Source organism: Phaseolus vulgaris, chromosome 8 (genome assembly GCF_000499845.2).
Source record: "Phaseolus vulgaris cultivar G19833 chromosome 8, P. vulgaris v2.0, whole genome shotgun sequence".
NCBI classification, from domain to species: domain Eukaryota; kingdom Viridiplantae; phylum Streptophyta; class Magnoliopsida; order Fabales; family Fabaceae; genus Phaseolus; species Phaseolus vulgaris.
Window position 1 is genome coordinate 18,649,319 of NC_023752.2, and position 69,135 is coordinate 18,718,453.

The 69,135-nt window shown below is 34.1% G+C and overlaps 2 protein-coding genes and 1 long non-coding RNA gene across 3 annotated transcripts; all 3 read left to right on the forward strand.

The window, feature by feature from the left end:
• Positions 1-13,672: 13,672 nt before the first annotated feature.
• On the forward strand, positions 13,673-17,185 carry LOC137825550 (G-type lectin S-receptor-like serine/threonine-protein kinase At1g11300). Its single transcript, XM_068631243.1, is given in 9 exon segments — positions 13,673-14,526; positions 14,529-14,930; positions 14,932-15,016; positions 15,128-15,235; positions 15,468-15,634; positions 15,709-15,919; positions 16,057-16,294; positions 16,367-16,517; positions 16,607-17,185. Coding segments are annotated over 9 exon segments (2,469 nt in total). The 5' UTR covers positions 13,673-13,728; the 3' UTR covers positions 16,916-17,185.
• Positions 17,186-17,326: 141 nt separating this feature from the next.
• LOC137825549 (G-type lectin S-receptor-like serine/threonine-protein kinase At1g11300) lies at positions 17,327-21,410 on the forward strand. The gene is made up of 7 exons (XM_068631242.1): positions 17,327-19,401; positions 19,499-19,612; positions 19,711-19,940; positions 20,011-20,221; positions 20,411-20,648; positions 20,720-20,870; positions 20,951-21,410. The coding sequence occupies exons 1-7, from the start codon at positions 18,120-18,122 to the stop codon at positions 21,254-21,256; spliced, it is 2,532 nt and encodes an 843-aa protein (XP_068487343.1). The 5' UTR covers positions 17,327-18,119; the 3' UTR covers positions 21,257-21,410.
• Positions 21,411-48,759: 27,349 nt separating this feature from the next.
• On the forward strand, positions 48,760-50,183 carry LOC137825551 (uncharacterized). The gene is made up of 2 exons (XR_011083312.1): positions 48,760-48,928; positions 49,846-50,183. It is a non-coding gene; the product is annotated as an uncharacterized lncRNA (long non-coding RNA).
• Positions 50,184-69,135: the final 18,952 nt, after the last annotated feature.

Here is a 69,135-nt window from a genome sequence, read left to right on the forward strand (position 1 = left end):
AAGAAAGGGTACACAAAAGGAATACAAGAGTTAAGACAAACACAAAGAATATTGAATAAAAGACAAGCAAGAAAATAAGGTACTCAATGAAAAGGATGGCACACAAAAGAAACCTAGAAAAAAGCACTAGAATAGATGAAGAAAACAAAAACAGAACTACTGGAAAAAATATTTTTGTGCAAACTGTGCGTGACTTCACAGATTTATCTGGAATTGTATAAAGCGAACTGGATTATGAAATTGGAACCACAGAAAGTTCAATATCTGATCTCAACAATGGCACTGGAATTACACAAAAACAGTAAGCCAATTAATTGCGATAAATGTTGCAAAATCACTGTCAGATTACCGTATTTTTTTCGGCAGAATTACACACTGAACGTATTTCATTTATCATTTTTTTTTGTACTTGGAATTTTGATGTACTTATTTTTTCTACTTTTTAATAACACTTTGAAAAACTCAAATCTAGAATTTCATAAATTTCCAGTAAGCAAATCAATTGCAATAAATCGAAACAGTCAGCACGTTTTCAAGAAAACAGAGGAAACCTAACAAGAATGAAAAACAGAATTAAGAACTACAAAAGACATAATAGAAGTGATGTTTAAGAACTTGTATAGGTCTATTACATAAGTATCAATTCAATACTAAAAGGAAAATGCACCAAAGGATCAAGAAACAAACACATAAAACTGTACTGAACACAAAATCAACAAACAAAAATTACAACAAAAGGACCACAAAGAATTGATAACATTTTTGGAGAAACATGACTTTGACAAAACTTATAAGGATTCAAAAATCAAAATGACACAAACACAATGTAATAACAACAACAAAACAGCAAGAAATACCCAAAAATAAACCTAAAACAAGAATGTAAAGTTCTTGAATTAAAAGTGCCAAAACAACTCAAACACAAACAAGAACAAACCTAAGACTCGTGATACCACATGATATGATTCCAATAACAAGATAGAGATGTTTCATAGACATGTTATGGAGTCAACTTGAGTTGAAATATGATTAGGCACTTTTCTAGAATTGGATCAATGTTCTATCATTCAAGAACTCACCAAATCTTAAGCAACCAAGCCAAAACTCATGTGGAAACCCATTTCTTGTCAAATGAACCGATTGAAATGAACAAGAAAGCAAAAGAACTGATTAAAACTACCTAAAAAGAAAATGAACCAAACAAAAGCATGAAAGAAAGCTAATGAACCGATTAAAACAGTTAAAGAATGAAATGAACCGAACAAAACAAGATATGAACCAAAAGAACCGAACAAAAGTACAAAAAAAGTCTAAGACATGTTTCTAGAGTTTCTTTGGGAATGGAAATGGATGAATAAGATGGAAAGGAGAAGAGAACATATGTGGTTGGAGTCCTTGGAGAGGAACACGCAACTTGAAGGATGTAAAGCTCCAAGATGAGTGTAGATGCCACCACTTGAGGTTCCAAGATTGCTCTCAAGATAAGACAAGGGTAAGAGAAGACACAAGTCTCTCAATCACTCACCAATTTGGGAGAATTTCTGTACTCAAAATATCAAATCTGTATTAGAAAGACTCAAGCTCTCCTTATATAGGAGAAGGACCGGTCATGAAAGTACAAGAGGCTTACAAAAGAAGCTAATTAAAGTTCCCTTGTAACTCTTCCACTTTTAGTGCCTAAAGTGAAGGAGGAAGGGATATCTTTCTATAATTTTCTAAAGCTAATATCTAAAGATGCTTTACACAAGAGGTATCTTTAGGTTTCCCTCTGAGCACCTACCTAAACACTATTCTATATTATTTACAAATTTATACAAAAGAAACTATAAAGAGAGATATTAATTGAAGCCCATTCTTGAGTCTTCTTTTGGCTTTAGGTTTGGTCCTCTCTTTATTTTAATTCTTCTTTAATTTTTTAGAAGACTAGAAGGAAGAACTTCAAATGTTTGGGTGAATGACCTCTTCCTCCATTAGTAAAATCCTCCCTTATTTGATCTCTATCACACTGTCGGGGAGCTCATGTGCGCCTCAGTTGGTTAAGAGATGTGTGTGAGGACACATGCTGAAGGAGGCAGTGGACTGTAGCTGCCAGAGCTTATTTACTTCACCTTGTTGGTTGCAATATCTTCGCCGACAAGATTGCTACTTCGGTTAGTGTGATTTATCTTGGGTTTTTTGTTGAATCTGAGGCTCATTGGGGGATATACTTGGGCGATAACTGCATTAAATCATATATACGAATAGCTAGGAGATTGTAGTTATGAAAAGACTAGTCAACTAGCTGGTTATGCGATATTGTTGCATGGTTGGATTTATGAGCATTTCCCGTTTATAGGGATGAGACGTATGCAAGCTCAGTATTCTGAAGACCATCCTCGGTGTAGGATGTATGAACTAGGAAAAGTTACTTCAATTGTTGTTGTCTGATTGCAGCTAGATACATTAAGATTAGCTTGCATTCGATTTTCTCCATACGACGAGCACAGGTAAGAACATCCATTTAAGTGGATATCGTTATTCTTTGGTTATTTGAGGCTTGGAAATTGGACACAATTGCACTTGCTAGAACATGTTCTCCATCAGTATGGATATATGCAGATAATCTCTCGGCACCCATTTGTAGTTAGAGATGGCGATCCCACTACAAATGAAATGGACCGACAATGGTTACATTTCAATGATTATGTCATACAAGATATGGACGTAGCACCTTATCCTGGCATTTGCATTCAACAATACATGGAGTAGTTTCGATCAGTATCACATCCACATGTGATTAACATGGCGGAGGATGAGCGTCCTGTACTCATACCCTCAGAAGCACCTGCCCACAAACCAATGGTAACTCACCCTCGGGAGAAACATCCAGAACATATTGCTTTGGTATTTATGAACCATTAATAACATTTTCATTTCTTTTTAATTTTTTTTAATATTATCACATTCATGCTTGTAGGGTATTTTTCGTAGAATTACACAGACATTGCAACCATTACTTAATCATGGTGATATGGTGGAGGGCAGCCCTGTGTGAGAAGGAATACAAGCAGTCATCATGTTAGCACGAGGAGCGAATGATAGAGTTATGTATGTCAGGAGACATTCACGTAGGACTGATTGATTATTTATTAGGAAAATTGATTATGTAATATTTTTATCCATGAACGATGTTGTTGTTAGAACTTGAACTTTATGTATGACTTATTTGTCCTTCGACCTTATGAATACCATTTAATTTCGATTTTACTTATATTATTTAAATTGGTTTGGTTTTAATTCATGAACACTAGAAAAAAAAACCTCTAAATAATTGGCTTCCGAATAACCATATCCGGAAGCATGATAGTGCCTTCCGCATGTTGACGTCCATAGTGAATACTGTCAATTTCGGATGGCTAAAACCATAAGCAAGGATATGAATTTGGGACATCCATATCCGAAAACAACCACTTCAATTCCGGATCTAAATATATGTAGACAACATTGTGAGTTTCAAATTTTGTCATCCGTAACTATATACAATAGTTGTGGATCTTGGCATTTGTAGGTATATATGTTAATTTCAAATATAGGCATCCGTAAGTGCATATATACATTAAAAATGTATTGAATACATGTATTCAAAGAGGCTAAACATCCTAAAACATAAACATTAAGTATCCATTACAAATGTTGTCTAATGGACATTATTTGTGTATAAACTTGTATCCAGCTAGTGTAGTATGTTGACCAAGATTGGGTCGTAGGATAACGATGTCATGCCCACAATATATCTGTAGGTGGAATTGGACAACCATCTTTTAGCTTCACCTATAAAAGTTATAAATATAAGTTAGATCACTTTTAAGTTAACACTATGACTTACTTTTCATTCGGTTTAGGGTATACCTGGACAAAATGATTTTCGTGCACGTGCCCAATTGCAATTTTTCGGTGATGAGTCAAGTTACTTGGTGTTTAGGTTCTTAAAGGAAAAATAGTCAATGATTGTATCATAGACCGTGAAACAAAAATGGCATTATACCTATTAGCAATAACGTATCATATGTCTGGAATTATCATCCACTTATCTCTTCTTTCCTGCAAGTACAAATGGCGAACAAAGTTAAATCAAGAAATGCAAAGTACAAATGAAAGGGTGTTAGTGGTTGGTACCATTGACTTGTGGTCAACTAGAAGTGACTTCTTCATGTATTCATATCGTTCATCACCACCAAACAGTTCAACATATTCTTGCCTCCATTCACTTAGTTCTTTTAACAAATTCATTTGAACAACAACCCATGACTCCTCTCCCATTCCCAATTCGGCAACAACTGTTGAAGATGGGAAGCTTTGATGTTGTCAAATCCTCATGAAACTTGAAGCTGTGTGATGTTTTAGGTTTAGGTTTTGCTATGGGGTTTAGAATCTTTGTAAGATCAGTATTGATTCTCATACAAAGCTTATTTCAATTTGTTTTAAAGATTAAAGTGTTTTTCCATGCAAAGGGAAAAACAAGCGATTAAAGTTTTGAGATAATCGGTTGTTTGTCACTTAGCTGGCAAAGGAGTTTTGAAACTGTTTTTTGAATCAGTTGTATAACTGACAAAACCATTCAACCGATTAAATCGTGGTTTTAACCTATTAAATATATGTTTTCATAACAGTTTTTTTGAAAACCTGTTTTAACTGATTTGAATGTTCAAAATTGTCATCAACGGTAGCTTTTCAAGGTTTATAAAATGAGTCTTCTTTTAAATGTAAAAAGAGGGGAAGAAATAGAAAAGTTTGATACTCTGATTGTGATTGATTTAAGAGATTACAAACCGTTTGTGAAAAGGTTTTTACCAAGTTTTAGCAAGATTGCCTTTGAGCTTTGCTGTGATTAAAAGAACTTATCAATAGGATTCTGGTGTACTGTGATTCCAGGTGTTTTCTAATCCTATTCAAGTTCTTGTAATTGTTCATATTGTTGGGTTTAATAGTGGCAAAGTTCAAGAGGGGGGTGAATTGACCTTTTAAAAGTTTCTCGCAGAATCAGTATTTATCACATTACACAGAAAATAAATCGATTTATTTGGAAATAAACAGATTTATTTTGGCACTGTTTATGTTTGAAAACGTTTATATCAGCCAAGTTAATCTCGAGATTATGCAGCTTAATTTGCAAGTCACACACACACTGATATTAGGAAGAAAAACAGTGAATCACAAAACAGCAAACTTCAATTTTAAGCAAGTGATTAAGGTTCAATTGATAGCTTGAAAATTAATTGAGTAACCTATCACAATCAATCTGGTTCAGTGACTTTTAACAGATTATGTATGTTCTTTTCAGAATCAAACAGTTTTTCCAGATAATAAGAACAGTATGAAACAAGCCCAGAAATAACAGGTTTATTTTTTATTGAACAGATTTATTTCTTGACAGTTTAACAGATATGCAGTAATTCGAGTGCAGAGATTAAGGGAGAATGAACACGAAGCAATTATACTGGTTCACTCCAATGAGCTACATCCAGTCTTCACCTAAACCAAGGTGAAATTCACTAAATCACAATTCAAACAACCACAAACACCACTGTTCTTGAACCCTACAAGAACTTTGGTACACTTTCTAAAAAACACTATTTTAGCATACACACTCTTCAAGAAACCCTATCAAGAAGAGTTTACAACCACACTTTTACAAGAAATGAAATGTGAAACGAATACACCTGATAGAGGATGCAGAAATCTGCCTTAAAGCAGTAGAACAGATCGCTTAAACAGTAGCAGCACCTCTCACCAAGCTTTGGAACCAAACAAGAACAAGCACACTTTTGATTTTGGAAATCTTTCAAGAACAGATGTTAATTCTTTGTAAATCCTTAATTCTCTGATGCAAAACTTGTTTTTCTCAATTGTATGATCTCTGTTTAAACGCATGAACAAGTTTCCTTTTTATAGAAAAACAACTTATAACAAATTTTCTAAAAACAGTTAAAGCTGTTATAAAAAGAACAGATTGATAATAAAATGAACAGATTGAAAATAAAATGAACAGATTATTTTCAAAAGCAGTTAGAGAATTTGTTATGTGAAGGAGACTTAGTCAACCATTCTGGTGCAGGGACAAAACTAAAAACCGTTTAAGATAAGCATTGCACCAGACTTAAAGAGAATCTATTCATTTACAAATGAACAGATTTATTTTTCAAAACGATAACAGAAAAAACTTAACTATTGAAACACAGTCGTTTTGAAAAGGAGAAAACTTAGTCAAAATACTTGATGCACAAAAACTGATTTTCACAAGACTTAGCCAAAACATCAGTTTAAAAAAGAATCTGTTTATTTAGAAAAGAACAGATTTATTTTTATGCAGTAAAGGTGTTTTTTGCAAAATATGTGAAAAACAGTTTAAGAAATTTGTGCTTGCTCTTATCACATGGTCAGGGGTTAAGAGGTGAGTTACTCAGCAAAAAGCCTACTCTTAAACAACCTCTAAACTCTACCTAAGACATTCTTAAAGCAAATGTAAATATACATGAAATGTACACAAATGTCTTCATCAAACACATGTCTTGAAGGGGTAACAACCATCTTCAACACATATTACTCTCTGTATAACTATTGTAAAATCCTGTAAAGTAAGTGTGATTCTGGCTTGAGGTGTTTGTTGTGTGCAAAGAGGGTCCGTAGGCTTTGTGGGATTCAAAGTCACATCTTTGTGTGTGGTGTAAGTGTAATCTGTGATTGGTTGCATAGTGAATACTCAGTGGTTTGACTGAGGACTGGATGTAGCTCTGTGATTGAGTGAACCAGTATAAACTATGTGTGTAATTCTCTCTATCTCTTATCTCATTAACTATTTGTTTTTTTCCGTTGTCATAAACAACTGGTTAAACCACAATTTTAACCGATTGAATTTCTGATACCAGTTTTTGTTTGTCTATTCTATTGGTTTTCTTAATTGCTTTTCTAAGTTGATTGTTAAAGTTTCATTCTAAGCAAAGTATTTGTGAAAATCCATTGAAAACAATTTAACCCCCCCCCCCCCCCCCCCTCTTGTTCTAGCCATCAAAATGCATTCTAGACTCATGCATCCGTAAGCCAATATCCATGCTTTTGGATATCGTTATCTAGGAACATCTTAGCTAAAAAAAACACGAAAAAAGAAGATGAATGTGTTGTCTTACCTCAAAACAATGTCAACCGAAGCTAAGACTGAAACGTTCGCTCCACCACCGCACCAACACTGCACCAACAACACCTCCTCTGCACCTCAAACAAACACCAAGCTTGATGGAATGTGCCGCCATGACCGAATTGATTTGTTGAATTTTTGGAGGATTTGCGAAAGCTTCAATGGAGGAAATATGCAAGGATGGCTCATGGAGCTATGGATTCCTTGAAGGTGCATGATAAGTAGGGAGAATGATTGGTTGGGCCATATCACTTGAGTTAGGTGAAGAAGAAGATTAAAGTGTCTATCCTAGAGAGGCAAGACAAGGGAGTGAAATGGCTAGCAATCTTGGCAGCAATTCACTCATTCATTAATCTTGTAAATTCATGAGCCAAACACCCCTTTATATAGCTTTAGGGTTCGACCATTGTTCACATAATTTGGTGGGAACTTCAAATGGAAAATGTTTGAAAATAGGCGCCTATTTGAGCTCACAATGGAGGCGTGACATGGTATGCATCATGTGACTCACTAAAATATGCATCAGGTGGGGTAGTTGAGGGCGACACCATGAAGTTTTTCACTAAAATATGCAATTGGGTGCCCACCTTGCAACAACACAACACCTATTCCTATTCCCAATGCATCACACTCTAGCTCAAAACTTTTTGAAGAGTTTGGTAAAACTAGAATGGGTGCATTGGGTGAGTTGAGTTGTCAACCTTTGAAAGGCTTGCTCATGTTTCTCCGTCCAACAAAATGGAGTGTCTTTCTTCACTAACTCATTGAGTGGTGAAGCTAGACTTGAGAAATTAGGAACAAATCTCCTATAAAAGCTTGCTAAACCATGAAAGCTCCTAACATCTCCTACATTTTGTGGGGTTGGCCACTCTTGTATGGCTTTGATTTTCTCGGGGTCAACATGTACCCCATTTTTGTTGACTATGAATCCTAAAAACACTATACTATCCACACAAAAAGTACATTTATCTATATTAGCAAACAAATTATTTCTCCTAAGCACTAAAAGAACCTCTCTAAGGTGACTTAGGTGGGACTCTAGGCTTTAAGTATAAACTAATATATCATCAAAATAAACTACTACATATTTATGTATGCAATTCCTAAGGACATGATTCATAAGCTTCATGAAGGTGCTAGGTGCATTAGTGAGTCCAAAAGGCATCACTAACCACTCATATAGTCCAAATTTGGTCTTAAAAGCAGTTTTCCACTCATCACCTTCTTTGATTCTTATTTGGTGATATCCACTTTTAAGATCAATCTTGGAAAATATAGTGGACTCATGCAATTCATCAAGCACATCACGAAGTCTAGGAATTTGATGCCTATATTTGATGGTAATGTTATTGATGACTCTACAATCACAACACATTCTCCACTTGCCATCTTTCTTAGGCACCAATAAAACAGGTACAACACAAGGAATTAGACTCTTTTGAACCTAACCTTTCTCCAACAATTCCTGAACTTGTGATTCTATCTCCTTAGTCTCCTCAGGATTAGTTCTGTAAGACGGTCTATTTGGTAGACTAGCTCTTGGAACTAAATCTATTTGGTGTTCTATACCCATAAAAGGTGGAAATCCAATGGGTCATTCCATAGGGAATACATCACCAAATTCTTTTAAAATATTTTTTCCTTGAGGAGGTAGCTCACAAACTTCAGAAAGTGTGATAGTACATGCAAGTGCTCCTTTACACAAAAGGAAACTGAAGGTTGTTCAAATAGAAGTGTTTTTTTAACTTCATTTTTTCAACTTTTTGTTCTATCTGAATGACCTTGTGGGAAGGAGCACTTTTCTCCCATGCCTCAGCATTGTCCCTAAGGACTTTCAATTGATTTTCAATTTCTTTTTTTTTTCTCTCATTTTCTTCACTCTTACTAGTTTCTTCTTCTTGGCTACTATATTCATCTTTGTCCCTTAAGATCATAGTTGTTCTATTGGGACATTGAGATGCTAAATGACCCCTACCAAGACAATTAAAACACTAAATTTCTCTAATTCGAGTGTGTGAGATGTGCTCATATTTAGATAGGTTTTGGGTAGGTTCTGGAGATGTTTCTTTTATATGCTTTACCCCCTCCCCCTTTGGAAATTACCCTTGTCATAAGGTACAGAGTATGAACTTTGTTTTTGATTTGATTCTTCTCTCAAAATTTGTTTTTCAACTTTAATGCAAAGTTGAATCAAGTCATTTAAATCTCTATAAGGTAAAAGTTCAACTTTGTCTTTTATCTCAAGATTGAGACCACTTAAGAACCTAGATATGGTGGTATTATTTTCTTTCCTAATCCCTGCCCTTATCATATGTAACTCCATCTTTTTCCTATATTCTTCTACACTCAGATTTTTTTGACGAAGTCTTTGGGTTTTGTTCATCAACTCCCTATTGTAGTATGAGGGAATATGGCGACGTCTCAATGTTCCCCTAAGGTCATTCCAATATGTAATGGGAGGGTCCTTATGGAGACGTCTCTCTCTTTCTAGGGCAGTCCACCAATACATTGCATTAGGTGGAAAGCTTAAGGTGGCTAAGGGTACCTTCCTTTCCTCACTAACATGATGGCAAGCAAAAAGTTGTTCTACTTTCATTTCCCAATCTAGGTAAATTTCAACATTTTCCTTTCCATAAAAATGAGGTAAGTCTACCCTAGTCTTTTTTGGGCTTTCTCTTCTAGTTCTTCTAGGTGGAGGTTGATAATATCCATTCATCCTAAGACTCCCCTCAGCATGTGAGTCACTCAACCTAGAACTAGATGCATGTGATTTTTTTAATTTTCTAATGTATTCATCTTTTTCTCTAACAAGTTTCGACTATTCTTCTAATTGCAAGATGGGCATCTCTTTCTTTCTTTTCTTCCAAAGTTTGAGCCTCATGTTGCAATTGTCTAAGTGATAGTGATTGAAAATCTCTACCAATTGTTTCAAAAGAGATTTTGTGGATTTCCTATCACTTTCACAATGATTAGGAGAAGGATTAGACATGTTTAAAGTTATGTCATTAAAGTAATTTCCAAAAAGAAAGATAGGTGAAGTGAAGTATGTAATTTCCAAGAAAAGGGAGGTGGATCACTAGGATCTCTTAAGTATCAAGCCTTTCCTTGCCAGATACTATCCCACAACACTTTAACAAACCTTTCTCCAAGAAATTTACTTAGAGCACAATCAAAGATGAAAAAAAAAAGTATGCAAGAAAAATGCAAAGCAATAAAACACAATTGAAAAGTGCTATCTAGAAAGCTTTTAAAACTAGGTGTTTCATAAGGTGAGGCTTCTTGGCACTTAGAACCCTGAAGACACACTCACTGTCTAAGAAGAAATTAATCCACTAATTAATCAAGGTTATGCAAAATACAACTCAAAAAAATACAAAGAAAATTAGATCAACAAATTTTGAGGCACCAAAATTTTAAGACCTATTTTATGCACTCCTTCACTTGTAGCTCCTTTGTGTATATTTTTTTTATAAGTTTTCTGTTGTCCCTTGTTATACCTCTTTAGGATATTGAACTTTGAATATCCAATTCTTCATTTCTTTAGTGATATAGCTTTCACCAAGAAATTTCAGCTCCACTACTCACCAAAGCACTTTTTAGGTCATTTCCACCAAAAAGAGGCCAAACAAGTTTTAAAGAAACAAAAATCAATTTAAGAAATAGGGCTACAAAAAATGGAATTGATATTTGATATGACTTGAAAGAGTATTAAAGAGAATTTACAAACAAAAAATTTAGGTACACAAGAAAAGGTAGCACACAAATTGAAACCTAAAGAATGACACTAGAATAGATGAATAAAACCATAAACAACACTACAGGTTTTTGTGTAAAAATTTTCTCAACTTGCCGAATTTATGCTGGGCAGAATACATCAAATTTGAATTTCAAATTTAAACCATAGAAACCTAAATTTGTAGGCTAAAATTAGGCGTTGGAATTTCACCGAAACAGTGCGCCAATTAATTGCAATAATTTTTTTAAAATTCACTGCAGCATCAATTTTTTTTTCAAAGTTAGAATTTTGCACTCTATCCGTTTTTCATTTATCATTTTTTTATATTTTTGAATTTTGCTATACTTATTTTTTTCACTTTTTTTAACACATCAAACTGCTGAAATGTAGAAACTCACAAGTTTTCACCAACAGAAGGTGCATGATAGGTAGGGAGAGTGATTGATTGAGCCATATCTCTTGAGTTAGGTGAAGAAGAAGATTAAAGTGTCTATCCTAGAGAGGCAAGACAAGGGAGTGAGATGACTAGCAATCTTGGCAACAATTCACTCATTCATTAATCTAGCAAATTCATGAGCCAAGCACCCATTTATATAGCTTTGGGGTCCATCCATTGTACATATAATTTGGTGGGAAATTCAAATGGAAAAATGTTTGAAAATAGGCGCCTATTTGAGCTCACAAGGGAGGCGTGACATGGTATGCATCATATGACTCAAATTAGGTCTAAAGGACCTGCCAAGGTTTACTTAGGAGTTTCTAGAAACCTTAATTTAACCTTGGTTGGTTTTTAGATGCCTAAATTCAACCTTAATTGCATTTAAGAAAAATTACAAGTAAAATTCCTATTCTACTTTTGACAAAAATAAATTCTACTCTACACTAGGTTTATGGCATTTTGAACATGTATAGGAAAGTTTCTCTACCGTAGCAAAGTTCCAGTCTTCTTGGATCTTCATTGCCATTGACCTAGTTGTTGGGCCTGAGCTTGGCTTTCTTCCATCAAAGCTCCTCTGCACCTTTTTCCAAAAAAAAAAGAAAAGGACAAAATGGGATTTTAAAAGTTCTATTAGGTGCACATAAAAAAAAATGATATGGTGCAGGGAGAAATTGCCTTATTTTTTCCTTTTCTATTTTGGGCTTTTTTTCTTTTTTGGCCTTGTAGTTTTGTTTCCCTTTCTAATGTGTTGTAAGTATCACATTCATTCTTGTTCTTTAAATCAGTTCATTGTTTCTTGTTTTTTTTTTCCTTCTCTTTTTCTCTTCTCAATCATTATTGCCTTACCTTTCTTTGGGGTTCTGCCTTGCTCCTCGTTCTTCTTTACAGGATTTTGTCATTGAAGCTACACTTCCTCTATTTTTCCTCTTCTCTATTATTATTCAATTAAATTTAAGTAAGATTGTTCTAAATAAAAAAAATATAAATTAAAATAAAATTAGATAATCATAGGACAAATTGTGACTTAATAAAAAAATCCCAAAAATACTTTTATATAATAGTTGAAACTCAAATTTATAATATAAAATGTTTGTTTGGTAAATTAATAATTTAATTTTTATGTTAATATAATCAAACAATACAAATATAGGTTTTGGATTAAGTCCTAAAAGAACTTTTATCTAAGAGTGAAAAACTTGAATTTATAACATAAATGTTGTATTGGTAAATTAATAATTGTTTTTGTATGTTTAGATGATAAAAAAAAATATAAATTTAAGTTCTGGATTTGAAAGTAGATGTAAATTAGTAATTTGTGTGGTTGTTTTTTCTCCTTTTCATTTCCTTTCCCATATTTTTACCTAAGCAAACAAGATATAAAAATTAAAAGATATTTTACAAATGAGGTTGTTTACACACTTTGAAATGATTACAATAGTATGATGATGAGTTTATCTTTACTGAATTTGATTTAGTATAATTAAATATAAAACATTAATCAATTTCCAATATAATTTTGATTAAATTTGCATTGAGAATTGAGTTTTTTTTTTTTTTTGTAAACATTATATTAAATTTATAATAGATTATCTCAACTTAGAACAAACCTTGATTTTATTTGTTTGCAGATATAATGGATCATCTCATGCGATAATGGTTTATATTGATCAGAATTATTTTCTCCAATCTCGCAAATAAATGATTAATCCAAGCAATACTAGATTATGTTTGTCAATTTAATTTAAAATATGATACTTTCACAAGTAATTGATGATAAACAGAGAATAAACTACTATATATGTTAATATGCTCTTTAAGTTACATCAACAAGATAAGATCTTTTGATTGTAATTAAATATAATTGATTAACTCATTCAATAATCATAAAATTCTTTCAAACTTCTTTACAAAGAAAATCATTCCATAGTTTTATTTTCCACTCTTTTAGAATACTTGCCAAAGATTTTAGTTTTTTTTTTTTTCTGAAGAGAGACTTCTTTAGATTGTTTTCAAAGAAGTCTCTTTTTTTTTTCTTTTTTTCAATCGTGGAAACAATTTGTTTGAAGACAAATTAGAAAACTGGACCACGGAAGTGTCAAACAAGTTAAGAGAAGAGAAATAATTATGAAGTGCTATTTGACACATTCCCAGAAATGCAAAAAAAATAAAAAAAATGATAACTTTCAATGATATTATGTGAAAGAAATAAAAACACGCGGAAAAATGTAGATTAATCAGTGCTTGAAAAATTAGCATAACACCAAACCGTGTTGATTTTTATGAGGTGATGAAGTCACAATCAAGCCTTTGAAGTAAGAAAATGTCACTTACAACAAATGCATTGAAGTTCACCTTACTGACAAGAAATAATCACTATCTGTAATGGATTACACCAAGTGCACAAACTTGTTCTCCCTTTTGATCATACCTTGGTTTCTTTTTGCAGATGTTGTTACTGCCACAGACACCATCAACTCTTCTCAGTTCATCAAGGACAATGAAACGATAACCTCCACTGGTGGCAACTTCACCTTGGGCTTCTTCACCCCTCAAAATTCTACCAATCGTTATGTGGGAATTTGGTGGAAAACCAAATTCCCTATCATATGGGTGGCTAACAGAAACCAACCACTGAATGATTCTTCTGGAGTTGTCACCATATCTGAAGATGGCAATCTTGTGGTGTTGAATGGTCAGAATCAAGTAATTTGGTCAACAAATGTGTCCAATAATGGATCCAACTATACTTCCAAACTCTTAGATTCTGGGAACCTTGTGCTACAGGAAAGCTCATCAGGAAGAACTATATGGGAGAGTTTCCAGCATCCTTCAAATACAATGTTACCCAATATGAAGATTTCAACTAACAAAGCAACTGGTGCAAAGGTAAAACAAACATCATGGAAAAGCCCTTCTGATCCATCCACTGGTAGCTTTTCTCTAAGTGTTGAACGCCTTAGTGTACCTGAAGTGTTCATCTGGAAAGAAACTCGCCCCTTCTGGCGCACTGGTCCATGGAATGGTAAGACCTTTACAGGGTTGCCCTACATGAAAACGTTTTATCTTGAAGGGATACATATTGGAGATGACGGGGAAGGAAATGTTGAATTCCTTTTCAGTGAAGTAGAAGAGATTGGTTTCATAATCTATATTCTGAATTCAACTGTTGTGAAGAGAGATGGTGGAACGGAGAGAGGAAAGAATGGGTAGTCACATGGAATAGTCATCAATTTGAATGTGATGTTTATGGTGTATGTGGACCTTTTGCAGTTTGTAATTCTCAAAGCTCACCAACATGCAGCTGTTTGAAAGGGTTTGAGCCAAGAAACAAAGAGGAATGGAATAGACAAAACTGGACTAGTGGATGTTTTAGGAGAACACCTCTGAAGTGTGAAAGAACCAGCAATCAAAACAAAAGTGCAGATTATACAGAAGATGGATTTTTGGAGCTGAAGATGATCAAAGTTCCAGATTTTTCAGATGGGTCACCCCTCAGACTTCAGCCAGACATGTGCAGAAGCCGATGTTTGGAGAATTGTTCATGCATTGCATACTCATATGATGCTGATATTGGTTGTATGTCATGCATGGACTGAGAATCTAATTGACATACAACAATTCTCAAACGGAGGACTTGATCTACATGTTCGAGTAGCCTACACAGAGCTTGGTATGCATTGTATAAAGCTAGCTGTTATGTGCCCAAGAATTTGTATTAACTTCCTTGATCTGAGAACCTTTCTCCAGTGATAGGACTATTTTCATTTTTCCCAAATTGCAGATAAAGAGAGAAACAGGACAATCATCATTATTGTTACAGTTACAATAGGAGCTACCTTAATTGTCATTTGTGCATATATCATGTGGAGAAGGATTTCTACCCACCAAGGTAATATATCATCATTATGTGTTTAAATTACTCAAACGACTTCACTATTTAATGCACGCAACACATGCTCAAAATTTACATGATAATAAAAACTTTCTGCATACAAGTATGATTTTTTTTTTCTTTTTTGATAAACAATTTTAGATCACTGCTAACTTATATTTGTGTATGTTGTTTCTCCTCTTGCTAATTTGTGCCACTCTAATCAAAAGATTCCTTCAATTTAATGCAGGTGCAGCCCCTGCAGAATATATAAATGACTATGTATTTGGTGATCTGTCACATGAAGTCAAACTCCAGGAGCTATTAACATTTAATTTAGAAAAGCTTGTAACCGCCACAAATGAATTTCACCCATCGAACAAACTAGGACAAGGTGGTTTCGGTCCAGTATACAAGGTACTTAGATTTGAGCTTATTCATATATCTGAAAAAATTGTTAATTGTTTCATTTTATCATTGGTATGTTATAGGGGCAATTGCACGATGGCAGGGAAATTGCAGTTAAAAGACTTTCTAGAACATCTGGACAAGGTCTAGAAGAATTCATGAATGAAGTAGTGGTGATTTCCAAGCTTCAACACCGCAATCTTGTAAAACTTCTTGGCTGTTGTATTGAAGGGGAGGAAAAGATGTTGATTTATGAGTACATGCCAAATAAGAGTTTGGACACATATATCTTTGGTTAGTTCTTTGAAGCCTCTAACTAGCATCCATCAACAATTGATCTTTTCTGGAAATTACAGCTAAATTGTGAAAATTAGATTGTGTTTCATCTCAAAATGTTAGAATTCATATAATTCTACCATTTGATTCTTTAGATCCGTCGAAAGATAAAGTTCTTCATTGGAGAAAACGCTTTAGCATAATAGAAGGAGTGGCTCGAGGAATGCTTTATCTTCACAGAGATTCCAGGCTAAAAATCATCCACAGGGACTTGAAAGCAAGTAATATCTTGCTAGATGTGGAGCTAAATCCAAAGATATCTGACTTTGGTATGGCTAGAATCTTTGGTGGGAATGAGGATGAAGCAAATACTAAAAGAATTGTTGGAACTTAGTAAGTACACCTCTTTCTTCGTGATTATATTAGTATACTTGGAACAGTAAATTGTGCGACATTTCAATGCAGTGGCTATATGTCTCCTGAATATGCAATGCAAGGATTGTTCTCTGAAAAATCAGATGTCTTTAGTTTTGGGGTTTTGCTACTTAAGATTGTTAGTGGAAGACGAAATTCAAGCTTTTATGATGAAGAAAATTTTCTTACCCTTTTAGGATTTGTAAGTCAGCAAAATTATTTTGAAGTTCACCATAGGGGTTCTGTATCATTCTTCTGATAAAACTTTCAAATGTTTAAATTTCATTGCAGGCCTGGATACAGTGGAAAGAAGAGAACATTCCCTCTCTAATAGATCCAGGAAGATATGATCCTAACCTTCATAAACATATTTATAGGTTCATACACATAGGACTTCTATGTGTCCAAGAATTTGCAGCAGATAGGCCTACAATGGCTACTGTAATTTCTATGCTAAACAGTGAGATTGTGGATCTTCCTCCTCCAATGAAACCTGCGTTCATCCTAAGGGAAAATATGTTAAGTTCACTTTCCCATGTAAGAGGAAATGACTTGAACTCCCTCAACTCGGTCAGTATTTCGGACATACAAGGCAGATAGAAAACCAAGAGCTCTCAGAAAGGTGTATAGAGGCAAAATGGAGATTATGTTAGTACTAAAAACATTGTTGAAAATTGAAATACTGTAGGTATACCTGTTCTTTTGTCCAAAGGTATGCTTTTCTAGGGCTATTCAGAGAGAAGTTTTCAGTATTAGGAATTTGGCTAATTAAAAATAGTGTAGGAAAAGAAAATTTATGCATTACCACAAATGTACAAATGCTTATCAGTTTCTTTAAACATACATATATCACACACCTTTGTTTCCATATATATTCATTGATTCACCAACAATTGTAATTAGATTTTCGGCTTCACGCCTTCTTCAATATGCCTTTTGTAAGCAATATAGTTTAGAGACAATAGCATCCTCAAACTTTTGATGTTTAATTTTGTAAATGCCTTTCCATCTTTGCATGACAGTATATCATCACTTGCAGTTTCAAAGCAGAAATTGACTTTTTGTTAGCTGTTGTGTTTAAGAATGCTGCAATATTGTCATCCTTTTGAATTATTTCAAAGTCTGTTTCTTGTGTTTATTATTTTAATAGAAACTTAATAAAAAAATATCCAAATTTATAAATTACTTGAAAATTAATTATAAAGAACATAGCAACATTAAAATCATATAATATTACATAAAATAAGTAAAAAATACCAATTTGGTCTGAGTCAAGAACAAAAGTCTGATGTGTTTAATAATGCAACACTTGCTCAAACTTGAAAGCCTGGTGCATTTTTCTTCTATTATTTAAGTTTTAACTATTTATTCAAAATTGACCTTAGATCTTTAGGACTACAACAATAAAGTAGTATACTTGAATACCTACTACCTTGAGAACTATTTTGAAAGTACAATTTTATAAAGAAATACAAGACAAGTATTATTAGTTAATTTAGTAATTACTTAACGAACAAGGAAAATTTGGCTAGGCTTCCTTACAAATTTGAGGAGCTAGGATAGTTGACTGAATGAAAGAACAAAGAAAGATAAACAACTAAGAGAATGACGAAAAAGAAAATGAAAGGTGAAGGTGAAAGAGATGGTGAAGGTGAAGCCTGTGTATTCTATATAGACAAGTCATCTGACTAGATCAAAGAGAAATTCTCATGTGAAGAGTTCATTCATTGTGCTGTGAGAACTAGCTAGAAATTCTCATTTGCATGCCATAGATAGTTGACTTGAAGAAGGGAGTGTTTCTGTAATGCGTTTCAGCAGCCATGCAAACCTGCTCTTTGTTCTATTCATGCTGTGTTTTCATGTGTTGGACGTTTGTACTGCCATAGACAGCATCACATCATCAAAATCCATCAAGGACCCTGAAACTCTAAGGTCTGAAGATGGTAACTTCACTTTGGGGTTCTTCACCCCTCAAAACTCCACAAACCGCTACGTTGGAATTTGGTGGAAGTCTCAGTCTACAGTTATATGGGTTGCTAATAGAAACCAACCACTGAATGATTCTTCTGGAGTTGTTACAATAGCTAAAGATGGTAATCTTGTGGTTCTGAATGGACAGAAACAAGTCATTTGGTCAACAAATGTGTCCAAAATATTATCCAATACAAGTTCAGAGTTTTCAGACTCTGGTAAGCTTGTACTCATGGAAACCACAACAGGAAATATCTTATGGGATAGTTTTCATCAACCTTCAGATACACTCTTTCCCGGCATGAAACTTTCAAGCAACACAAAAACTAATACGAAAGTAGAACTTACATCATGGAAAAGCCCTTCGAATCCCTCTATCGGCAGCTTCTCTTCTGGGGTTGTTCAACGCCTTCATATTATTGAAGTGTTCATTTGGAATGAAACTAGACCATACTGGCGCAGTGGTCCATGGAATGGTGGGGTATTTTTAGGGATACCCAACATGTCAACATATCTTAATGGTTTCAAAGGTGGGGATGATGGCGATGGAAATACAGATATCTATTACACAGTGGCAAGTGAACTAGAATTTGTAATCTATATGTTGAATTCAAAAGGCCAATATGAACAAAAACTGTGGGATGCAGAGAAGAACGAAATGATAATTAGATGGACTAGTAAAGTGTCAGATTGCGATGTTTATGGTATATGTGGACCATTCACAAGCTGTAATGCACAGAGCAAACCGATATGTAGCTGTTTGAAAGGATTTGAGCCGAGGAACAAGGAGGAATGGAATGGAAAAAACTGGACTGGTGGATGTGTTAGGAGAACACCTTTGAAGTGTGAAAGGGTCAGAGATCAAAACACAAGTACAGATGCAAAGAAAGATGGATTTTTGAAACTACAGATGGTTAAAGTTCCTGATTTTTTAGAAGGGTCTCCTGTTGAGAGTGACATATGCAGAAGCAAATGCTTGGAGAATTGCTCTTGTGTTGCTTATTCTCATGATGATGGGATTGGTTGCATGTCTTGGACTGGGAATCTACTAGACATACAGCAATTCTCAGAGGGAGGACTTGATCTATATGTTCGTGTAGCCCACTCTGAACTTGGTATGCTAACTCTGCTCCTCTGCTCAAACATTTAAAACATAGTTTCTATGGACTAAATTTCTTATAGTTTAAATTGAAATTGTCCTTTTTATTATAGATAAAGGAACAGAGAAGACAAAAGTCATCATTACAACAGCAGCAATAATAGCAATTGTGATTATGGTTACTAGTGCATGTGCATGTTTCATGTGGAGGACTTCCAAGCATCCAGGTAAGACAGCATCTTCGTTAATTTCAGAATTAGTCCAGTTATTAAGGTTTTGCTGGTAAAGGAACTAAGCTTACATTTATAAATGTTTGTTACTTCAGCTAAAGTATGGCAGCTAATCAACTCAGTAAGGAAAGGGAACAACAATACTTTTGCACAATTTAATAATGATGGAACACCAGAACATGAAAGCCATAGTGTAATTGAAGAACTGTCACAAGTTAAACTACAGGAGCTGTTACTATTTGATTTCAAAAGGGCTGCAGCAGCCACAGACAACTTTCATCTGTCCAACAAACTTGGGCAGGGTGGTTTTGGTCCTGTGTACAAGGTACACGAGAAACAAGTTGTCGTAATTGAACCGATTGTCGTTTTTCTCATAAAACATTTTTTTTTCTCAGGGGGAACTTGAAGATGGACAGGAAATAGCAGTTAAAAGACTTTCTAGAGCCTCTGTACAAGGTCTAGAAGAATTCATGAACGAAATAGTCGTGATTTCCAAGCTACAACATCGCAATCTTGTAAAACTTTTTGGCTGCTGTGTTGAAGGTGATGAAAAGATGTTGATATATGAATACATGCCAAACAAAAGTTTGGATGTATTTATCTTTGGTTAGTTCTTTATCCCTCTACAATGTTTTTCTCATGGACAATTCCAAACTTTTATCTTTTTCTTTACTTAGAACGAATAAACTACTTAAGAAATAAACAATCATGTCATGACTATTGTATTTTCTTTGTATGACTCACCTTCATAGTTTCCTCTTCCACGTAGTATATAATATGAACATTACTTTTTAGATCCATCAAAATGTAAACTCCTAGACTGGAGGAAGCGCAGTAGCATAATAGAAGGAATAGCTCGAGGACTACTTTATCTTCACAGAGACTCCAGACTAAAAATTATACACAGAGATTTGAAGGCAAGTAATATATTGCTAGATGAAGAACTAAATCCAAAAATATCAGACTTTGGCATGGCTAGAATCTTTGGTGGGACTCAAGATCAAGTCAATACTAGAAGGGTTGTTGGAACCTAGTAAGTATTCTTTCTTTCTCCAATATTATAGCAAGAAAGTGTGAAGAATTAATGTTTACATTTGAATGTAGTGGCTACATGTCTCCTGAATATGCAATGGAAGGACTATTTTCAGAAAAATCAGATGTGTTTAGCTTTGGTGTTTTGGTTCTAGAGATTGTTAGTGGAAGAAGAAACTCAAGCTCTTATGGCAATGTGCATGCTCTTAACCTTTTAGGATTTGTAAGTCTCAACAACTCATTTATAACTCACGAATTTTCTCCATTTGCTGATACAAAGTTGACCCTTTTTGTTCATTTTAGGCCTGGATACAATGGAAGGAAGGAAATGCATTATCTTTAATAGATCCAGAAATTTATGATCCTAGTCATCATCAAGATATCTTAAGGTGCATACACATAGCTCTTCTATGTGTACAAGAACTTGCTGAAGACAGACCCACTATTGCTGCAGTAATTTCTATGCTCAACAGTGAGTTTGTGCTTCCTCCTCCAACTCAATCTGCATTCATCCATCGACAAAAAATGTTGAATTTGGCGTTATCTGAAGAAAATCAGAGATTTTGCTCCATCAATACTGTTAGTGTTACAGAAATTCAAGGTAGATAGAAAAATAAAAACTAAGAAAAAACAAGTACAGCTTCGCTCATTATAATTGTACCAATGGTTATAAACTGGTGTACAAGAAAATTTAACATCTTTGTCCATTGTAGGAATTGGATATGAAATCGGTCAAAAACAAAACTTTTGTCTTTCAAATGAACTTTGAATCATTCTAAATTGTTTGAATCTTTAATCACAAAAAGTTTGTGTTCAAATTATACCTTATAACATTCTTTTTAACAATTTAGCAACTCTTGACATATTTTGATTAATCTTATAAATAAGATATAAAAAACCTTAACATATTTTTATTAATCTATATAATACATCAAAAATTAATTTAATATTTGAATGACTTATAATTCCAATTATTCGCATACCTTTCACAATATTAAGTGCTCCATTCCCAAATCTAAATTTATAAATGTTAGACTCTTGAGGTTTTTGAAGAGCTCTCGATCATGTGGTTTGTACAGCCACCGCTTACAAACTAAACTTTTGTGAATTTATTGGTTATGAAGCACGACGTTGGATGGTGCATAGAGTTTTCATCTTCTAGTTAATCCTCTAAAACCTTTACAACTTTGTTTCATATCTTTTTTCACATATTTCAATTTACCACACTCCTAGATTTCATATTTAGTCTCTACCAACACTTGTTTTGTTTTGAGTGATTATTTTTGTTTGCAATAGGGATAAAGCAAAAAATAATGTGCTTGGTTTTGGTTGTATTTATTTTATCTTAGTTTTATTCTGGAAATCTCTCCCTAAATATCTTTCTTTCTTGCCGCATAAACTTCCTTTGTCTCTATAGTGCATTCAACCATTGTGCCAAAGTAAAGCTTCAAATGTTTTAGGCATTAGTGTGAGAAATATTTTAAACAATTCAAGGAAGATATGAGAAATAATATTTCTTCTATTTTTTTTCTTTCTTAAATCATAGCATAGAGTTTGAATACATCATTCTAGGTCTAGCTAAAGAGACAAATGTAAAATAAAGAGTCAATAAAGACTAAAATAAGAAAAGGAAAAATAAAGGTTAGACATATGTACGAAGAAAAACAACTAAGTATTAGAAAAAACAAAATTAATATTAGTTTCCTTCTAGAAGCCTTGTATCCATATCCTTTGTTACTCCGGCAAGCTGGAGAGCAAATATTGATGAAATCCGACTTGGAACAAATACTCTTGAAAAATTGAGGACTTAAGGTTGTGGTATAAATGTCAGTTAGTTGCTCTAGGTATAAATGGAAAGCAAATGTATGAGACCTTTCTTCAATTTTTCTCTAACCATGTGACAAATTATTTATGTGTTTCATATGATCTAGCTGACACAAAATATATATAAAAAAACCTTGAGTGGGCCTAGCCCATGCAAAAATGGAAGTTAGAAAAAAAAAATTAATAATGATTTGCGTGGGTTGGCCAACGCATATATATACTGGAAAAAAAAACATTTTATTTTTATTTTTCTAGTCATTTTCACCTCGAAATTTTTTTAGAAAAACCATCCACAATAGAAAAACCATCCAAATCAAAAAAACCATCTAGATAATTTCAACCATCCAAATCATTCAAATATTCAAATAATTTCAAGTCAAAGTGAATATTAATCATAAAATAGAGATTAGTAATTAAAATAAACCATAAAATAAAACTGTAATTTAGAAATTAAGCAAAAGTATTAGAACTTGAATTGCACCATAATACAATTATATAAAAAGAGTAAAAATAACAATATAAAATGCGTCCTGTGAAGTAGAAATAGCAGTGATGTGATCCATAAAAAAAACCTATAAAAAATACAAACAATGTGAATAACTAAAATATTTAGTATAATAATAAAACTGTGAAATAATTAAACTTACAATCTAGGATGCACTTTAAGGAAGGGATTGGTCATCATGCTCTGGAGCATACTGGTGGTGGAACTGACTTGTACTAGTGGAAGCATTGCCACGTTGTTGCAACACCGAGACAAGGTGTTCCTTTATTTGCTTCATTTCGTCCTCCAAGAATGCATACTTGACCCCACATACTAACTTCTGCACAAAGTTGTTGATTTTAAGTCAACTAATTAGATTGAGAAGCACCAGGACCAGAATGGGAAGCAGAGGTGAACTGAGTGAGGGAAGAGAATCCTTGGCGGAAGTTACCAGCCAAGTCTGTCGTACCATAAACACGACCTCTACTCTTTCCTTCAGTAGCTTCCTTCCAAGCTTGAAGCTTTGTTGTTGGATCAACTTGATGGACATCAATGCTTGGGTCCTGAGAACTATTTACTTGAAGGGTCCTCAAGTGCTCATGATAATTTTCCTACAAAGGTCATTACAAGATGGAAATGTTAGGAAATTAAAATAAAAATTAAAGAAAAACTTAGAATAATAACTTGCATAAGTTTCACAAGCACGAGTATCAACCCAATCACCCTTTTTATTTGTGTGGTTGGCCATAAATAGTTCACCAGGTTTAGGAGGACGACCATATTAACACTCCTAATAATGTAGTACAATTAGAAGCAGTATATGTTGCAAAATTAAAATGAATTACATGTAAAAAAGTGACAAGTACTTACCAATGTCACTACAATATCTGAATGTGAGTTCTAACCTGTGGAGTGTAATGCTTCACCATGAGCTGAAGCCCTATTCACTTTATTCTTAGTTGATTTTTCTTAGAACTTTTGTGTATTGCAATAGTTTATAAGTTCAACACATGTTTGCTCACCTATCCAAGTAGGTCGGAAATTCTTTGCCCAGACTTTGGTCAACATGAAACAAAGTCATTTTTTGACTTTGGACTCGTAGACCTTTTTAATATGTCACTCGTCCTGAGGTGCCTAAGTGACTCTACTATGTTAAAAACAAGAAAACATTTTGTTTCAGTTTTTCCATTTTGGTTGATTTGTATGAAATTGTAATTAAAAATTAAAATTACCTTAAAGTCAGTCCACCATTTTAGTTTATCATCCTCAATCATGGCATCATAATAGTCATAAGTGCCTCTAAATTGAGACCGAATGCAATGTCTAATGGCATCACTAGTATAATGATTTGGTGTCCAACTACAATACAAACAAATCAAATTACAAATATTTGTAATATGAAGATAAAAAAAAATATAAATATAGGATGACTTACCCTTTACCAAGAAGTTGGATGATGACCCTACTAGTAGGGTCACGCTAGACATCTTCAGGGGGAGGTCGTGTTGTGAAGTAGTGGTGGTGTTAGGGTCATCGTGTGTTAGAAAAGATGGCTTTAAACTAGAGGGGGGTGAATTATTTAAAAAGGGTTTTCGCAAACTTTTAAAACAAGAATGAATTTATCTCAGGAAACAATTGATTCAGAAATTCAGTTCGCCAAAACAGCAAGCAAAAGCTGTAATACCAGAAAAACAATCGGTTGTTTCGCAGAAACAATCGGTTGTTTATACCAGCAAACAACAAATAAACTGAATTTAAAGAGTTAGAGATAGAGAGATTGTACACAGTTGTTTATACTGGTTCACTCCAAACCCAGAGCTACATCCAGTCTTCTCAGAACCCTGAGGAAATCCACTAAGCAACCACACCTTGATCACTTACACAACAACAAAGAGAATGACCTTGAACACCTCAATAAACACATTCTCCTTGGTCAACACACCAACACTAAGATTGTTCATCTTGATCCCCTCAAGAACATACAGCCAATCTCAGCAAAACACAGAAACGAATACTTGTTCAACAGAGTACAAGGATTGCACTTGTTATAGATGATAATCTGAAATCAATACAAGCAGAATCCTATTCCATACACTTTGATCAACCACAAACTCTTAGCAATCTCAGCTTTTTGAAAAACTCAAAAACTCTTAGCAAAAACTTGTCAAAGATTAATTGTCAAATCTGTTTTTCTAAATTTATTCAAAGATGTAGTTTGTTATCAAATCTTAACAAACTCTTAAATTGCATTAAAAGATTGGTCAAAGCATTTAATGACTAGAGCGTAAGCAGTTAAATCATTTAAAGCTCAGTCAAACAGAAAACAGTTTTTCTGTTATGGTCCCAAAACAAACAATCGGTTGTTTCCTCGAATCAATCAGTTGTTTTGGTACTTAACAGTTCAACCATTTTAAAAACAGTTTTCAATCTTTTTCTCAAAATACCTAAGTACAAACAATCAGTTGTTTCGACAAAACAATCGGTTGTTTTAACTTAGTTTGAAAACATTTTACTTTCACAAGGATTGATAATGCTAATGCTTTAGATTTAATCAAAGGGTGGATTACAACATATAAACTACCCCAGAACTAAGCTAAACAAGCACAACATCAAGCACAGCAGAGGCTTCAACATCCTTCAAAGGATTTGGATTCTTCAAAGCTTGAACACCACTTGGTTCAACATCATGGTCAACAAGGACATGCACAAAGGCAACATTAGTCTAGTGGAAAGAGGGAGAAAAAGTGGTTTGGACAATGAGATAAGGAGTGGGCTACACAAAAGTACCAGGTTTGGGTTGCACAAAGGTACCAGGGGTGGGTTGGTCAAATGGAGCATGAGTGGGCTGGAGTGGTGTAGGGACATTGTGGTGGTAATTCAGAATAGAGAATGACGACCCTAGTGGTAATGGAGTACTAGGAGGGTGGAAGATGATGAAATATGTGTGTGATTAGGTGATATAGTGGAGTGAGGATAAACATATAAAAAATGTTGATGACCAGAGGAGGAGAGGTTGGAGGAAGACAAGGTAGAAGATGGTGTCGAGGAATAGGATGAAAGATGTGGACTACCAACATCAGACGTTGGTAAAAGGCCAGAATAAGGGATGTTTCCTAGTTCTATAGCTAGTTGACCATGCATTAATGTTGAAACTCCATGCCTCGACTGGCCACGACTAAAAATGGAACCATTCCTCACTCTAGTCTTAACCATTTTTCCTGAAAAAATATTTGTTGATAATATTAGTTAATTATCAGGTGATGATATGCTTGTTTATAGTTTATTGAAAGTAATATACACTAGTCGTCATTGTTATCAAACTCTGAATCGTCATTGTCTCTGTGATTTTCAGAATAATCTTCATTTAAGAGGTTAAGATTTTCATCGTCGTCATGATTATGTGGTTCAATATCATCGTCATCAAGTACTTCGACATTAGATTGTTGAACCAAGTGGTGTTCAATGTTTTGAAGAATCCAAATCCTTTGAAGGATGATGAAGCCTCTGCTTTGCTTGATGTTGTTGTGCTGGTTCTAGCTTTGTTCTGGGGTAGTTCTTTGTTGTAATCAACCCTTAGATTAAATCTCAAAGCAATTAGCATCTCATTTTTTATCAAAGCAAAATGTTTTTCAAACTAAGTTGAAACAACCGATTGTTTTGTCGAAACAACCGATTGTTTTGTCGAAACAACCGATTGTTTTGTCGAAACAACCGATTGTTTACACTTAGATGTTTTGAGAAAGTTTGAAAACTGTTTTTGAATGGTGTTTTTGTTAAGTAACACAACAACCGATTGATTCGAGGAAACAATCGATTGTTTGTTTTAAAACCATAACAGAAAAACTGTTTTCTTTGACTGAGCTTTAAATGCTTTAACTGAATACGCTCCAGTCATTAAATGCTTTGACCAATCAACTTTAAATGCAATTAAGAGTTTGTTAAGATTTGATAACAAACTATATTCTTAGATATATTCTGAAAAACAGTTTTAATGTTTGAAGTATCTTGAAACAGAGTTTTGATCAAAGAGTTTTTCAAAGAGTTCTGAGATTGCTAAAGAGTTGAGAGATTGATCAAGGTGCTGAATAGGATTTTGCTTGTATTGATTTCAGATTTTTATCTGTAACAAGTGTAATCTTTGTAAACTGCTGAACAATTTGTTTGTGTGTGTTGCTGAGATTGGCTGTGTGTTCTTGAGGTGTTCAAGATCAGCAATCTTAGTGTTGGCCAAGCAGAGTGTGTTTCTTGAGGTGTTCAAGGTCATTCTCTTGGTTGTGATGTAAGTGATCAAGTGGTGATTGCTTAGTGGATATCCTCAGGGTTTCTGAGAAGACTGGATGTAGCTCTAGTTTTGAGTGAACCAGTATAAACAACTGTGTACAATCTCTCTATCCCTGTCTCTTTAAATTCAGTTTGTTTGTTGTTTGCTGGTATAAACAACCGACTGTTTTTCCTGGTATTACAGTTTTGCTTGCTGTTTTGGCTAACTGAATTGATGAATCAATTGGTTTCTGAAATAAGTTCATTCTAGCTTTGAAAAGTTTGTGAAAACCCCTTTAAACCATTCACCCCCCCTCTAGTTTAAAGCCATCTTTTCTAACAATTGGCATCAAGAGCTTGGTTCTTGTAAGTCATTCAACTTGATCCTAAAATCTTTCAAAATGCCTGATAGACTAGCGTTTGGGGAAGGTGCCTCAATAAACAGACCACCCTTGTTTTGTGGTTTGAATTACCAGTTTTGGAAAGTTAGAATGAAAATATTTATGGAATCTCTTGACAAAGGAATTTGGGGCTGCAATTGAAAATGGCCCTTTTATCCCAATGTTTGAAAAAGATGGTTCTGTCATTGAGAAGCCATGGTCTCAATGGACTGATGCAGAAAGTAGAAATGCCAAATTCGATTGCATTGCCAAAAATATTATAACCTCTGCTTTAAATTCTGATGAGTTTTTCAGGGTCTCACAATGCAAATCTCAAAAGAAATGTGGGATACTTTGGAAGTCACTCATGAAGGAACAAATGAGGTGAAAAGAGCTAGATAGCATGCTCTCATCCAAGAGTAAGAGATGTTTAGAATGCTGAAAGGTGAAACCATAGCTGAAGTGCAGAAAAGGTTTACACACATCATCAATCACCTTATGAGCCTTGACAAGACGTTTGATAAAGAGGAGCTGAACATCAAGATCTTAAAATGTCTTGATAGAGCATGGCAACCAAAGGTAACTGCTATTTCCGAATCTAAAGATCTAACATCATTAAGTGTTGCCTCTTTGTTTAGAAAGCTTAGGGAACATGAGCTAGAGATGAATAGACTCAATGTTCAAGAGAGTGAAGATAAGCACACAAGGAGCATAGCCTTGAAAGCATCCAAACATAAGGGAAAGCAAGATTCAAGTGATGAGGAAAATCTTAGTTTGCTGTCAAGAAAATTCAGCAAATTCCTCAAGAGAAACCGCAACAAAGACAACAACAAGGATAGGTATGGAAACAAGAAACCCAATGAATTTAATTCAAATAACTATACTTGTTTTGGTTGTGGTGAGCAAGGTCACATAAAGGCTGATTGTCCCAACAAGAGCAAAGAGAAAAAGACAAGCTACAAGGAGAAGAAAGGCAAAACAAAAAGGGCCTACATTGCTTGGGATGAAAATGAAGTATCATCATCAAGCTCTTCATCAAGTGAAGATGAAAAAGCCAACATATGCTTAGTTGCTGAGGATGATGGTGATGATTCTTGCAGTTCAAGTGAGGTTAGTTCATGTGCTTCCTTAAATGAACAAAACTATAGTGAATTGCTTGAAGCTTTTCAAGAAACTCATGATGAAGCTAATAGATTGGTTCTTTCAAACAACCGATTGAAAGATCTTAACAATGAGCTTGAAAAGAAAGTTAAATCACTTGAAGAGGAACTGAGAAAAGCAAAAAGTGATTTTGAAAAATTGGAAAAAGATTTCAAAAATGCCTCTTGCAAGTGTGATACTCTCAATTGCACAAATTGTGAAAATCTTGAGAAAAAAGTTCACTATCTTGTTGAAACTGTGGACAAGCTTTCAAAAGGAAAGTCAAACTTTGAGAATGTACTAGCATCTCAAAGCTGTGTTTTTGGAAAGGTTGGTTTAGGCTTCAATCCACAGAACAAGCAAGATAGATTTTCAAAAAGTTTTTTGAGAAAATAAAAAAAACAACCGGTTGTTACATGCTTTTACTGCATGAAGAAAGGCCACCCTGTTAGATTCTGCAAAATTAGAAAATATTATGTTCCCAAAGGTTTTATGAAATGGATTCCTAAGGGATGTGATGTTTCTAACAGCAAAGAAAAGCCAAGTGGACCCAAATTTGTAAGGGGACCAAATCTTGCAACTTGAATTTGTTTATGTAGGAAAAATGAAGAGAAAAGGAAGAATTGAGCCTTCTAATCAAGCTGTTGAAGAAAAAGGGCAATCATTGAAGCTGAATCAATGCTGTGCAAAAAGGTCAAAACAGTGAAAAAAAGTTTTCTTGATCAACAAGCAATTGGCTCATTAAAGAAACAACACAAGGATAAGACCTTCCTTTTATTTGCTCTCAATTTCTGTTTCAAATTTCTTTCTTATGATTAATTGTGTTTTAATCAATGTCATGTGCTTTTATCTGTTTCTGTTTGTGGTTAAAAAAAAATTGAAAAATCAAGTTTTTAACTGCTGCAGAAAAACAACCGATTGTTTTGAGTCTGACAGCACTGTGTAGAAATTGATTTAACTGATTTTTGAATTTCTAGCCGTTGCAGATATTTTTCAAAGGGAGAATCTTGGTCAAAGGATCTGTGTTGAAAGTTGATCACGTTCAGAAAGGATTAACAACAGTCATAAAGGAATATATTTCAAAATCTTGGAAATTCAAGAGCCTTAATGACTAGTCAAAGATCACATGTGAAGACCATGTGATTTTCAACTTTTTTTGACATTTTCAGTGCAGAACAGAGTCAAGTCCTCTCTCTGAAAATCATGTACCCATTGAATGAAATTAAATTCAGATTGATTTTCTTTCTGCTATAAAATCAGGTGCAGATTTCTTTCATCAAGAACAACCAATTGCAACATCTCTTGCAATATCTCTTGCACCATCTCTTGAAATTCTCTGTGAAGTGAGTTTTTCTTCTCTGCTGTCATGGAATCAACCCCTCCCACCTCTAAAAGAGTCAAAACCAGAGCTGTAAGGTCTGGAGGAAGGCTTGAAAGCTGGTTTTCTGGTGACACCGAACTCATTGAGAAGTACAGATATGAAACAAGTGTCAAGAAGATAAACAACCCCAAGGTTGTGTGCTTTGACTGGCTGAAAAGTCAAAAGCTTGACAATGTGAGGAGGCTTCTCAAAGACCAATCACTCAGAAATTTTCTGGAGCTCAAAGGGAACATTTATCCAGATTTGGTGAGACTTTTCTACACCAACTTGAAGTTTGAGGGAAACAACTTAGTCTCTCATGTGAAAGGTGTGGAGATGGAGATAACCCAGGAGGTTTGGGCTGCTGTTGCTGGGCTTAAGTTCTTTGGATTAAGAATTAACAAAGGAAACCTTGGTGTGGTAGAAGATTTCAACAAAATCCAGTTCTACAAAAGTTGCTTGAAGAACAAACAATCTCAAGTTAGCACTTGCTCGGTTGGAGGCTTGAAGATTGATGAGAGGCTGCTTACTCTCATTGTAACTTGGATCCTAACTCCAAGGGGGAGTAATCACTCAGTGTTGACTGAAGAAGATCTGGTTTACATCTTCTGCATCACCAAGAAAGTGAAGATCAATTGGATTCACATAATCAAGGAACATATGCAAAAAGCCATGAGGTTAGGCGATTACCACTATCCCCATGTTGTTTTAATATCTAAGTTTCTACACTATTTTGAAGTTAATCTTGAAGATGAAACTTCTGAGCTAGTCAAGTCAACTCAAGAGTTGAACAATGGATCACTCAGCAAGATGGGCTTCACAAAAATAGGTGGAAAATGGTTAAGTAAGGATGGTGATCATGGTGCCTCATCAAGTGGTGCTGCTCACCTTAAACAAGATGAACCTGCTGATATGGACGTTCAACATGAAGATCCAGCTGAAGATTTTCAAGATGCAGGACCTAGTGTTGATGCTGAACATCAAGGAGAAAGAATGCAAACCATGTCTCCTTTTGAAAGACTCATGGTGAATAGGCTAGATACCTTTGCTGAAAATCAAAGGAGCCTTCATGATCTATGTGTTAGCAACTTTAAGAGGATACACACAAGGTTTGACAACATGGATGCAAGGTTTATGACTCTGGACGAACAAATTGAAGCTGTCCAGAATCAAATCTTTGACCTTCAGTTTGCTGATGAAGAAGACTGTGAGAAAAACAACTGATTGGCCATCGAAACAATCGATTGTTTTTGGCTATTCTCGTTTCTGGTTTTAAAATTTCTTTCCTTCTATTGTTGCTGTTTTATTTTATCTCTTATCTTTGTCTATTTGTGAAGACAAATAGGGGGAGATATATGTTGTGTGTGTGTTTCCAATTTGTATTAAGTTTATGTTTTTTTTTTCAAAGTTGTTAAAAACAGTTTGAGTGATGTTATTTGGTTCTGATATTAGATGTTTAAGCTTTAATTGGTTATATGTATACTAACAGAATATCAGAAGTTCAATGTATTACTCAAAGTTCTATTGCAGGAATTACTTCATATTTAATCAAGAACAACACAAGCATCAGGGATTTGTCTTCATCAAATAGGGGGAGATTGTTGAACCAAGTGGTGTTCAATGTTTTTGAAGAATCCAAATCCTTTGAAGGATGATGAAGCCTCTGCTTTGCTTGATGTTGTTGTGCTGGTTTTAGTTTTGTTCTGGGGTAGTTCTTGTTGTAATCAACCCTTAGATTAAATCTCAAAGCAATTAGCTTCTCATATTTTATCAAAGCAAAATGTTTTTCAAACTAAGTTGAAACAACCGATTGTTTTGTCGAAACAACCGATTGTTTTGTCGAAACAACCGATTGTTTACACTTAGATGTTTTGAGAAAGTTTGAAAACTGTTTTTGAATGGTGTTTTTGTTAAGTAACAAAACAACCGATTGATTCGAGGAAACAATCGATTGTTTTTTTTTAAAACCATAACAGAAGAACTGCTTTCTTTGACTGAGCTTTAAATGCTTTAACTGAATACGCTCCAGTCATTAAATGCTTTGACCAATCAACTTTAAATGCAATTAAGAGTTTGTTAAGATTTGATAACAAACTATATTCTTAGATATATTCTGAAAAACAGTTTTAATGTTTTAAGTATCTTGAAACAAAGTTTTGATCAAAGAGTTTTGAGATTGCTAAAGAGTTGAGAGATTGATCAAGGTGCTGAATAGGATTTTGCTTGTATTGATTTCAGATTTTTATCTGTAACAAGTGTAATCTTTGTAAACTGCTGAACAATTCGTTTGTGTATGTTGCTGAGATTGGCTGTGTGTTCTTGAGGTGTTCAAGATCAGCAATCTTAGTGTTGGTCAAGGAGAGTGTGTTTCTTGAGGTGTTCAAGGTCATTCTCTTGGTTGTGGTGTAAGTGATCAAGGGGTGATTGCTTAGTGGATATCCTTAGGGTTTCTGAGAAGACTGGATGTAGCTCTAGTTTTGAGTGAACCAGTATAAACAATTGTGTACAATCTCTCTATCCCTATCTCTTTAAATTCAGTTTGTTTGTTGTTTGCTGGTATAAACAACCGATTGCTTTTCCTGGTATTACAGTTTTGCTTGCTGTTTTGGCTAACTGAATTGCTGAATCAATTGGTTTATGAAATAAGTTCATTCTAGCTTTGAAAAGTTTGCGAAAACCCCTTTAAACCATCCCCCCCCCCCTCTAGTTTAAAGCCATCTTTTCTAACATAGATGTGTTAGTTAAACATTCTAAATGTTCAATTCTTGTAACTGGTAAGACATTATACATCTTATAAGCTTGATATAGCATGTTCTCAAAGTTTTGTTTTAATTGGAACACACTATCCACAAAGGATTTTACATATGCTTGGTTAAATGACATAATAAACTTGTTTGACCTTTTGTAGAAGAATGAATGGATCATAAGGTCGGTCCATATCTTCCACTTAACTTGATTTCAACTAGATTATATTATGAATGAAATGTAATCCCAACATTAATTGTAGGATCAAACCATTCATAGTAGACCAGTGGGATTTTCTTATTAGAGCAACATACTCTAATTCATATATACAATGAATTATACCGTGAAAGCCGTCTTATCCTCCGTTAGTGACACCTTTAACATACAAGTCACTATTTGTTGTTTTCTTACCATCATCTCATACATTTGTATGAAACTTATATCCATTAACGAAGTACACGTTCCATGATGTTCTTTTTGAATTAAATCCCCAAGAATGTTCCTTCAAGTTTGGGTCGATTACATTTCTTTCATCTTGAACATGTGTTGTAGTGATAAAAGAACATTATATTTATTTATGAAATTCCGATTAAATAAGAAGCACATATAAGTTTAGGTTACACTTATGTAGGTATTGAACCATTTGAAAAAATTATTATGTATGACTGTCTTTTTAAAATATTTATTATAGATATGGCTATATATAATTTTAAAAGAAAATAAAAGTTGGTGGCTGTATTAAATAAACAAGGGCTGCTTTGAGTAAAAGTTATGGGCAGAAGAATGGGCCCAAGTTTTTCAAAAATATGTTGCAAATGTGGTGGGTCTATAAAATAAATAGGGGCTGCATAGAGTAAAAGTCATGGGCAGCATAATGGGCCTGTTTTTCAAAATATGTTGCAAATGTGGTGAGTGTATAAAATATGTAGGGGCTGGATAGAGTAAAATTTATGGACAGCAGAATGGGTCCATGTTTTTCAAAAATGTTGCAAATAGTGAAGCGGTGGGTGTATAAAATAAATAGTGGCTGCATAGAGTAAAACTCTATATCAAGCTTATTAGTTATTATAAATTACAAATGATATTTGTAGTCAAAGTATTGTTTCTTTAATGAAGATATCTAAGAACAATGTGCTCATGGGTTGAGTAGCATTTTTTTGCTTAAATGTAAAATATTTGTATTTCTAACTACAGAAGGTATAATTCTTTTAGTTAAGATAATATATAATTTTATTCGGTGATTAGATTTGCAAATTTCAAATGTTGTTAAAAGTTATTAAAAACATAAAACTATTCATAAAAACAATTTGAAATAATTTAATTCATTAATTTGCCAAACCTATTATCATATACTTTAATTTTGCTATTCATTAATGTTTTCACAAAGATTTTATGTATGCAACCTGTATTTCATTTTCCCCTCAAACGATAAAACAAACCATAAAATAAAACAATTATAAAGAGTAAATTAAATGAAAACAAATCATTCACATAAAAACATAAACATAAACAACAACATCAACAAACAAATAAAATGAATCAAAAGCTCAAAACTAAAGTTTGAAAATTTTAAAATTTACCTTTCATCAATTAAGATATTAAGATGGAAGAGTGAATGGAAGACAGAGTTGGAGCTGGAGCTTGACACAGTGGACCAGTGGCGATGGAGGCAGAGTTGAAGTTGAAATGAAGAAAAAGAATGTTAAGAATAACTTTCAAAAAAATAAACAAGGTACATAGAAAAGGAAGAAGGAAAAGAAGACCAGCAACCGTGGAGGCAACTTCGACAGAGTGATCGACAATACTGCAGTGGCCAAAGCGAAAATTTATACATATTGTATAACATTTGCAAAATTTAAATAATTATTTTTTTCTTTACTCAATTATTATTTTTCTATTTTTTTCAATTCTTTCTTAACCTTTTCAAATAATTTCTTCAAATAATTTTAATATTCAATACTTTAATGAACTAAATAAATTTAATTTAATTAACTTAGATCAAAATTTAAATTTTAATCCAAAATAAATTATTCAAAACTAAAATATTTATTATAATATTTTAAATTCAATAAATTTAAAATATATATAGTAAAAATAAATTTAAAAGGTTATGCTTATGCATCATCATCTAGGCATACTCATCAAATAATTATTTGTTTTTTCTCGACACTTATAGTTGGCACCTACGTACACTCCAAAATATTGTTGTCCCGTGCATCGGTTTAGTTGACACAACATTATTTTTTTTTTCACTTTCTCTTTGTGTCCTCCATGCGTTGGTTGACCCACACAATATCTTTTTTGTGTCAAATTTTCGTGGGTTTGGCATGTTAGAATTGTAGGCCTAACACAAGAGGGGTGAATTATTTTTAAACATTTTTCGCAAACATTGAAGGTGTGGAGAAAGCCAATGAAGAATCAAAGCCAAAGGAATGAAAATGCCCAAGTTACAAAACTGTTTTAGTTAATTTCCATAAAATCAACCAGTTTTTTTTGCGATTCAACCGGTTGTTTTTATCAGCAGTTCATAAAAACAACTTTAAAACAAATATAACAGAGATTAGGGAAAGAGAGAATCACACAACCAAATTTATACTGGTTCACTATTACACCAAGAACTACATCCATTCCCTAGAAACCACTGGGTATTCCACTATGTAATCAAACTTAGATTACAAAACACAAACACCAAAAAAGTGATCTTGAGCCCTTCAAGAACACTCACCCTCTTTGATACACAATTCACTACAAGTCAGAACACCCTCTGACTATAGACACCAGTACCTTGCAAGTTTTACAAATATGAAACGAATACAAGTAAGAACAGGTAGGATCACACTTGATACAAAAGGATTACAACAGTTCCCTATTCCACTCTTAACCAAAGCAAAGCCTTAAGCAATCTTGCAATCTTGAAAAACTTTAATCTTTTTGCTAATCTGATATATTCTTCTCCAGAGATGTAAACACTAGTTATATAGTCTCAAAAATAGTCGTTTAAGACTTTTAATCAAAGTCCAAAACAGTTTAGAATCATGGAAAACAAATTTACTAGACTTGACAAATTCTGTTAAGATTTTTCAAAAAACAATCGATTGAAAACTTGATTCAACCAATTGAATTGGCCTTGACTGTTACGTCAGCCAATTTCAGCCTTTTCAAATCCTTTTCAAAACTACTAAGTGTAAAACAACCGATTGAAACGAAAAATCAACAGGTTGTTTTTCACTACTTTCAAAAACACTTTTCTTTTTTAAAGAACTTGATTGATCCAATTTTAGATTAAGCTAAGAATGGATTGACAAATTCTAATCTACCCAGAATCCATGCCCACAAGCACCAACCCAACCTTCAAGCAATCTTTATGGATTTGAAGACATCAAAGCTTTAAATTCAATATGACACAATTTGCATCCACTCTTAGCTAACACAAATGTTACACAGCTAATGCCTATTTTTTTGTAGTTTCCTTTGTTTTCTTTTACATGTTCCGTTGAAGAATATATAAAATCTTTTTGCATTAAACTAGATTACAACACATAGAAAATTTATTATTACCAAACTTGGTATTCTATTATATTTCCTTTAAACATTTGTTATTACCTCTGATTGCCTATTATAATTTTATCATAAGTACATAATAACTATTAGATCATATACATGGTTATCACAAAACACATATTAATGTTTGTTATAATGGAAACTCTCTTGAAGAGACTATACTTGGATTAGATTTTTTAAAGAAAATTGGAAAGCCATATCCCAAAGATGGTTGTGAAGGAATTAAAAACAGTTTTCACGGCCATTTACGTAATTTTATACTTACTTTCTATGATGATAGCGTCCGTTGTTTCACCCTTCGACGATGAATCTGCTCACCAATTAGTCACAATGTGCATCCCCCTCCTCTATCCTCCAATATCAGTGGTGCTCTCAAACGCCTCCAAAATTTACAATTAACAACGACATCTCTCAACTACCTCCAACGTTACATTGTTTCACTGTCCATACCTCTCTTATGTTGCCTTTCATTTTAATGTTTTTCCTAAACTCGTGCCCCAAAATTTCAAATTTCACAAATATATATTTTTGTTTTCTCCATAATACCCTTACCCACATATTATCTTAGAACTTAGAGAGTTAGTTTCATTGTCTTGAGGATTATATATCATGGTGTGCCTTCTTTTTTGCGGTTTTTGAGGTGATTTGCAGAACCTCCATGGATTGTAGGTGGAACAAGGATCTCACGTAGAGAGTTGGATTCCTTGGAGGTGCATGCTAAGTATGAAGAGTGAGTGGTGAGGCCATCTCACTTGAAGGTGACGGTTTAGGAAGATTAAAGAGCCTAACCTTGAGAGGTTTTTGGCAAAGAGTGAGAATTACACAAAATTGATAGCATTTCATTAATGAATTAATCTTCAAAATACATGAGGTAGGCTCCTCCTTTTATAGCCAAGGAGGACCGGAAATGGCCAAGGCAAATGGTGGGAATTCAAAACCTAAAGGTTTGAAAGTTGGCGCCCAATTGTAGCTCACATGGGAAATGTGACTAGGTGTGCTCCATGTGCTTCAATTAGGTCTAAATGACCGGCCTTAGTTAGATTAGGTGCTTCTAGAAACCCTAATCTAACTTAGGTTGGTTTTTAGATGCCTACATTCAACCTAATTACAATTTAAACAATCAAAGAAAATTCCTATGCTACTTTGACAAGAATTTAAAGACTATGCTACGCTTGAATTTGGACAACTTGGAACATGTAGAGGTAAGTCTCTCTGCCATCAGTAGCAGTGTTCCAATCCTCTTCAAGCCTCTTAGCCATGGCCCTTGTAGTTGGCACAATATGTCTTGATGTTTGGCTCTCCTTTGGGTTGGTGCTTGACCCTCTTCCATCATCCCTCCCCCTTGGAAAGGATTTGTCCTCAAATCCAAGGCGTCATTTTCTTCATTGGTACCTACGAAAGGAGACAAATCAATGACATTAAAAGTATCATGTACTCCATATTCGGCAGGTAAATCTAATTTGTAAGCATTATTATTGACTTTCTTGAGGATTTGGAAGGGTCCATCACCACGGGGACTAAGTTTGGACTTTCTCTTAGTTGGAAATCCATCGTTCCTAAGATGAAGCCAAACTAAGTCTCCCTCCTAAAAAATGATTTCTCTATTCCCTTTATTGTTGTATTTGATATACTTCTCAGTTTGTTGTTGTATTTGCATTTTAACCTTTTCATGCATTTTCTTAACAAATTCAGCTTTGGTAGCTCCTTCCTTATGCACAAAATCTTGTGGATTAGGAAGGGGTAGCAAATCTAAAGGAGTAAGAGGGTTAAAACCATATACAACTTCAAAAGGAGAAGCATTAATAGTTTTGTGAACTACTCTACTGTAGGCAAATTCAATATGGGGAAGGTACTCATCCCAAGATTTGTTGTTACCCTTCATGATTGCCCTAAGCATAGTACCAAGAGATCTATTGACTACCTCGATTTGTCCATCCGTTTGAGGATGACATGATGTGGAAAATTGTAGTCTAGTGCCAAGTTTTTCCCAAAGTGTTTTCAAAAAATGGCTTATAAACATTGGATCTCTATCCGATACTATACTCCTTGGTAAACCATGAAGTCTTACCACTTCTCTAAAGAAGAGTTTAGAAATATTTTGAGCATCATCCACTTTGTAGCAAGGAATAAAATGTGCCATTTTACTAAAACGATCCACTACCACAAAGATGGAGTCATAACCTCTTGCAGTCATAGGAAGTCCTAAGATGAAATCCATGCTAATATCTTCCCATGGAGCATTTGCAATCGGTAGAGGGGTATAGAGTCCATGAGGCATTGTTTTAGACTTAGCTTTTAAACATGAAATACATCTAAAACAATATCTTTGGACATCTCGTCCCATGTGTGGCCAAAAGAATTTTCCTTTTAAAAGATCAAGAGTTTTGTCAACTCCAAAATGGCCCATGAGACCCCCTTCATGTGATTCCTTTATAAGAAGTTTTCTATGTGTGTAAATCTCTTTGTCATAGGTGGGGTAGTTAAGGGTGGCTCCTTGAAGTTTTCACTAAAATAAGCAATTGGATGCCCTCCTTGTAACAAAACCGCACCTATGCCAACCCCCGATGCATCACACTCTAACTCAAAAGTCTTAGCAAAATTTGGTAAAGCTAGAATGGGTGCATTAGTAAGTTGAGCTTTTAGCCTCTTGAAGGCTTGTTCATGCTTTTCATTCCAACAAAATGTAGTGTCTTTCTTCACTAACTCATTGAGTGGTGAAGCTAGACTTGAGAAGTTAGGCACAAAGCGTCTATAGAAGCTAGCCAAACCATGAAAACTCCTAACATCTCCTACCTTTTGTGGAGTTGGCCATTCTTGGATGGCTCAACATGTACCCTTTCTGTTTACTACAAATCCTAGAAAAACTATGCTATCAACACAAAAAGTACACTTATCACTATTTTCAAACAAACTATTATTTCTAAGCACTAGAAAAACTTCCCTGAGGTATCTTAGGTGGTCATCTAGGTTTTGATTATAAACTAAGATATCATCAAAAATAAACTACTACATATTTACCTATGCAATCTCTCAAGACATGATTCATGAGCCTCATGAAGGTACTAGGTGCGTTAGTGAGACCAAAGGGCATCACCAACCATTCATATAGTCCAAATTTGGTTTTAAAAGCGATTTTCCACTCATCACCCTCCTTGATTCTAATTTGGTGATAGCCACTTTTAAGATCAATTTTGGAAAATATGATTGACCCATGTAGTTCATCAAGCATATCATCTAGTCTTGGGATTGGATGCCTATACTTGATGGTGATGTTGTTGATGGCTCTACAATCACAGCACATTCTCCATTTGCCATGTTTTTTTGGGCACCAACAAGACAGGTACAACACAAGGGCTTAGTCTCTTTTGCACCCAACCCTTCTCCAACAAATCTTGTACTTGAGATTTTGTCTCCTTTGTTTCCTCAGGATTAGTTCTATAGGCTGGTCTATTTGGTAGACTAGCCCCCGGAACCAAATCAATTTGATGTTCTATACCTCTAAAAGGAGGAAGTCCTATGGGTCCCTCTTTAGAGAATATATCATCAAATTCGTTTAAAATATTTTTGACTTGAGGAGGTAGAGTCATAGTCTCAAGATTTGTGGCAATGCATGTAAGTGTTCCTTTACAAAAGATAAGGCTAGGTTGTTAAACAAAAAGCATATTTTCAAAGGTATTTTCAATTGCTTTGTCTTGTTGAATGACCTTGTGGGAAGGAACACTCTTCTCCCACACCTTTTGTTCCCTAAGGGTTTTCTCTTTTTCTATTTTTTCTCTCCTCATCCCTCTTTTGTTTCATTTGTACTTGATCTCTTACCACTTGGGAATGTGGTAAAGGATTAAGTATAAACTTCTTTTCCTTGTGGGTGAAGGTAATCTCGTTGGTTAGACCATTGTGCATGGTTTTCTTGTCAAATTGCCAAGGTCTACCCAATAAGATGTGGCAAGCTTACATAGGAACTACATGACATAAAACTTTGTCTTTGTAGTTACCTATAGAAAACTCGATTTTCACTTGTTTATCTACAGTTAGTTCCCCCATCTTCATTTATCCATTGAAGCTTGTAAGGTTTAGGATGAGGGACTACTTGTAGATTTAACTTTTCAACCAACCTAGTGCTACAACAATTGAAACATGAACCACTATCCACAATGAGAGAACATATGTTTTCTAAAACTTTGCATCTTGTGTGAAAGATGTTCTTTCTTTGTGTTTCTATGGTTACACTAGTTTGCTTGTTTAGGGTTCTTCTAATCATCAATAATTCCCCCTCTAAAGGATACACTCTTTCATCATCTCCCCATTCTTCTTTCTCAATAGGTTCTTCTTCACAACTAGTATACTCATCTATTCCTTTCAAAAACAAGGTTCTTTGGTTTGGACATTGAGCTTGCACATGTTCTCTTCCAAAGCATTTAAAGCATTTAACATCCCTAGTGCGAATGGGTGGAGTGAGCATATCTTTTCCTATGGGTTTGGGAGGCTCTTTTGGTTTTTCTTTGGATGTACTCTCCCTCTTAAAATCTCTTTTTGGATAGGAGTTAGAGTATGAACCTTCCTTACGACTTTAAGTTTTCCTTAAATTTTGTTGTTCAACTTTGATATATAGTTGAACCAAGTCATTCAAGTCTTGGTAAGGTAGAAGTTCAACTCTATCTCTTATCTCGAGATTTAGCCCACTTAAGAATCTAGCTATGGTGGTGGACTCATTCTCCCTAATGGAGGCTCTCATCGTATATAGTTCCATCTTTTGCCTATACTCCTCTACACTCATGGTTCTTTATTGGAGTCTTTAGAGCTTGTCCATTAACTCCCTATTATAATAGGAGGGAATATGGCGGCGTCTTAGGGCTCCCCTAAGGTCATTCCAATATTCTATGGGAGGTTCCCTATGAAGACGCCTATCTCTTTCTAAAGTCGTCCACCAATACATAGCATTCCCTTGGAAACTAAGAGTGGCTAAGGGTACTTTTCTCTCTTCACTTACTCTATGACAAGCAAATAATTGTTCTACCTTCATTTCCCAATCTAAATAGACTTCTACGTTTTCTTTTCCATGAAAATGAGGTAGATCTACCCTAACCTCTCTTGTTCTTTTCTTCTAGTTCTCCTAGGGGGTGGTTGATAATATTCATTTATCCTAAGACTTTCTTCCCCAAAAGAATCATGATTTTGAGAACTAGATGCATGTGAACGTATTTTTTTTTTAGTTTTGAGAGCTTTCATCCTTTTCTTTAGCCATTTTCAACTCTTTGATTTGGGCCTCATACTCCAATTGTCTATATGAGAGTGATTGAAAGTCCTTGGCTAATTGTTTTATAAGAGATTTAATGGACTTTATATCACTTTCACTAGATTTAGAAGAGTGAGTTGACATGACTAAAGCTTTGTGTTTAAAAGTATTTTCCCTCAAGAAAGAAAAGGAAAGTAATGAAGGTAGCTTTCCAGGAAAGAGAGGTGAGTCACTAGGACTTCTTAAGTTCCAAGTCTTTCCTTGCCAAAACCTATCCCTAAAGACTTCACACAATTCTTTTTCTAAGTAATTTACTTAGATCACAATTAAGAATGAAAAGTCAATTTTTATGCAAAGGAAAACAATGCATAGCAATTAAACAAACAAAGCAAATAAGCAATGAAAATCAAGTAATTAATGTAAAGCAATTAATTAAGCACAAATTAAAGATTGCTAACTGCAAAGCTTTAAACTAGACGTTTCCTATGGTGAGGCTTCTAGACACTTGGAGCCATTGAAGACACACTCACCGTCTACACGTAATTAATCCACTAAGTAATCAAGGTTGAATGTAATTACAACTCAAAGAAATACAAAGAAATTGAATTACACAAATTAAAATTCAGATTTCCTAATCTATGCACTCCTTGGCTTGTGGTTGAGCTTCCTTGTTGTGTTCTAGAAAGTGTATGTGTTTGTATTTGTATTTGTATTTGCTGCAGCTCCTTGCCTTAATCTCTTATGGTTAGACAATTAAAATCTTCAAAACAGTACCTACTAAGTTGGGATAGACTCACCACAAGGTCAATTCCACTTAACAAGCACCAATTGAATTTTATCCACCAACAATTTAGAGGTCAAGAAATGAAAGCAAGAAACAATTCAAATTTCAAAACAGGACAACAACAAATGGATTTGAATTATATGACACAACTTAGAAAGAGTTTTGAATAAATAGGACAAGCAATAAAAATAGGAACTCAACAAAGGATGGCACACAAAAGGAACCTAAAGAAAGGCACTAGAATTGATTAGAAAAACCAAAACAACACTACTGGAAAATTTAGGTTCAAAAAGCGTGACTTAAAATATTTATGCTGAGCTGGCTATTTTGAATTTGATTCTGAAATTTTAACCACAAACGATTCAAGGTCTTGGCAAACTTTTGGCGCTGGAATCACACCAAAATTATGCACCAATTAATTCTGATAAATTTTTCAAAATTCTTGTCCAACTACCGTATATTCTAGCGCCAGGATGTACACTTTTTTTTTGTTTTATTTATCATTTTTTCTCTATTTTGTCTTTTGATATGATTCTTTTTTTTCTTGCTTTTCTAACCCATCAAACTGTATAAATCCAGACTTTCATAATTTTTCTTCAACGTATTTGAATTTCATAACAAAAAACAGCGAGCACAGAATTTGAAAAGCAGAGTAATCCTAATTCTGGAATTAAAAACAGAATGAAGAACTTCTAAAACACAATGAAGTGAATGTATATGAATTTGTATGGATCTAACATACAAATATGAACTCAAACTAAAATGAAAAATGCACCAAAGGATCAACAAACACAAAATATAAATCTAGACTCAAATCAAATCAAGAAACAAAAATTATCAACAAAATCAACACTACATGGATTTGATGACAAATTAGGAGAAACATGACTTAGACAAAACATAATTGGATTCAGAAATTAAAATGACTCAAGACACATATAATGAACCGAATAGAATTGTAAACAAGACTCAAACAAACTAAAAACAAAACAGCAACACAATTCTATATAGATTCCTACACAAATGTGAAAATTAGAAGCTCAAGAACAATTTGAACACAATGCACCGATTGAATTTCTTCAAACAGCACCTAAATCAAATTAAAATGCAAAAAACAGCAAGACATTGTGAAGAAATTAAAGAACAACACGGAAACAAGAAGAACACAAGAATTAAAATGAAAGAAGACACTTAGCTCTTGTAGAACCTTAGCTCATGATACCGAATGATGGATTTGTGCCTTCTTCTTTGCGGTTTTTGAGGTGATTTGCGGAAGCTCCATGGATTGTAGGTGGAACAAGGATCTCACGTAGAGAGCTGGATTCCTTGGAGGTGCATGCTAAGTATGAAGAGTGAGTGGTGAGGCCATCTCACTTGAAGGTGACAGTTTAGGAAGATTAAAGAGCCTAACCTTGAGAGGTTTTTGGCAAATAGTGAGAATGGCACAAAATTGGCAGCATTTCACTAATGAATTAATCTTGAAAATACATGAGGTAGGCTCCTCCTTTTATAGCCAAGGAGAACTGGAAATGGCCAAGGTAAATGGTGGAAATGTAAAACCTAAAGGTTTGAAAGTAGGCGCCTAATTGTAGCTCACATGGGAAGTGTGACTAGGTGTGCTCCATGTGCTTCAATTAGGTCTAAATGACCGACCTTAGTTAGATTAGGTGCTTCTAGAAACCCTAATCTAACTTAGGTTGGTTTTTAGATGCCTACATTCAACCTAATTACAATTTAAACAATCAAAGAAAATTCCTATGCTACTTTGACAAGAATTTAAAGACTATGCTACGCTTGAATTTGGACAACTTGGAACATGTAGAGGTAAGTCTCTCTACCATCAGTAGCAATGTTCCAACCCTCTTCAAGCCTTTTAGCCATGGTCCTTGTAGTTGGCCCAATATGTCTTGATGTTTGGCTCTCCTTTGGGTTGGTGCTTGGCCCTCTTCCATCAATGGGGTAAAAAAAAAAAGTATCAAAGGGATGGAGCAAACCAAGGCATAAAGGAGTCATAGGCTTGCCAAAAAATGGCCATGAAGTTTTTTAAGAAAAGGGTTGTAGAAGGTGAGAAAATTTTATAACTCTAATTTTAATAAGAGAATAGAGAAACACTGCAAGATAAATGTTGGTAATGTTGGTATTTAGTGGGAAGGAGACCACATATGCTATTTAAAAGCATAATGAATGAATGTGATTATGAAAATAAAGTTTTAATATGAAAGATGAGACATAATGCTAGTTTACAGTTACAGTAAAAGCATAAATAATTTGTTGACAACCATAAGAAAACTTACTTTAACTTAACAATGATGATGTGCCAATTGTTGTGGCAAAGGGCAGAAAGGTAATATGAAAATAAGGGTGGATGAAAAGAAGGGATTGGAAGATGAAAAATGTTTTGTGAACAACCAAAGAATGAGTTGCGCAAGTATACAATCCTAACCAATATATAATCCTAATGTGGCAAAGATTGATGACATGACCAAGTTTCTTTTTGTCATTAGCATAATAGAATTAAAATTTGAAAGGTTAGAAATTATAAATGATGTTTTTGTCATTGTAGGAAAAAAGTGAAAAGGTGAAAGCGGGAGGATATGAGTTTACAGTGACTGACACTTTTTTGAATCTACTGCGCAAAGAGCGAATGAAAGGTGAGGCGAAGTGCGAATGAAACCACAAAGTGAAAATGAAATACAAAGGCGAGGAACGAACGAAACCACAAACACTACCAGAAAAAACGCTATTACCCATGGATTTCTTTTTGTATGTAAATTCAATTTATCTACTGAAAATTCCGTAGGTAATGCTATTATTCTTGGAAAGAGAAAGAATGCGGAGAAATGATACATTACCTACGACTGTTAGGTGGTAGAAAAAGATGATACAGTGGGTAATATTCTTAACCCATGGGTAAAGTAAAACACTTAAAAATAATTAAAAGAAAAAATACTATTTTTCGTGAAACACTTTTTATTTGTTTCTAAGAAAACATGTTCTTCTTGCTTCCTCTCCAACGAAGCATTCTCTAACCTAGGTTTTCTTCACTTCAAAAATGGAAAACCAAGAAAGGGCTCGATCTTCAACCTTGCATTTATGGAGTCAAAGGTCTTGATGAAGAGTTGGTCGTGCAGCGTCAATCCTAAGAGCTTGGTGACGGCCTGGGCTCCGTGGCTAAACGTGTACACCTTCTTCATGTACAACTTCATCAGTGCCCCGCACGTCACCACTATCAGCATAAATGTCGTCGCCAACGATGCCATTTACATTGTGATGGAAGAGGCCCTAGCACCACCTTTCATAAAGGGCACCCACAAGAGCGTCTAGGACCATAAAGGAGCGTCTAGGACAACCTTTCATGAAGGCAACCCAAAAAGAGCGTTTGAACCACAAAGGAGTGTCTAGGACAACCTTGCATGAAGGGCAACCACAAAGGAGTGTCTAGGACAACCTTGCATGAAGGGCAACCACAAAGGAGCGTCTAGACCAAGAGCAAGAGCGTTATGAATAGAAGGGAAACATGTCAAGGAAGGCCCATCAAGTGTAGCTTAGTTTTATTTGTGGTGCAAATAGCATAGTTTAAATAATTTTTGTAAATGTGTTGAAACATGCAAAGTGGTACTTAAAAGGCTAAACCTAAGTTTAATTAGAAATATCCATTTCTAATTAAACTTAGGACCAGCCCAATTTACACCTAGATGAGAGTAACTTCTAGATGCATGAGCACATGGAAACATTTTAGAAGCTTACCTCACATGGGCTAAAAACAGGCACCACTTTTCATGTGACCAACACCTTGAATTTGGCTTTCATTTGCATCTCATTTGGATTTCATTTGCTCATCATTTAGGTTACCATTTATGGTCCTCCTTAGCCTATAAAAGGAAGAGCCAACCTCATGTATTTTCAAGATTGAATAGAGTATTGTTTTGCTGCCAAAATTGTGCCATACACTACTATTTGCCTAGCATGTAGGTTTTAATCTTCATTTCATCACCTCCAAAGGAGCTGGCCGAACCTCCCTATTTTCACACTCTTCATGCACCTTCAAGGCACCCATACTTCCTAGGAAGGCCTTGCTCATCTCATCCACTGAGCTTCCGCAACTTTCATCTCCAAAAAGCAAAGAAGAGCTCATAGGAATGCCATCACATTGTCACTCTCACTTCTTCTTCATCTCTCAAACCCTAACTTTCCACTCTCTCAATTGCCTTCCTTCCTCTCCATGCGTGAGATTTCTGAAATCCAAATTGTGAGCACTTGAGAAATCGAATTCTAAAAGAAGTTGTTCTTTCTTTGTTTTGAAAATGTGTTGCCTAAATTTCCTATTTCTTGTTCCAAAATTGCAACCTAAATATTGTGTCTTCTCGAATCCCCAATTTCTAGTTTCAATTTATGAAACCGAAAGCCCTAATCTAATTTGTTGTTCTAAAATGAAAACCCAAATTCCCAATCTCGACTTCGAAAATCAAAAGTGAAAAATTCAATCAAGAGCTCTACAAAGGAAGTGGGGTTGAAGCCTCATTCTCGTCTTGCGCTTTAGATTGTGGTGTCGTTGACGAATATCCATCGTCGCGGCTTGAACTAGTGGTGAATCAGAGGAGACATTTGGAGGATTCATTGATCAAGTATTGAGAAAGGTATTGACATTCTTTCTCTTTCATTTGTGTTTGGATAATGTTCAATAGGTTTAGGGTTTTTTACGGCATACTTTAAATGATAGGGAATTCTGAGTACTCAAATCTCAGCTTGTGTTTTGGGTGGCTGAGATGGGATATCTCAGTATTTCATTGTTGATTGTGTATGAAATATTGTATGCAGCTTTGATGTGATGAAAATGGACAATGGTGTAGCATGCGTTTAGAAATTAAGTGTAATTGTATTTATATGTGGAAGGGGTTAGTGATGTGGGTTTATAAGCAAAAACAGATTATATATGTAGAAACATCAAAAGCTTTTTCTTTTTTACTTGAATTAAGTTATTTGGTTGAGTTGAAGAGAGAATAGGATACCTTAGAATCTTAAGTAGTGGGAAATTATTGTGTAAAAAGAACTAATATAAATTATTAATGTTAATCTACCTGTGTGCAGTATTCCTTCTTCCTAAAACCCTTATACTCTTTTCCTTCTAAAAACACATTCTTAGTTTTTCATTGTCCATTTTTATTTATTGCATTACTTGACTATATTCTTGTGATGTATTGCCATATTTTCACCAATTTAAAATAAGTCCAAGAAGAATAGGGTAATATTGGGTCCCTTCTCAGATGTATATTTTAGCTTCTTTGTGGCTAGCATCCCGAGTGTCTTCTAGTGTGTGATACTAATCTTTATAGATGTGACTGAATAGATGCTTGGGTGGTCCACATTCTCTTCAATGTCAAGATTAAAATGACTTCCTCATTTCAATATTGAACTTAGTATTATCAGGTCAGTACACAATATTAAGGAATATAAGGATGAAACTAAACATGGAAAAATAAATTATTTGAAACTAAAATATATCAAAAGAATTTGTACTATGTAATATTATCAACAACCCATTTATTAATTTTCTTATTATCTTATAAAAAAGTTAGCATATAAATCAAGGAAGAAAATTGATAAGACAAGATTATGAGAAAATTTACTATTATGTTAAATGAAACTACAAGAATTTTGGCTAAGAGGTGAGTAGTTCATCAACTTTTGTATTGTGTATTGTTTCACCTTCTTGACAATTAAGAACTTTGAATGATTTGTGGTTTTAGTTTCATGTGTTATGTTGAACGGTTTTGGTTTTGATGCTAAGTTAAAGTTTTGTGGAGCTCTAAGGAACCTGTTTTTCTTTATGTTGCATGTTATGTGAGCAAAACTTGGTGGTCCACATTTGCAGTTTGCATGACCTTCAGAACAAAAAGCATTTTTGAATGGAAGATGGTCTCTTTCTTCTTAGCCATTATAGATGTTTTGTTATTGGGAGACAATGGAAACGTTTTTCTTAGCTTGGATATGAAGTGACCTTTTCTTTGTTCTTCATGCGTAATATTAAACTGTTTGTAAAAGAGAGTCATTTTATCATCATTTCAATATTCCCTTTAATATACAATTGACAAGAAGAAGAAAATACAAATAAATAATGTAAGATAAGTTAAAAAAATAAGTCACTAATTATTCAAAAAGAGAAAATTCTCATACCTATTTTTTTCATGTTCATCGAGAAGCTAGTAGTTATAACTTTTATGTCTAAGAAGTGATTTCTTGTTTCTGAATGTGTTTCAAAACACACACTTAATCAAATTATTAGTGTTATAACCTTCTGTCTTCAACCGTATTGGCAATGTAACATGAGGATTTTAATTTGATAGTTGAATTTGAATTTGGAGCAATATAGAGAGGCACAACGACAACTATGATAAGCCAAGTTGAAAGAGTGTTATGCTTCTCTGAAATTGAACAGTACGAGCTCAGTCCATTGCATATCAACCACTTTGGTTTGAAGAAAATTTGAAGATATCAGAGTGATGTCACTAGGTAACCATATTTCAACTTTTTTTATTCCTTTCACTGTCTTAAGAGTTTTGGTCCTCCCAAGTTAAAATTTTTGGATACCAGTGGATTAGTTAAATCTGTTGTCATGGTTAAAAGGGTTTAGAGAATTTGGAAAATGAATTGAGCACTTATAAATGCTGGCCTTTTGTGGGAGGCATGCTCTCCCTCTATCATGGACTAGTGTGGTCTTATTTGCCATTTTGCTGACTTGGCTTAAGTGGTTTCCCTTTCATTAAGTTGTTTTGTGCACTCATCTTCTTTCATTATGCTACCTTTTTTTTTGTTGAAGTATGAAATAATAGGAGAAAATTTTTATTTGTTTTTTTTTCCTAACTTGCCTTTACTGAGAGAAAACTACATTAAAAAAATCAATGGATATGTAAATTCTAAAATGTAAATTTCTCTAAAGTGATAAAACATAATGCAACAATCAAGTATCATAGCAATTCAAAACCATTTTAATGATTCTTTATTTACATTTTCTGTAATGAATAATAACTTGTGGTTTACGGTTGAAGACCACAACATAAGAATGTACAACAAATCATAAAAAATCCATTTGAACTAGAGAATTAGGTTCATCAAAAAAAATCATGCACAACAAATTGAGAAACAACCTATCATTATTAAGTAGTTGACCTGATTAGCCTTGGGATATTGGAACTCAAATCATTATTATAGGTTGACCTTTTTAGACCAACCTATAATAAAACCACAAAGGTGGTATTTAAAAAAATATTCAAATATATTTCTTCTTTCAATTTGAGATGTTCTTTGGAAGTATTTCACACATGATTAATAGGAAATAGGAAAAGTTGTCAGAATTAATTTACTATACATTAGAATTTTACAACTGATTGATAAGGAGATTTTCATTTTCTTTGTTTTGTGTAATGCAGTTAGGTACCTATTCTCATTGGTTAGTATTGTTCTTCCTTTCCTTCTTTCTGATATACGAAGTGCCATTTAACAACAATTTGAACAAGTGTTGCTGCAACAAGAAGCACCAAGGCAAAAGGAACCACTAAGGAAAAGGAGCCACCAAGGCAAAAGGAATTACCTAGACAACAAGAAGATGATACTGATTATGCATGCTATTAGGATTATGTTTGTAGTTCTTTTAAATTTTAGATTATATTACAAGTTCACTAGACTTTTGAATTATGGATCTTTAGTTATGTTTCAAGTTTGTTTGAATTTTTTTTTATATTTCAAGTGGACTTGAGTTTATCTTTCATATGATGAGGACTTCAATTATGTTATGTTTGAATTCGAAATTAAATGTGTGTTCTATTTTATTTTATGTTAGGTGTATTGGATGATGTTTGGTAATAGATTGTTCAATTAATATATCTTGAATATGTTAAATTTATATAAGTGTTTAAAAAGACATTCTTTTAAATAAATGCATGAATAAACATTTTGATGGATATAGGATTACCTACGGACTGGTGGTCATGGGTATTATCTACGGACTGGTGGTCATGGGTATTACCTACGGACTGGTGGTCATGGTATTACCTACGGACTTGTGGTTGTGGATATTACCTACGGACTTGTGGTCATGGGTATTACCTACGGACTGGTGGTCATGGGTATTACCCACGAATTGGTGTTCGTGGGTATTACCCACGGACTGTTGTTACCTACGGACTCATATTTCTTAGGTAAATTACCGACGCCAACATTACATACGGATTTCTGTCCGTGGGAATTCCGTAAGTAATGCTGATTTACCTACGGATTTTTGCTGTTACATACGGATTTGGTCCGTAGGTAAATCAGTTTTTTTTTGTAGTGAAAGTGAAACCATTGATAAGGTTTATTAGCGTTTTTTAGGGTTTGTTTCTTGGATTTTTTAGGGTTGTAGCTTTGTTTTGGAATTTGGTGATAGTTTTTGTTGGTGGTCATGGTGGTTGCATTATTATTGTTTGTGGTGGCGTTTTGTTTGTGGTGTTTCATTTTGAATGTGGTACACTGTTTGTGGTCTGCAGTGTATTTTTTTTTTTGAAACAATGGTAAGTCCTATTTGTTTGTTTTTGGATGTTATTTTTGTATGTGGTTGAGCTCGTGTACCTTGATGAGGAAGCATGAATAAGAAGAATGGATATACATAGGACATGGATGCTTTATTCTTTCTCTATCTTCTGGCAATCTTTTTTTTCTTCTTGAAAACATAACTCTTGTCCCCAACTATTTTTGTAAAAATAAATGGTAATGATTTATACTATATATTTTTTCTATTTTATTTCCTTTATTTAATTTATCAAGTAATGATTAAAGTTCATTATGAACCTTGAAACCTTATATGTGAAATTCAATGGCATATGTGACATGTTGTACTTAGGTTTTCTTTGAAAGATGACATATTGCCCTGATACACTTATTTTTAGTTCACATGTCTTAAATGGATGGAATTTGGTTGTTGACACCCAACATGGAAGCATGATTGCCACATGGCTGCACCTCAATGGAGAGAAATTCTCCCACTAACAAGCCATCACTTGTCACTCCATGAATGGAGAGGATTTGCTCCAATTATAAAGTATCATTTGTCAAGCTATGAGTGGAGAGTATTTTTAGATTTTTGGCACCATTTAGGCTATAAATAAAGGTTTTCAACCCATGTATTTTCTAGCTTTGAATGACTAATGAATTGTTGCACAAATTCATCCTCAATTGTCTTTTACCTCTCTCCTAGTGATATGATTCCAAATAGAACTAACAGTAGAATTAGGAATTTAGGATTATGGAATGAAATCAATTAAAAACAGTAACAATGAAAACATGGAGAAAGGGAGGCACCACAAACAAGGTTTGATAAGCCTAAGGATGATCACCACAAGAATTTGTGACTTCTTGATAAAATCGCAAGATGCGGTGAAGAACCTTAACAGAGATATATTCTCTCTATTAAATTGTCAAAACATTCATCATCATTCTAAATTCCAAAAGTGTATAAATACAAATTTAGTTATAGACCTTGTCTCATTTGTAAGTAAATAAAATAAAAATACAATCTCTAAATTTCAATAAGGATTATTTGTCCCAGTGGTTAAGTTGATACTTTCTAACTAGTTTTCAGTTCAAATCCTAACTCCAAGCAAAATAATAATATTGTTTTATTCTAATACTCCAATCATGTTGTGCATCTAATATGCTTAGTGTTTTTAAAGTATGGGTCAGTCAACAATTAGCCCTCCAAAATATTAGCCACCTTGTGCTGGAATGTCTCTTGGGCCATTCTAAGCCTTCCTCTTGTCATGGGTCCACCTAAGTCTGGGATTATGTCTTGGTCAAGATCCTCCTCACCATGCCCTTGGGCTTGGATGTCCACATCATTCCCTTCGTCTTGAGAAAGACTTGAAGTTAAGTCCAAAGCTTAATCATCTGCAAGTTAAGTTCAAAGTTACTCACATTGTATTTACTTGGAAGATCAATCTTGTAGGAATTGTCATTAATTTTTTCTAACACTTGGAAAGGTCCATCCCCTCTGGGTTGGAGCTTGGATTTTCTTTGTTCATGGAACCTTTCTTTTCTCATGTGTACCCAGACCCAAACTCCAAACTTACAGATTACTTTCTTTCTTCCTTTGTTAGCTTGTTTAGAATAACCTTCTACTTTTTTTTTTTCAATTTGTGCTTTAACATGTTCATGTATCTTTCTCACATAGTCAACCTTAGCTTGTTCATCTTTATGCTTTAAAATAGAAATGTTAGGCATAGGTAACAAGTCTAATGGAGTTAAAGGATTTAATCCATACACAATTTCAAATGGAGAACAATTTGTTATGTTGTGAACAACCCTATTGTAAGCAAACTCAATATGAGGTAAACAAAATTCCGAAGCTTTCAATTTTTTTTCTAAATAGTTCTAAGGTACCCAAAGTTATATTCACTACTTCTATTTGTCCATCTGTTTGGGGATGACAAGTAGACGGAAATAGAAATTTGGTACCTAACTTACCCCAAATGTCCTTCAAAAGTGACATAGGAATTTTGTATCCCTATCACTCACAATGCTTCTTGGTAATAAAGTCTTACTACCTCCCTGAAAAACAAGTCAGCTACATGGCAAACATCATCAACTTTTTTAAAACGAATAAAATGAGCCATTTTGAAAAATCTATCAAGAACCACAAAAATAGAATCTCTCTCTCCTTGAGTTCGTGACAAACCCAATACAAAGTCCATTGAAATATCAATCCAAAAGACTATCAGGAATAGGAAAAGGAGTTTACAAACCATGAGGATTGACTTTTGGTTTGGCTTTTTTACAGGTAATGCAATTTTCACAAAACTTTTGCACATCACCACCTTTCACGTGAGGCCAATAAAAATGTTCATGCAAAGTGTCAAAGGTTTTTTGAAACTCAAAGTGTCCCATTAGTCGTCCCTCATGTGCTTCTCTTACTAAAAGACCCCTAATGGAACATTTAGGAACACACAATCTTTTCTCCTTAAACAAATAACCATTGTTCCTAACATATCCATTGGTTCTAAACTTCATGCAAGAATTAAAGATTTGAGCAAATTCATAATCATATTGATACATTTATTTTAAAAATTCAAGACCAAACAATTTTGTTTCAAGAGTAGCAATCAACACATGTCATCTAGACAAAGCATCAACCACGATATTTCCTTTTCCTTTTTTTATGCTTTATGACATACGGAAATTGTTCTAAAAATTCAACCCACTTGGCATGTCTTTTATTTAATTTTCCTTGGCATTTTAAGCACTTTAAAGACTCGTGATCACTATGAATTAAAAATTCTTTTGGTAAAAAATAGTGTTTCCATGTCTGTAATGCTTTCACTAAGGCATACAATTCCTTATCGTAAGTGGGATAGTTTAAGGCAACACCATTTTATTTCTCACTAAAATAGGTAATTGGATGACCTTCTTGCATTAAAACAGTTCCTATATACCCACATTAGGTGCATCACATTAATTTCAAAAGATTTTGCAAAGTTTGGTATGCAAGAATGAGGGCATTAGTCAATTCATGCTTAAGGGCAATATATGCTTTTTCTTGTTTTTCTTCCCATTTAAACCTAACATGTTTTTAACAATCTCATTTAAGGGTGCTGTTAAGGTGCTAAAGTTTCTAAAATATCCTGTAGAAACTAGCTAGGCAATGAAAGCTCCTAACCTCACTCATTTTTTTGGGGATAGGCCATTCTTGGATAGCCTTCACTTTTTCATAATCTACCTAAACTCCCTTGGCACTTACCACAAAACCCAAGAATACAATTTGTCCAGTACAAAATATGCATTTCTCAAGATTAGCATACAACTTTTCTTTTCTAAGAACATTCAATACAACACACAAATGTTCCACATGTAATTCCAGACTAGTGCTATAGATCAAGATGTCATCAAAATACACCACAACAAATTTGCCCAAAAATTCTCTCAAAACATGGTTCATTAATCTCATAAAAGTGCTTGGTGCATTTGTTAGCCCAAATGGCATCACAAGCCACTCATACAATCTATATTTTTTCTTAAAGGCAGTTTTCCATTCACCCCCTCCCTAATCCTAATTTGATGGTAACCACTTCTTAAGCCAATTTTTTTAAAATATACAAGCACCATACAATTCATCTAATAAATCATCTAACCTGGGAATAGGGTGTTTATACTTGATGGTAATGTTATTTTGTGCTCTACAATTTGTGCACATCCTCCAAGAACCATCCTTTTTAGGCACCAAAATGGCTGGAACAACACATGGGCTCATGCTCTCTTGTACCCATCCTTTGTTCATCAATTCTTCAACTTGAATTTGGATCTTCTTTGTCTCTTGAGGATTGCTTTTAGTAGCTGGCCTATTAAGCAAAGATGCTCTTGGAAGAAGGTCAATGTGGTGTTCAATTCCCCTTAAAGGTGGGAGTCCTCTAGGAATTACATTTGGAAACACATCTTTGAACTCCTGCAAAAGAGAATTAACACTAGGAAGAAAATTAATTTGGTTAGAATGGTCAACAACCAGAGTGTTGTTTTTGCAATAAAGTAAATAAAGAGGTTTGCTAGAAAGTAGCAACTTCTTCACTTCATTCACTTTCAGTAATCCACATATTTTTCTCTCGTGTGTTTCTCTCTTTTTAGGTGTTTCACTTTTGCTCTGTTTAGGTGTTTCACTCATCTCTCTTTTCTCTCGGACTCTCTTTTCTATAAATTTCATTTGATCTTCATACACCTATCTAGGAGATAAGGGTTTGAGAATGATCTTCTTGTTATTGTGCATGAAAGAGATTTTATTGATGAAACCATTATGGATAATTTTGGTGTCAAACTGCCATGGCCTCCCTAACAAAATTTGAATTTCCTCCATTGGAACCACACCACACAAGACATTGTCATTATATTGTCATATTTTCCTACAGATAGGTTCACCTCTAGTTGCTTGCTCACTATCATCTCTCAATCTTTACTAAGTCATTGAAGCTTGTGTAGCCTTGGGTGGGGTTTTGTCTCCAAATTCAAATTGGTAACTAGTCTTGAGCTAGCTACATTGGTGCAACTTCCTACATCAACAATGAGTGAACATATTTTTTCTTGAATGGAACATCTAGTATCGAAAATAGAATCATCAACAAATCACCCTCTAATGCATCCAACTCCTCCTCTACCTCTTCCTTCTCTTCTTTACTTGAAGGTTCACTTTTTATTTTTCCATTTGAAAACATGAACATATTCTTTTTTGTTGGACATTCTAAAGCATAATGTCCTCTTCCCAAGCATTTGAAACATTTTACCTCACTTGTGTTCCTTTTAGGTGGTGAATTATTATACTTATTAGGTGACTTCCCACCTAAAGATGTGGCTGAACTTGAGGAAACTCCTTTATCCTTCCAATTGGAATTATTATTATTATTAAAACTCATCCTCTTGATTCCCTTCCTCTTAAGTTTTTGTTCTACTTGGTTAGCCTTGTGCAACAAATCCTCCGTGTCAGTATACTCTTGTAGCTCCACAACATCTCTAATATCATGGTTCAATCCAATAAAAAAACCTAGCCATGGGTACTTCATTTTCTTCATTCATTCCAACTCTAGTCATGGTCACCTCAATCTCTTTAAATTACTCTTTGTCAGTTCTATTCCCTTGAGTCATTCTTTGAATTTTGAGTTGCAACTCCCTGTGGTAGCTTGCTAGAATATATCTCTTTCTCATAATCCTTTTCATTTCAGTCCAAGATTCCACCATGGGTTCCTCATATCTAATTCTCTCCCTTTAGTATTTATTCCACCAAGTTAAGGCATAATCTGAATATTCAGTTGTTGCCAACTTCATCTTTTGCTCCTCATTAGCAAGCAAACATGTGTTCTACTTTAATCTCCCACTCCAAGTAAGCTTCAGGATCACTCTTCCCTTTGAATGTGGGAATATTTAATCTTATCCTATCAAATCTTAATTGTCTTTGTTCTCCCTCATTCTCTCTTCTCCTTCTCCTATCTCCTTCTCTATTTTCATGATTTTCTTGTTGTGTCGCTCCATTTGATCTAACATCTCATGGAGTCCATCACTTTTTTGTTTCATTAGTCTCTCCAAATATTGTGTTAAGGCTTGCATTTGTATTTGTGAAAGTCCACTATTTGGTGTTTCCCCTGCCATGCTCAAAAGTAAACAAATTAAAAATAACAATAAGTTTAGGCCTCACACCACTTTCTCATGTGTTTACAATCCACATTCGTGTTTCACACAACAAGGCTTTTTTTTAATGATCACATTACCTTTTATCACTCGTTCTCTAACTTAAGGTTCTTACAAGAATCAAGAAAACAATAATCAAGAATCGCTTTCAATTGTAGCAATCACAAGCTTAAAATAAAATTTTGATATTTTCACATCGATCAAAGAAAAGTAGTAAAGAACAATTTACTACCAACAAACAAGCAAGACAATTACAATATATATATAGAGAGAGAGAAAGAGAAAAAAAAATATGTAGATAGGACACTTGAAACTTAGGACTTTTAATAAACAAGAAGTATGAACTCGATGATTGATATTTTGTTTCTCTGTTTTCCTTCTCTTCTTCTTCTTTTCTCTATTTTCCTCTTCATTTTTTTGTTTTCCTCTTCTTCTTTTTTTAATAAGATGAATTTTATCATGAATAGTGTCATGAACAATGATGAGGGGAAAAACAAGATGCACTATTGTATTATCGCTCAAACCTTTGCTCTGAATACCAAAAGATATGATTCCAAATAGAACTAATAGTAGAATTAGGAATTTAGGGTTACAAAATGGAATCAATTAAAAATAGTAACAATGAAAACCTAGAGAAAGGGAGGTGCCACAAAAAAGGTTTGATAAGCCTAAGGATGATCACCACAAGAATTGGTGAATTCTTGATAAAATCGCAAGATATAGGGAAGTACCCTTGCAAAGATATATTCTCTCTATGAAATTGCCAAAACATTCATCATGATTCTGAATTCCAAAAGTGTGTAAATACAAATTTAGTTATAGGTCTTGTCTCATTTGTAAGTAAATAAAATAAAAATACAATCCCTATATTTCAATAAAGAATCATTTGTCCCAGTGGTTGAGTTGATACTTTTTAACTGGTTATGGGTTCAAATCCTAACTCCAAGAAAAATAATAATGTTCTTTTATTCTAATACACCAAGCATGTTGTGCATGTAATCAACTTAGACTTTTTAAAGTATGGGTCATTCAACAACTGGGCCTCCAAAAGATTAGTCACCTTGTGTTGTAATGTCTCTTGGGCCTTTCTAAGCCTTCCTCTTGTCATGGGTCCACCTAACTCTGGGATTATTTCTTGGTCAAGTTCCTCCTCACCATGCCCTCGGGCTTGGATGTTCACATCACCTAGTTAGCACTTTTATGAGTGTTTTAGCAAGGATTCTCTTAGAAGTTTGCCTCACATCTTCTATGAATATTTTCCCTATTTCATTTTTCCTTCATCCATGGTTCAACTTCAACCATAAAAGTCACGAATCTGCCTCACCTTCCACAAAAAAGAACAAAACAAAAGAAATAGTGCAAAGCAAGCTTTGCATGAAATGTTCGTAAAGTCACTGCAATGGAGGACACGAAGGTCGAGTTTTCTAATATGAGTGTTAATGTACTTAATGGCAATCACATTAATTGGTGACCTGTGTAGGAATAAATGGTGATCTATTACTAAATTTCTGCACAGTTAAGTAATTTTAGAAATTTTGAGCTTTGTGGGGTGGTGCATTGCATGAGGTGTCTATAACATCATCGAAGTGAAGGACTAGAAGGTCGAGTTCTCTAATATGACTGTTAATGTACTTAGTGATTGACACATTAATTAGTGACTCGTGTAGGAATAAGTGGTGACCGATTACCGAATTTCAACACAATTAAGTAATTTTAGAAATTTTGAGTTATGTGTTGCTCTTGTGTGGGATGATGCATAAGGTGTGTGCAAGTGACCTCAGTGGAGGAGACCAAGGTACAATTATATTTAATCTCAATGTCAATGTAGTAAGTTAGAGTAAGTGGTGACTTGCTACCAACTTTTTGCACAGTTATATAATTTTAGAAATTTTATGCTTTATGTTATTCTTGTGTGGGGTTGTGCAGTGCATCAGGTGTGTGTAAAGCCACCGTAGTGGAGGACACGAAGGTCAAGTTCTCTAATCTCATTGTTAATGTAGTTAGTTAGTCACATTCACATTAAATGGTGACCTATGTAAGAATCAGTGGTGACATGCTAGCAAGTTTATGCACAGTTAAGTAATTTTAGGATTTGTACTTGGGTGGTACATGACGCAAATACTAGAGACAGATTGAAAACTTAATAGAATCAACTAATTGATTTCTTCGCTCAACCAATTATAAAAAAAACACAATAAGCATATATTAAAAATATAAACTAGTTGTTACGTGAATTTAACCAATATATTTAAACACAAAACACTATAAAAATAGATGTCAGAGAGAGAGAGAGATTGCATAAGAGATTTGTACTAGTTCACTATTACACCAAGAGCTACATCTAGTCATCAACAAACCATTGAGAATTCACTCAATCAAACACAATATTATACAAGAAACAATTAAAAGTATTACCCTACAAGAACACATAACACTTTTAGCCACACATCAGAATTCAAAAACCCTATCTGAATCTACTTACAATAAAATAGAGTGAAAGTATAAAGTTTGAATACACATGGAATGTTACAAATGAAGCACAGTAGAAATGCAAACCCGGAAACGTTCTTTACATAACAAGAAAGATCCAAGAAGCAAACTCAATCTCTAAGAAGGATTTTAAAACTTTTTGTTTTTCTCTCTTATGAAAATTGTTGTTTGAAATTATTAGATTACATCCTTATATAAGGAAATAATCTTTGTAAAAACAATTTGATAATTTAATGAAAACAATTCTATCAATTAAAAGTAGATTGATTAACATAACAAAATTCTATTAAAAACATTTAATTGATTTTTGAAACTTTTCAAACTTGGTTCTTGGTAGACCAAAAAAAAATGATTTTTAGAAATTAATTTATTCAAATGATGCATGTGAATATGAGCTATTCCATGTCACAACCAAGATTCCTCATTTTTAGTTAAAAGACAATCAATTTTAGATGTAGAAAAAGATATATCAAGTAGATAAACATTGTTAAACCTTTTACAACCAGCTTAACATCCTGCGAGTTAGGCATACATATTATACAATAGTTTGATTTAAATGTCACCTAATAGCCTTTGTCCCATAGTTGGCTTATGCTTAGTAGACTATGTTTCAGCCATTCCACATACAATTCTTCTTTTACAAGAAATGTATTTAGATCACCTATTGTGCCTCTACTAAGGATCCTTCCTCGATTATTGTCACCATATGTAACAAAACTTTTATGCTTGAGGTGCAGATCCACACATTTCTTCTTGTCCCCGATCATGTGCTTTGAGCAGCTATTATCCAAGTACCAGAGGTGTTGTTTGATTGTCAAAGATTCCTACAAAAATTTATGGAAAAATATTTGGTCCCCTTCTTAATTTGGGTCCAATGCTATTAATTAAACTCTTAGGCATCCACTTAACAAGACCCTTTGACAGATCATACTTTCTCATTTAGCATAACCAAGCAGTATGACCTCTGTTTAAACAATAAAAACAAGTTACAATAGGTTAAGACATTGATTTCTTAGTTTTTTAAAAAAATATAAAAGTTTCATTTTTGGTGCTTGGATTATAGCCCAGACCGGCTTTTCCAAACACACAGTTTTGAGAACCAAGAACTGCTTCCATATTTGACTGCCCTCTAGAGAATTTGTCCAAGGTTTATACAAGATGATGGTCCTTCTTTTAGAGAGAGTCACACTTTTCGCAATTCTTTAAGTCAACACATTTACAAGAAGAGTTTTTACAAATGATTTCTAAAATTTCAAAATCAGTTTTGGTGTTGTTTAACACTTCTTCTAAAGACTTGACTTTATTTTCCAACCAGTTGTTTAAACCTTTCAACCGATTGTTTAAGAAAGAAAACATGTTAGCTTCTTCATGTGTTTCTTTAAAAGCATCAATCAATTGACTATAATTTTCAACATGTTCAGAGGAGTTAGAGCTTACACTACTCGTGTCAGAAGCATCGTTAGCCATCAAGCACAAATTTGCCTCCTCGTCATCCATTAATTTTGAGCTTGAGGAAGAATCATCATTGTCTTTCCATGAAATGTATTTTCTTCTAGCTTTCCCTCTTTTCTTCTATTTTCTGTCAAAAGCTTTTTCTTTGCTAAAAACATTTGAACATTCAATTTTGATATGTCCTTGCTTCCCAAAACCAAAAACAAGTATAATGTGAAGAATTAAAATTATTTTATTTCTTTGGATTATACATGTTTGAAGACTGTGACTTGTCCTTGTTACTCTTTCTCAAGAACTTACCAAATTTTCTTATTAGCAAGTTGAGAGTCTCAATATCATTGCAATCACTAGATTCTTGATCTGTTTCCTAGACAGTAGATTTCAAGGAAATCCCTTTGACTTGATTTTCTTAAGTTTCTTGTTCATTTAACCTGTTCATTTTTAGTTCATGCTCTCTGATTTTTCCAAAAAGTGATGCAATGGTGAAGGTTGTTAGATGAATCAGAAATGGCAGTGACCTTTGGTTTTTGGTTGTCATGACCGGTCTAAGCATATTATGTTAAACCAAGTGGTGTTAAAGCTTTGAAGAATCCAAAACCCTTTGAAGGATGTTGAAGGCTAGGTTGTGCTTGCTGTTGCTGAGTTTTCTTAGATAGGATCTGGGGTAGATTGAGACTCTTAATTGAATCCAAAGCATAGACATTCTCAATCTTTTTAAAAGAAAAAGTGTTTTTTCCAGCTAAGTGAAAAACAACCTGTTGTTTTGTCGAAACAACCAATTGTTTTATACTTAGGTATTTTTAGAAAAGATTGAAAACTATTTTTCAAATGGCTGAGCTGTTAAAACCAAAAGAACCGATTGATTCGAGGAAACAACCGATTGTTTGTTTTGGTACCATAACAGAAAAATGGTTTTTTGTTTTGACTGAGCTTTAAATGATTTTAACTGATTACGCTCCAGTCTTTAATGCTTTGACCAATTTTTAAATGCAATGAATAGTTTGTTAAGATTTGGTAACAAACATCATCTTTGAATATCTTCAGAAAAACAGATTTGAGTAAGAACAATTAACACAAGTTTTTGAGTTTTTCAAAGAGTTGAGATTGCTTAGAGATTGAGATTGATCAAAGTGTGTGAGATAGGATTTCTGCTTGTATTGATTTCAGATTTGCTTCTGTAACAAGTGCAATCCTTGTATCTGTTGAACAAGAATCTTTGTGTGTTTGCTGAGAAGTGTTGTGTGTTCTTGAGGGGATCAAGATCAACATTCTTAGTGTTGGTGTGTTGGCCAAGAGAAGTGTGTGTCTTGAGGGGATCAAGGTCACTTTTTTTGTTGTGTTGTAAGTGATCTAGGTTTGATTGCTTAGTGGTGTTCCTCAGTGGTTTCTGAGAAGAATGGATGTAGCTCTGGGTTTAGAGTGAACCAGTATAAATCTCTGTGTGCATTTTTCTCTATTCTTTAACTCTTTAAATTCAGTTTTGATATTTGCAAACTGGTATAAACAACTGATTGTTTTTCTGGTGCAGTTGCTTTTTTGCTTTACTTTTTGGCAAACTGAATTCTTTATTATTTGTTTCTTGAGATAATTTCCTTCTTGACTTAAAAGTTTTCGAAAACCCTCTTTAAACAATTCACCCCCCATCTAGTTTAAAGCCATATATTCTAACAATCGGTATCAGAGCTTGGTTCTTGAAAGTTATTCAAGTTGATCCAAAAATCTTTTTTTATGGCTGATAGACTACCTTTTGGGGAAGGTGCTTCAATCAACATACCACCTCTGTTTTGTGGTTTGAACTACCAATTTTGGAAAGTGAGAATGAAAATCTTTATGGAATCACTTGACAAAGGAATTTGGGATGCAATTGAAAATGGTCCTTTTATCCCAAAGTTTGAAAAAGATGGATCCTTCATTGAAGAGCATTGGTCTCAATGGACTGATTCAGAAAGCAAGAAGGCCAAATTCGATTGCATTGCCAAAAATAAAATAGCCTCTGCTTTAAATTCAGATGAGTTTTTCAAGGTCTCTCAATGCAAATCATCAAAAGAGATGTGAGACACCTTGGAGGTAACTCATGAAGGTACAAATGAGGTGAAGAGAGCCAGGAAGCATACTCTAATCCAAGAGTATGAGATGTTCAGAATGCTCAAAGGTGAAACAATTGCTGAGGTGCAGAAAAGATTCACGCACATCATCAATCATCTAATGAGCCTTGACAAGACCTTTGAAAAGGAAGATCTAAACATCAAGATCTTGAAATGTCTTGATAGAACATGGCAACCCAAGGTAACTGCTATTTCCGAATCTAAAGATCTAACATCCTTGAGTATGGCTTCTTTGTTTGGTAGACTTAGGGAACATGAGTTAGAGATGAATCGACTCAATGTTCAAGAAAGCGAAGACAAGCATGTAAGGAGCATAGCCTTAAAAGCTTCCAAGCATAAAGGCAAACAAGAATCCAACGATGATAGTGATGAGGAAAACCTTAGCTTGCTGTCAAGAAAGTTTAGCAAATTCTTGAAGAGGAACTGCAACAAGGACAACAACAAAGATAGGTATGGAAACAAGAAATCAAATGATTTTAATTTCAATAACTATACTTGTGTTGGCTGTGGTGAGCAAGGTCATATAAAGGCAGATTGTCCAAACAAGAGCAAGGAGAAAAAGCCTAGCTACAAGGAAAAGAAAGGCAAGACAAAGAAAGCCTACATAGCTTGGGATGAAAATGAGGTATCATCATCAAGTTCTTCATCAAGTGAAGATGAGAAAGCAAACATCTGTTTGATTGTTGAAGATGATGATGAATCATGTAGCTCAAGTGAGGTAAGTTCACGTGCTTCTTTAAATGAACAAAATTATAGTGAATTGCTTGAAACTTTTCAAGAAACTCACAATGAAGCTAATCGATTGGTGCTTTCAAACAACCGATTGAAAGAACTCAATAACTGGTTGGAAAAGAGAGTGAAATCACTTGAAGATGAGATTGAAAAATCTAATAATGATTTCAAAAATCTGGAAACACATTTCAAAAATTCTTCTTGCAAGTGTGACACTCTCATTTGCGAAAACTGTGATGAGTAAAAGGTATATTATCTTGTTAACACTGTGGACAAGCTTTCAAAAGGGAAATCTAACTTTGAAAATGTCTTGGCATCTCAAAGCTGTGTTTTTGGAAAGGCTGGTTTAGGTTTTAATCCACAAAACCAACAAGATAAGTTTTCATAAAAAATTTCAAGAAAGCCAGAAAAACAACCGATTGTTGTCTCGAAACAACCGGTTGTTACATGCTTTTATTGCATGAAGAAGGGTCATTCGGTTAGATTCTGCAAAATAAGAAAGTTTTCTGTTCCTAGAGGCTACATGAAATGGATTTCTAAAGAATGTGAGGTTCCAAATGAGAAAAAGAAATCAATTGGATCCACATTTGTGAAGGGGCCAAATCTTGTTGCTTGAACTCATGCTTATGCAGGAAATCTAAAGAAGTGTGAAGGACTGAGTCATCTGATCAAGCCTTTTGAATAAAAAGACCAACATTGAAGCTGAATCAATGTTCTGTATATATCTAAAAACCCTCAACAGTCAAAATGAGGCTTCTTGATCTCAAAGCACATGGCTCATTAAAAGAAAACACAAAGGATAAAACATTCCTTATCTCTGTTATCAATTTCTGTTTTTAAGTTCTTTTACATGTTTGAATAATCTGCCTAAAGTGTTAAATTTCATTTGCTTTGATCTATTTCTACTCATGCTTAAATAATCAAAATTGTTTTCTCGAAACAACCGATTGTTTTGAGTCTGACAGCACTGTGAAGAAACCAATTTAATTTCTATTTTGATTTTCTATCCGTTGCAGATCAAATTAAAGAGAGAATCCTTGGTCAATGAACCTGAGTTGAAAGTTGATCACGCTCAGAAAGAAGTTACAACAGTCATAAAGGAATATATTCCAAAATCTTGGAAATTCAAGAGTCTTAATGACTAGTCAAAGATCACATGAGAAGACCATGTGATTTTCTTTTTTTTCTGACGTTTTCTGTGCAGGGCATGGTCAAGTCCTCTCTCTCTGAAAATCTGGTACCCACTCATGTCATTGAATATCTTATAATTCTATTATTGCTATAAAATCTGTTGCATCTTATCTCTTCGACAAGAACAACCCATTGCAATATCTCTTGCAACATCTCTTGCAAAATCTATGAGTGAGGTTTTCTCTGCTGTTCATCTCTGCCATCATGGATTCAACTCCTCCCACCTTAAGAAGAGTCAAATCCAGAGCTGTAAGGTCTGGAGGAAGGCTTGAAGGATGGTTTTCTGGCGATAATGATATAATTGAGAGATATAGATTTGAGACTAGCACCAAAGTGATAAACAACCCTAAAGTTGTTTGCTTTGATTGGCTGAAAAGTCAAAAGCTGGACAATGTATGAAAGCTCCTCAAAGATCAGTCCCTTAGAAAGTTCTTGGAGATGAAAGGGAATATCTATCCAGATTTGATAAGAGTTTTCTACATAAATCTCAAGTTTGAGGGAAACAACCTTGTTTCTCATGTAAAAGGTGTAGATATAGAGATTTCACATGAAGTGTGAACTGTTGTAGCTGATCTAAAGTACTCAGGCCTCAAAATTAACAAAGGGAACCTTGGTGTAGTGGATGACTTCAACAAAGTTCAATACTACAAGAGTTGCTTGAAGAACCAAAATGCACAAGTTAGTACTTGTTCGGTTGGTGGCTTAAGACTTGATGAAAGGTTGCTAGCTCTCATTGTGACTTGGATTCTAACTCCAATGGGAAGCAATCATTCTGTTCTCACTGAGGAAGATCTGGTGTACATCTTCTGCATTATGAAAAAGATCAGAATTAATTGGATACACATCATCAAAGAGCACATGCAAAAGGCAATGAGGTTAAGTGACTATCGTTATCCATATGCTGTTTGGATTTCTAAATTTCTGCACTATTTTGAAGAACTCATGATGAATAGGCTTGATAGCTTTGTGGAGAATCAAAGGAATCTCCATGATCTTTGTGTCAGCAATTTCCAGAGGATTGATAACAGGTTTGACAGTATGGATACACGTTTCATGACTCTAGATGAACAAATTGAAGCAGTACATAACCAAATCTTTGATCTTCAATATGCTGATGATGATGAATGAAGAAAAACAACCGGTTGATGTATCGAAACAACCGATTGTTTTTGGTGGTTGTATCAGTTTTCTATTCTTTCTGCTTTTGTTGTTTTAAATTTGTTGTACTAAGAACAATTATCTTTCTCATCTCTTCTTTTTTGTCTATTTATGAAGACAAATAGGGGGAGATATATGCTGTGTTTTTATTTCAGTTTTTTTTTTCTTTCAAAAACAGTTTGGATGAGTAAAACCTTATAAGTGTTTGCTCCTATATTTTGTTTGATTGTTTTCTCTGATATTATGTTCTAAATTTCTATATTTGTTTCTGTGCTAACCAAATATCAGAAGTTCTGTTTTGCTTAAAACTGTGCTTTGCAGGAACTGCTTCATATTCAATCAGGTACAACACTAGCATTAGGGATTTGTCTTCATCAAATAGGGGGAGATTGTTGAACCAAGTGGTGTTAAAGCTTTGAAGAATCCAAAACCCTTTAAAGGATGTTGAAGGCTAGGATGTGCTTGTTGTTGCTAAGTTGTCTTAGATAGGATCTGGGGTAGATTGAGTTTTGTAATCCACTCTTGATTGAATCCAAAGCATAGGCATTCTCAATCTTTTTAAAAGAAAAAGTGTTTTTTCAAGCTTAGTGAAAAACATGTTGTTTTGTCGAAACAACTGATTGTTTTATACTTAGGTGTTTTTAGAAAAGATTGAAAACTGTTTTTCAAATGGTTGAGTTGTTAAAACCAAAACAACTGATTGATTCGAGGAAACAACCGATTGTTTGTTTTGGTACCATAACAGAAAATGGTTTTTTGTTTTGACAGAGCTTTAAATGATTTTAACTGATTACGCTCCAGTCTTTAATGCTTTGACCAATCTTTAAATGCAATGAATAGTTTGTTAAGATTTGGTAACAAACATCATCTTTGAATATCTTCAGAAAAACAGATTTGAGTAAGAACAATTAACACAAGTTTTTGAGTTTTTCAAAGAGTTGAGATTGCTTAGAGATTGAGATTGATCAAAGTGTGTGAGATAGGATTTCTGCTTGTATTGATTTCAGATTTGCTTCTGTAACAAGTGCAATCCTTGTATCTGTTGAACAAGAATCTTTGTGTGTTTGCTGAGAAGTGTTTTGTGTTCTTGAGGGGATCAAGATTAACATTCTTAGTGTTGGTGTGTTCCAAGAGAAGTGTGTGTCTTGAGGGGGATCAAGGTCACTTTCTTGGTTGTGTTGTAAGTGATCTAGGTTTGATTGCTTAGTGGTATTCCTCAGTGGTTTCTGAGAAGACTGGATGTAGCTCTGGGTTTAGAGTGAACCAGTATAAATCTCTGTGTGCATTTTTCTCTATCCTTTAACTCTTTAAATTCAATTTTGATATTTGCAAACTGGTATAAACAACCGATTGTTTTTGCGAAACAACCGATTGTTTTTCTGGTGCAGTTGCTTTTTGCTTTAGTTTTTGGCAAACTGAATTCTTTATCATTTGTTTCTTGAGATAATTTCATTATTGACTTAAAAGTTTTCGAAAACCCTCTTTAAACAATTCACCCCCCCCCCCCTCTAGTTTAAAGCCATATATTCTAACATATTAGGATTTTGATGTTTATCTCCTCTCTATCAAAGATCTTGCCAAGATCAATGAGATGATTTACTATGTGAGTTAATATTTTCTACACATCTGTTATGGTTTCCCCTTTTAGCATTTTGAACAACTCGTATTCTTGAATCAAGGCAAGTTTCCTTGCTCTTTTCACATCAGTCGTTCCTTCATCAGTCACCTTTAGAATGTCTCACATTTCCTTTGCTGAAGAACATTGGGAAACTCTGAAAAACTCATCAGAACTTAATGCAGAGGTTATAATGTTTTTAGAAATGCAATCATACTAAGCTTTCTTTCCCTAATTCTCAGTCCATTGAGACCAAGGTTTTTCAAAAAAACACTTTATCAGTTTCATGTTTTTCTACAAAAGACCCATTTATAATAGAATCTCAGATCCCTCTATCAATTGATACAACAAAGATTTTCATTCTGACTTTCTAGAACTAGTAGTTCACTCCACAAAACAGTGGTGGTCTATTTATGGAAGCCTTTTCACCATAAAAAAAAGGTAGTTTTTCAGCCATAAAAAAGGTTTTAGGATTGAAACTTGAATAACATACAAGAACTGAGCTCCTAATGCCAATTGTTAGAATATGTGGCCTAAAATAAGAGGGGGTGAATTGTTTACAAAAGATTTTCGCAAATACTAGAGTCAGATTGAAAACTTAATATAATCAACTAATTTATTTCTTCGTTCAACCAATTATAAAAAAACACAACAAGCATATATTCAAAATATAAACCAATTGTTATGTGAATTTAACCAATTGATTTAAATACAAAACACTGTAAAAATAGATATGAAAGAGAGAGATTACACAAGAGATTTATATTGGTCCACTTTTACACCATTAGCTACATCCAGTCCTCAACAAACCATTGAGAATTCACTAAACCAAACATAAAATATTATAGAAGAAATAGTCAAGAGTGATCTTGAAGCTTACAAGAATAGGCAACACTCTTATCCACACAACAGAATTCAGAAACCCTATATGAATCTACTTACAACAAAATACAGTGAAAGTATAAGGTTTGAATGCACCTGGATTGTTACAAATGAAGCACAATAGAAATGCAAACCCAAAAACCTTCTTTACAAAACAATAATGATCTAAGAAGCAAACTCAATCTCCAATAATAATTTTAAAACTTTCTGTTTTTCTCTCTAATGAATATCGTTGTTTGAAATGATCATATTGCATCCTTATATAAGGTAATAATGTTTGTAAAAATATTTTGATCATTTAATGAAAACAGTTATACCAATTAAAAACAGATTGGTTAATATAATAGAATTATATTAAAAATATTTAATTGATTTTTGGAATAACTGACTGTTTTCATTATCATCTCATGCAATATAAGTCTTCTTTAACTTTTTGTTTTTTTCACCTTAGTTCTCACCATATTTTTTCTTCTTTTAATTATTTCGAAACTCAATCCTTATATGTCTCTAGTTACCACAACCAAAAAAAGTAAAACTATTCGGTGAGTTAGAATCATATTTTCTATGAAAGTACCTTCTTTGGGTTTCCTTATTCTTGTTCTTCATAAATCTCCCAAACTTTCTTGTTCTTCATAAATCTCCCAAACATTCTTTATTCACAAATCTCCCAAAAACATTTAGCAATAAGAAAACTTTTTCATAATCACTCATATCTTCAAGTTTCTTTTCACTTTGATTTCTCTATATGTACTGCAATTCCTAGTGTCAAACTTTTCTTCTTGTTGTCACTAACTTATTTTTCAATAAATTTATTCATCTCAACCTCATGTTCTCTTAATTTTTCAAGCAAGGATGCAAGATTCATAATATATCTTTTAATTTAGGTATAGAAGTGGTTTCTA

Coding starts and splice junctions, on each gene's coding strand:
- LOC137825549 (XM_068631242.1), top strand. CDS start 18,120: ATGCGTTTCAGCAGCCATGCAAACCTGCTCTTTGTTCTATTCATGCTG. Junction 19,402..19,498: donor TGTAGCCCACTCTGAACTTG/GTATGCTAACTC, acceptor TTTTTATTATAG/ATAAAGGAACAGAGAAGACA. Junction 19,613..19,710: donor GAGGACTTCCAAGCATCCAG/GTAAGACAGCAT, acceptor TTGTTACTTCAG/CTAAAGTATGGCAGCTAATC.